Source organism: Lycium barbarum, chromosome 9 (assembly GCF_019175385.1).
Source record: "Lycium barbarum isolate Lr01 chromosome 9, ASM1917538v2, whole genome shotgun sequence".
NCBI classification, from domain to species: Eukaryota; Viridiplantae; Streptophyta; class Magnoliopsida; order Solanales; family Solanaceae; genus Lycium; species Lycium barbarum.
Window position 1 is genome coordinate 121,259,266 of NC_083345.1, and position 72,089 is coordinate 121,331,354.

Here is a 72,089-nt window from a genome sequence, read left to right on the forward strand (position 1 = left end):
ATATTAAGCATTAATTAGTCTCATAAAGAATTATAACTTAGCTTTTATAATAAGATATTCAACGACACACAAAGGTGGTTTGTTGGTTCAGCGTGGGAGACTTGGATCTATTTTCTCACCAACAACCTTCTCAGTCTTAGCTCAATCCCCGTGCGATTTACATTTCCTGTGTGATTTGCGAGCTATAACACTAGAAGCTGAATTTACCCAGAGTGCGCAAAAAAAAATAGCAGCGAGGGTTCCTTAGTTTACCCAAAACATAGATATGCAGCAATGATCATGCACAAAAACAATGTCCCTTTTTAAGTTACCATTTTGTTCTTATCCCTATTTTCAGAAGTTACTCAAAAACAGCCTTTGGACACAAACTATTAGACTGACATCTAGCGTTTACAAAACTTTAGACCATAGCTTTTCATTTTCCCATAAGATTTTAAGTTTATTCAAAAGAGATTTTCAGACCGGGGAGATCTATAAGTTACAACAACAACATACTCAGTGTAATCCCATAAAGTGGGTCTGAAAGTACGCAATCTTACTCCTACCTTGTGTAAGTAAAGAGTTTGTTTCCGATAGATCTTTGGCTCAAGTAAATATATTAAAACATGTATGGAAAGGAAATACAACTGAGAAGAAGTCATGTTGAAAATAATGGAGAAAAGAACAATAGCAATAACAAATAATACGATAACCGAAGCAAAGAAACTAACAGATTATAATAGAAGGTCGATCTATAAATTGTAAGAGAAATAAAAAGAGGATTGTTTACTGAGCAATTATTCCAATAAAGAACATCGGACAAAAATTCTGGTTAAATTCATTTATAAAATGCATTTCTTTTTATCAAATGATCACCTAATATAATATATGCTAATCAAGAAGCCCAACAATCTTAAGTAAAAGATTCCGGAGGTTCAGATCTAATCAAATAGAAAATTACTTTTTAATCACCACCGAATCTTTTTTATTTTTAACTAAAAGATTGTGGGCACTCATCACTCCTGTAAAATATAACACTCTCAACTGGGGCCTTTGAATGGCTTATCAATTACTAAATCATTTAATTAGAGACAAAACATGACGTTATATAAAATAAAAAAGAAATAAAAATTTACATAATAGCATTTTTGATCCCTCAGTTATTGATTTTTTTAATTTTAGTCCCTTTTAAATTGTAATATGTGGATAAGTATATTTAACCTTCAATTAATTAAAATGTATTTTTTTTGTCCATCTACATCGGAAATATGTTATATTTCTAATTATTTTAGAACTATATTACCGTGAAATATGAAGAAATAGTACAAGCTTAACATATCACATGAATAAACAAATGGTTATTGATAATCATGGTAAATTTGTGAATATTCACAAGCAAAGGGATCAAAAGTCTACGTTTCGATTAATTGAAGGTTAAGAGCACTTAGGCTTCATTTGTTTGCACTTGATGGAAAGATTCAGACCTTAGGCCATTAAATGCATTTGTTTACATTAAGATATAAATACTTATTTGGTCCGAATAAGTCTTAATCATTAAAATCTTGAACAAAGTCTTAATATTAATAAGAGGTATTTTGTATGGACAATTTTTATCACCGACTCCACCCTCCCCGCACCCCAAACTCCCACCACCCACCCTAACCCTCCATTACCCATCCCCACCACCACCCACCACTACCTACCACTCCACCGGCCCCACTACTAGCAAACATAAATGTTTTATTTTATTTTATCAAATAATATTTTTTTTTGTTAAATTTTTATTTATTTTTAATGTACATGTCACAATCCAATTTCACTAAGTCATGACGGCACCTACGTTTCCCACCTCGGTAGGCGAACCCTTAACCCAACATTTCATAAACACAAGAATAGATCAATAATAAGCGGGAGAAAATAGAATAACGGAATTCTCACGATAATAATACAAGGAGGCAGAAACAAAAGAAATACACCCCAGTATCTGGTCTAGTCATACAAGAGCAACTAACTAACTACTACAAGTCTCAATGATAATAATACATCAATAGTCTCGATATGTCTTAGAATATCAAATAAGACATAAATAAAGAAGAATCTCCGGGTAGCGAAGCATCTGCATGCTCTCCCCTACGAGACTCGTATCAGTGACCTCGAACTTTTAGCCACTAGGGGTAGACGTAAATCCCACTTGATACTCTGCATTAAATCCCACTTGATACTCTGCATTCACAAAGGAATGTAGCAAGTGCAGGTCACTACAAACAACAAGTATTGGTAGGTATCATAAGCCGACCAAGACTAGCTAATGTATATAAAGACAACAAAGCAAGATAAACACATAAACCAACAAGTACAAGTCAATAATAAGCCATATCCACGATGCAAGTCATCACCTATGTTGTAGCATCTAAACCCAATTGTGTCAAGTCTCAGTATAACAATCCGAACCGGTACATCACAGTAATATCACAATAATCAACAGAAACTGAGATACAATGCAATGCAACAATGTATGTAGGATGAATGCAATGCATATGCAGCTTTGTACAACATGTCTCGGACGAAATGACTCCACATCTCGGCGATCATGACCCATGAGGGACCCGCAAATTCCATGTACTACTCTCACGATCCCAGCAAAGACCTGGGGCATCGAACACTCCATCGTTCCCGGTAAGAAACCTCAGGTAACGAACACTCATCTTTCTTTTACGCTCTTCGGCAAAAACCTCAAAGGCTACACTCTCTCACATATCATCATCAGTACCAAAACCATGCATATGTCAATGCATCATGGAAATGCATATAAATATGATGAAATGTGATATCAACAACTAATGTAATCCAAAATAGTACCATACATGGCACACAAGTAATGTCAACAGTAAGGCTACACAATAAGTCACAATGAATCACTATTCTCATCTCAGTATTAAATGAGTAAGTACCGCAATATCAAATCCATGATGTATCACTAGCCAATTTTACCAATGTATCAATGTATCAATGAACCAGCAAGTAAATAGATTAAGATGAGTCAACAACACAACCAGGTGGCTAACCTCCAAATCATAAAACAAGAACCAACCTAAGACAATATCCATCCCAACTTCGTACCCGAAGGCTTACATACATGCTCCAACAATATTATCTAAACACACGCTTTGCTAATCGAAGTCTCACCATAAGGTAAACCATAACCTACCTGGAAGGACGAACAACAAAGTCTTCAACAATCACTCCTTAGTTTTTCTTTTCCTTTGAGTCTTGAGCTAATGAAAGTCTAACATATCTGAATCATGAAATTTGAATCAAGGAGAACTTCATTTAAACTCTACTCCTATTCCAGACACAATTCCCCAACCTATGAAAAGGGGTTTATGAACTAGAAGGGCGAAATTAGGAATCTAAAAGTCTCAACATGAAATTAAAGCTCTAGATGATCAATCTAATCAATATCAAGCTAGAATAACCAACAATTTACTCAAATTTGGATTCTAGGAAAACCCCTCAAATTTGGGTATAAACCTTTGCTTCCAATCCCATAATTTAGCCACTAATTAGGAAGAAATCAAGCAATTATAGGTTCTAGTCATCAATTCTATGTTTAATGAAGCTAACCCAATCAATAAATCAAGATTACAAAACCTAGAATGAAGAACTCATCGGACCTTCTTTTAATTCTTGAAACTCAGTGAACTAGCATGATAATGGAATCCTAAAGTGATAATGAAATCATGGAATAGGAAAGAAGATAGAAAGACTTACCACCAAGATTTGTTCCCCAAGAATCACCTTGAAATGCTCCTAATAACTTAGTTTTCGGAATAGTAATGAATGAGGAACTTAGGGCTTTCAACACTTCATTTAATGAAATTAACTGTCCGTCACCCGCTTCCGCGACCACTATACAGCTTCGGCTATCCCGTGACAGCTACAGCGGTCCTGCCCAAATCACATAGGCTGTTTCAGCGGCAGGGTGACCGCTAAAGAGGTACCGCTGCCGCTGTGCTGGTACCGCCACAGCGGGCACCAGACATCAGAAATCTCAAGTTTTCCACACTCTCAACCCGAAATCCCAACTATCTCGTGAGGCCATCTGCTCAGATACCATATATGTAGTTATATATAAAAACACGCTACGAACGCACTCGTGGCCTCGAAATTCCCAACGGAGGTTTCGTTGACTCGCCTGATACCTTACCATCAACTTTCCAACCCAAGTCCCGAAATGCACCCGAGTGCATTGGGAACCGAACCAAATATACGAACAAGTTCTGAAAGACCATCCGGACCTCTCGGAATCGACGGATTCTTGGAAAACTCTGTTTACCCAAAAGTCAACTTTGAGTCAACTCCTTTTCGCTTAAAGCCCAAATTTCCCAAAGAGTCGCTCGAAACATATTCAAACACCTTGGGAATGTGTCAACGATCCTCTTGGGTCAAAAGTGAGCTAAACAAGATCGGGGAAACGTCAACAATACCGAAAAGACTATAACGACCAAAAGGGTCGTTACAATTTAGTTTTTTTTTTTATTTGAATTGTATGTTTTTTATGTTTAGATAAATACATAATGCACATTCAGATGTTGAAAAACAAACGGTCTTTGTTATTCAGTGTTTAGATCTAGAGACAACATCTTAATCATTCAGATGTGCATTCAGATTCAGACGTTTTAATCTCAATGAAAACAAATGACGCCTTAGTAATATAGTCCAAAAACTAAAATAAGAATTTATCATAATTAAGGGACCAAAAGTACTATTGACCAAAACTTTTGTGCAGCATGTAGTTTTCACTTAGTGGACTTAGGTTTTGCTAATGTGATGTAATCATGTAAATGTCACGTGGTGCATGTAGTTTTCTTATGTATATTGATTTTGTGACATGTAATTAAATCATTTTTACAGTGCTTTATTAACCTTTCTGATATGTATATGAGTTGTTAATTCTATGTACTGATATTGTATAATTTGTTTTATATAATTAAGTTTAAATGCCATGCAGTATTATAACACGTAACTGTCTTTACTAATGCTAACCTAATAATAAAGTAGGCTAAAATATATATTTATAATGTATATATAAAATAAATTTCAAATCTTGGAATTCCGCTAGCCAATGAGTGTATATGGTCCACTACTAACTTAAAATATTTGAACTAAAATACGTAATCAATCAAAAATAATTCTTTTCTAGATTATTTCTTATCCATGACCGGTTCACCTCAAATAAAAAATCCTTCAATAACTTTTTGACCAGAAAAATTAAAATTTATAAACAAACAGAGAGCATGACAAAAAGTTATAATAGGAGAGTAGTTGAAGGAGTAGTTTATTTTAATATTTAATTATATTTATCTGGCATTGTAATGGTGGTTCACATGCCCAAGTTGCAATATTACATTATTATAATTTAAAAAATTAACGTTATTTTCACGCCAGGCATACACCAAAACGTGCCTTAACAATTTAAAATATGTCCAACATATATATCTACAAATTAATAAATTATTAAATTTTGTTATATCTGAATAAACATTAGTAGTAGGACCCAGTCAAAATTATTCCACAACGTGACGCCAACGCATACCAATAAGATTTTTTGGATTTAACATGTTATAATAACTATCAAAAGTTATCGTAAAATGGATAAAATTAATTCACTTAATCAAAGATTTCAGGTTCGACACCTGTATGAAAAAATTCGGTTAAGAAGTGCTTATCCATTTAGTTGGCTTTATCAATGGGAATTTGAATTAATCAAGCTCTAACCGGATATCAAATATCGCATATGATTTTTTTTAGATCACTATAGCATAATTAAATATGATTTAATTATATTGTAAGTACTAAAATATTTTCAAGGTGCATGCAGATAACTAAACAATGTCAGTGTAGGAATATTAGATTATATATTTTTCATATTGGCCCTTACAAAGGATTCACTAACAAGAAAAACACAATTTTTTTTTTATGGTGAAGAAAAAACAAAATTCATCTCCACGAACAGTTACAATGTAGTGAAATAAACAACAGAATTTGTTGATGACTATTATGACAAAAAGGTCCATTATAAAATTATAACGTTGTTATGCCGATTCTATAAAAGGAGTTCAGTAATATAAATAAAATTTGTGATGGACTGATAATTTTATGACGATTTATTCTTTTGCTAAAGGAAATTTAGGATGCTCGAATTTGTGAACGAATTCTCCACCACAAATATTTGGTCCCTTTCCTTCATACTTCATATAAATAAATCTATCTTCCTCAATAAATGACTTCTGTAAGCGAGCATCTCAGACACATTTTGAACACATTGATTATATCAAATTTGGAGACCCAAATAATTTTAATCCATCATGAGATTTTTTTTTTCTTGTAGTGATATTGGCTTTTAAATTGGATATAATTTAAGTCAAATACATATAGGAGTGGCTAGGAAAAAAGGGAAAACAGTTTGATTAGAGAGTATAAAGGTGACGTGTCTAACAAATTGCATTTACTTAAGTAAAGTTTAAGATAAAGTTTTTTATTTTATTTTTATAAACAATCTTTTTTTAAGGCGAGTATTTGAGAACGCGGCCCACGATTAATCGGATTGTTGCTTGGTGGCTGTTTCTTGGAAGCTGAAAGCTCACTTCCACTGTCACTCAAGCAGTTACTTTTTTGAAAAAAAAAAAAAAAACACTATAAAGGGATTAATGCCTTTGGTCCACACAAAGTTTAGATTTTTGCTATGAAAGGTATTTTATATTCCGAGCTTTGGTCTAGTTGTAAGATCGCAATCCATGACATATAGATTAGGTGCAAGTTAAGGGTTTAAAGTTAAAGTCTTATACATTACTGCAAACAAAACTTGATATTTAAGTGGACAAGAATAGAGAGAGATGTGGGTTCGAATTTAGCGCAAATTCCTTGATATCTAAGTTAGGGGTTTAAAGTTCACACCCCGCAACAAACAAAAACGTAATATTTAAGTGAAAAAAGATAGAGAAGGGGGTTGGATTATGCGAATAAAAGTCCAGTATTAAAGTGGAGAAACAAACTCATTATCTGCCAAGTCGAACGTAACTGTGGAAAGAGTGTAACATGTCACGTGAAGTATAGTGGTGCATGTACGGGTTCAGACCTTGTCGCGGTCAAAAAATTGATATTTAAGTGGACAAAAACATAAATTTGATATTTAAATGGAGAAGGAAAAAAAAAAAAGACAACTTCATTATCAACTGAATTTCAAACTTTACGCCACTAACCTTCGAGAATTCTCAACTATCTGAAAATTTAAAAGTAAAATTGAAGGCAAGTTCAAGAGAATATTACACTTATGTATTATCTCTTTTTAAAACATTCTAAAAACTTTGCTGGGTATCTTTTCCATAAATGGATTACAAGCTCATAAGTTTGACTGAACTCTCAAAATAATTACTACTTCTACTTCGGATTTAGTTGCTCAAAGGGGATGGATATAATATCTGATCTACATATTCATTTATTTTCTTTCCATATATAGAATAATTCCTTCAGACAATAAAGCCTATATGTTGGAGATATGCTAATTTTAATATTTCCTGGAAATTAATTAACTTGTTTCTCTTTCTAAGTTGAAACATTGAACTGTTATACATTAATATTAGCAGTTTAATAAATATGGTTATCAGTGCAAATCTTCTTCTTTAACAAATTCCATATTCAACTCTTTGAATATTCATTGACCCTCTGGTGCTTGTCTTTTACTAATTTTATTCCAAGATAAATTAGAAATCAGAATATTAAACAACTTTTGAAATTTAATTCTCATAGTCTGACAATCTGTTTATAAAGATTTTCACATCCATATTAATTAGATGCTATGTATAGGTAGACAATGTAAAGTAAGTGTATATAGATAGCATAAAAGCATATAAGTTACTTGAAGAGGGAGATACAAGATTGAATAAAGGATTCCATGAAATTTAGTTCTCACAATTGGAAGTTGAACTTATGACCAGAAATTATTTATCGAAGATAAAGGATTCTATAAAAAAATTAGTTGTCACAATTGGAAGTCGAACTTATGACCAAAAACTATTTATTTGTCATTACTTTAGAACTTTTTCTTGTATTAATAAGATTCAACAATTAATATACATACATAAAGTATTTCTCCCTTTTCAGCATGAACAAGTTCAATTGATGATAACTTTTGGATCATTGTGGATCCGCCACTGATTGCTTGCTAGTAGTTCATTAATTTACATTGTTAATATATACGACTCGTTATAATCTATAACATTATATTATCGATGCAAAATAGTTATTATATTTCTTCGGTTTCACTTTATGCATCTTAGCTTGATTATACATGAAATTTGAAAGTCTAAAAAAAGATTTTTGAATGTTGTAGTCTCAAACTAAAGGTGTGAATAATATATCAAAAATATTCTTGAGTCTTGTGATTTTAAACGTGACATATCATTTCTATAAAAGAGTGTTACTAAGAATAAACTCAAAATGTTAGGAATTTCAAACTTCTACGCATAAAAATATGATTAGCGAAACAAATTAAAAATAAAAGTAAGATACATAAAATGAAGGACATTCGATATATTGTAGTACAGTATAATTTTTAAAGTTTACCAAGTGGTAAGGATTGGCATAAAGGTGTGGAATCCCTACCACTACAAAACAGCTCAATAAAGTTCACAATAAAAACTAACCCTAATTTTAATTTTTTATTATAAAATTTAACCAATATAATCATTATATCAAAATATATTTATTATATATTGAGTAATCTCTTCTGTTCATTTCACTTGTCATGTTTTTCTTTTACACGTCCCTTAAAAAAATATTAACTAAAAAGGCATTTGACTAAATTATCCTTGTTTATTCTTTAATCTCAATTTAATACTACTCCCTTTTTCACCATCTTACTCTTTCTCTCCACATTTTTTGAGTAAGGATAAATGTGAAAATTAACAACTAATTATATCTTAGTTTTCTAAAATAACAACTATTTGAACATCTATTTTTAGTAAAGACGACGAGTAAAACAGACGGGAGGGAGTAAGAGGGTGTTTGGATTGACTTTTTAAAAATAGCTTATAAGCTAAAAGTCATAAGTTGGGAATACACAACTTTTAACTTTTGACTTATTTTTATACTTTAAGTGCTTTAATTTTTATTTTTTTAATCTTGTCCAAACACCACAAAAAATTAAAAAGAGCTTAAAAGCCAATAAACACTTAAAATAAGTCCATCCAAACAACCTCTAAAGATCTAAAAGACTTTTTTTTTGAAAAAAGAACTTAACTTTATTTTTTTGCTGAAAAAAATACTTTACCTAGATAACTAGGAGTATAGATAACTTCTAGAATTTAGTAAAGTCCTAGGTAGGTAGCACTCTATAAGTAAAAACGTATTAATTGCGCCGGCTTTCCTTATCATAAGCTATATTTATCCCGATTAAATTGACCCTTAATTACCCTTTCTTGGAACCCTCTTCTCTTTGTCCACTCACTTTCCTCACTAAAAATTTTCACCTCAATTTCACCCTCATAATATATATAATATATACACCCCCACAAAAATCTCAACACACTCATTTCTATCATAACAAACAAATCCCCTCATTTCTCTCTCTAAAACCATTTTTCTCTCTCTTAAACAACCAAAAAAAATTCTGTGTTTTTTTAGTGTATGGAATGACGGATTATAGATTACCAACAATGAATATATGGAGTAATAGTAGTAATACTAATACTACATCTGATGATAACATGATGGAAGCTTTTTTATCTTCCGATGCACTGTCGTTTTGGCCCACAACTACTACTACACCCACTCCAACCCGAACTTCAATTTCTCCTACACCGGCGATAACAAATTCCAGTGACCCATTAAAAGCGATGCCGTTTTTCAACCAAGAATCGCTTCAACAGCGTCTCCAAACTCTAATCGACGGTGCTCGTGAATCGTGGGCGTATGCTATTTTCTGGCAATCGTCAGTTATTGATTATGCGAGCCCGTCGGTGTTGGGTTGGGGAGATGGATATTATAAAGGTGAAGAAGACAAGAACAAGCGTAGTAAAACGTTGTCTTCGCCTAATTTTATCGCCGAGCAAGAGCACCGGAAAAAAGTTCTCCGGGAGCTGAATTCTTTAATTTCCGGAGTACAGACAGGAGCCGACGATGCAGTGGATGAAGAGGTGACGGATACTGAATGGTTCTTTCTGATTTCAATGACCCAATCGTTCGTTAACGGAAACGGGCTTCCGGGCCTGGCGATGTACAGCTCAAGCCCGATTTGGGTTACCGGGCCGGAGATATTAGCGGCTTCGCAGTGTGAACGGGCCCGGCAAGCCCAAGGGTTCGGGCTTCAGACAATTGTTTGTATTCCTTCAGCTAATGGTGTAGTTGAGCTCGGGTCAACTGAGCTGATATTCCAGAGCTCAGATTTGATGAACAAGGTTAAGGTTTTGTTCAATTTTAATATTGATACGGGCTCGGTTACGGGCTCGTGCGCTGTACAGGCCGAGCCCGATCCCTCGGCCCTTTGGCTTACGGATCCTTCTTCCTCAGTTGTGGAAGTAAAGGATTCTTTAAATACAGTTCCTTCAAGTAATAGCAATAAGCAACTTGTGTTTGGAAATGGGAATTCTCAAAATCAACAGCATTCTCAACAAACACAAGGATTTTTCACTAAGGAGTTGAATTTTTCTGGATATGGCTTTGATGGGAGTAGTACTAAGAACAAAAACGGAAATTCATCGATTTCTTGTAAGCCAGAGTCGGGTGAAATATTGAATTTTGGTGATAGTACTAAGAGAAGTGCTTCTAGTGCAAATGGGAGCTTGTTTTCGGGCCAATCGCAGTTCGGGCCCGGGCTCGGGCTCGTGGAGGAGAACAAGAACAAGAAAAGGTCACCAGTATCAAGGGGAAGCAATGAAGAAGGGATGGTTTCGTTTGTTTCGGGTGTGAGTTTGCCAACTTCAACCACGGGGAAGTCTGGTGGAGGTGGGGACTCGGATCACTCGGACCTCGAGGCCTCGGTTGTGAAGGAGGCCGTTGTAGAACCCGAAAAGAGGCCGAGGAAGCGAGGGAGGAAACCGGCTAACGGAAGGGAGGAGCCGTTGAATCACGTGGAGGCGGAGAGGCAAAGGAGGGAGAAATTGAACCAAAAATTCTACGCACTCAGAGCTGTCGTCCCTAATGTGTCGAAAATGGACAAGGCATCACTTCTTGGAGATGCAATTGCATTTATCAATGAATTGAAATCGAAGGTTCAAGAGTCGGATTCGGATAAAGAGGACTTGAGAAGCCAAATTGAATCTTTAAGGAAGGAATTAGCCAACAAGGGATCATCAAACTATCCCGGCTCCCAACCGTCGAATCAAGATCACAAGATTGTCGACATGGACATAGACGTTAAGGTGATCGGATGGGATGCTATGATTCGGATTCAATGTAGTAAAAAGAACCATCCTGCTGCGAGGTTAATGGCAGCCTTAAAGGACTTGGACCTAGACGTGCACCACGCCAGTGTCTCCGTCGTGAATGATTTGATGATCCAACAAGCAACCGTGAAAATGGGGAGCCGGCTTTACACACAAGAGCAGCTTAGGATAACATTGACATCGAAAATTGCTGAATCGCGGTGAAATTATCTCGGTAGTGAGCTTTGTATAATGTCTCTTTTATATGGAGCTGTTTTAAGAGAATTTCTCTTGATACTTAAAAGTGGAAAGCTATGTAATTTGAGCTATCCTCTTAGTTTTGGGTATTTTTCATCTTGTATATCTAGTTTGTTATTCCACATTTTCTGTATATAAATGTGAAACAAACACTAGAGATCTTAAGTTCAGGCTTTTAGTTCATGTAAAATTAGAGATATTATTATGCAGCTTCATCTTCTTTATCAAGGCCTGCTCCATTCTTTTGTATTCTTTATTCAGGAAATAAATGAAGAATCAATTGGTGGCTGGTGAATTTGATGTTATTAGCAATTTCCATTCAGATGTCTTCCATACTAAGGGATTTGGAATTTTAAGCCCCACCATGTTGGATTTTCGACTATTCCATTAGGTATATGCGCCTCCCACCAGCACATATACCAAACTCTCACCAACACCATGCTCGATGAGCTAGTGTCGCCCTTTGTAACGTTCAAGGTTGGTAAGTCCATCAGTAAATAAGGTTTAGGAGTTACTCCGAACGATGCCAATATATTCATATCATTGGTTTGGTACTCTGGAGTATAATAATTCAATTTTTACTCTTTAACAACAACTTCAAATTCTAACAGAGCCTTTTCCTCTTTACCACCAAAGTCCTAAAAATTAGGCAAATAAGAAGAAAGTACTTTAGCATTTTTTCTCATCACCTGGATTCATCTATCCCTATTTTCAGATGCCTTAGTGAGTATTTTGCAACATTTGCAAAAAAATGTCACATTCTAACGCTCACTTTTTTACTAGACTCCTAGTATCAAACACTGCATGCATTGCAAGGTAATGAAAAATGTCAATATCAATCAAATATTTAATTTTAAGCTACAGTTATGACTTGTGAAAATCTTTGATTAAGTGGTAAAAATGCAATACGTGATGGGTGGACTAGATGTACGTCACAGGTTTGATTCTTGGTGTGGACAAAAGTCTCGCATTTTAGTGGAGAAGGATAGAGGGCAGCTCGATTATGCATCGAGTTTCGAGCCGTGCGCTAATTAGTCCTCAGAGATATCTACATTGTACAGTGACAGATGCAGAATTTTCACCGATGTTCATCATATACTGTATATAAAAATTAAAAGAATATCACCCTGTATATATAATGTGATTTTCCGACAAAGGGGTTCAGATGAACGTCCCTCCATCCCTCCACCCCTCTAGCTCTGCCCCAACTCGCGCATGAACTTTTGTTATATTTAATCATGATTGAGTGATATTTATTTTTAGTTAAATTTGTAACTCATGGTTAAGGAAGCAGATGATTATTTTCCAACGAATTAGTCTATCTTTTATTATTATTATTATTATTTTGGTCGAGTGTGATGTTTTCTACTTTATTTAATTATGATGGATATATTAGTTGCTTGTTTTAGTCTTGAAGAAAGCACCAACAAGGGGGTAGGCTGCATTTTCATTTAGAGAATTCATTGAATTTGGTCCAATCCTCGCTGTATTCATTGGACCAAAAAATATTTTATAGTATATCATGATAAAATGTTATCAGTATCATTTGAGTTGAAGTGACACAAGCTTTTCAAGTGCAGTTAATTTAGGCACAAGCTTTATTATTTTATTATTTTCGTTCTATGAATTGTGTAACGAACAATATTATATGTCTGCTAACCAAATGGACAGGAATTGATTGATACGACAAAGATTCGTTTGTTTGAGGTTTTGTAAATGTTTTATAGTTTAAGATGGTTTTAATAAAATAAAAAAAATGAAATCACACAATTTTTTTTTTTTTTTCAAATTCTGAAAACTTCAGTAACAAAGTAGATTAAGTTATATATAATCGTTAAATTTATAGCCAACTATAGATAATCCTTTTCAAGCCACAAATTACTTTGTAATTAAGTTACAATGTAAGAATATATATTATCAGTATATAAAAACCTGTCTATATAACGCAAGAATCCAACTCTGTCAAGCACTGGATATGAGCTGGCTCGTTAAATATGTACATGATGCAGTAGTAGCTAGGCACTCTAGTCTCATTCCCACAGCATTAGTTTCAACTCGTATGCATCTTAACTAATTCAATGTATTTATGACTTTCTAGTTATAAATATGAGTAATGCTTAATATCATAGTTTAACAAGATGAGAAGAATTCATTTGATTTTTACCTTAGTTGCGAGTTTAACTTTGGCTCTTAAAGTTATATAAACTCTTCGACCATTAGATAACATTCTTGAATGTTTATCACCAAGATATTTATAGTCGAAATTTTAATTCTAGCCTACAATATATATATGTATGGATGGTCCCGATTGGTCCGTATCATTGAAAAAAAAAAGTGGAATAAATGGGAGTTGCGTCAGTTTTTATAGCTGCATTTTGCAGAGAAAGGATAGACACAAAAACTGAACACGAACAAAATCATCTAAACCACTCTATATGGTATTTTAATTGAAAACGAAAAGAAAAATATTAGTGTGGATACGAAAAAAAAAAACTTGAAGTCTAAAGCGAATTTTATTGACCGGATAAAATTGACTTGAAGACCAAAATTGAATTGTTTGAATATAATATAATATAATATAATATAATATAATATAATAGTAATAATAAAAGAAAGATCATGCTTTACATGTGAAACCCCTTTTTATAATCTAGTCTTATAAAATGTTATGAGACTCCACTCTGCCGTCCATTTTGCGTACGCATCTCCTTTTCTATAGTAACTCTTCTTTTATTTTTATTTGTTTTGGTTCTCTTTAAGAAAATGTATAAAATTGAATTCTATTTAGTTGGTGACTGAGCCCACTCTGTATAAATGTACATTATAGGATTATATAGTTTAGAGTTGGGGAGTCAGTGTAGTGTAGGGTACAGTAGGTGGAAATATTTAATTTTTTACTTAATTTTTTGTGTAGGCGGAGATTGGCTTTTTGTGATCTATTAGTATTTCAACATGAAAATTCATGAGTTAGGTCCCATCATAAAGCTTAGACTATTTCTATGGTTCCTGGGGTTTTCCAAAGGTCTTTTTATAACAATCATATCATAATAGAAATTTGACTTTTATGATTTTGTTTTTGGAAATTTCTATCATTTAATTAACCTAATAAAAATGATAACTAACCAACTATAATATTAAAAACAAAAATCGAACTATAATAGTTCCCATCATGAGTTTAATCTAATGGTAAGAGCGCATCGCATGATATGTGAATTAACGTACGTCATGATTTTCAATCCAGTTATAAACAAAAGCGTGATATTTAAGTAATATAATAATAAAAGAGCACATCAATTACTAACTCTCGGAAATTTCTCGATCAGAAAAAAAAAAAAAAGTTAATAGTAAGAATGAATTTTCCTTCTGAGTCAGATAAAGTAACAATAGTCATTGCCTAAAAGATTGATTCACCTTTAATTAAGGATACAAACCAAAAAGAATGGACATTATTAACACAAGACCTTTAACAACTCCAATAAAATGGAAGAAACCAAAAAAACATAAAAGCCAACCCTTAACCTCAACCTCCTCAAAATAACATCATTATTATTATTATTATTACATATCAATTTCCCCATATCCCATGCATTATTTATTACCTTCTAAACTTTTTCTAATTCCTCTTATTTTCTTCTTCTTTTTTAATATAACAATGACTCTCAATTGCTTGACCTGCCAAGTTCTAAAAAGGACAGATTCACATGATGAATTAAGGGAAAAAATCAATGATGTTCAGAGAAAGTCAAATTTTCGCCTTTTTTCGGGAGAAATTGAGAGGAACTGGTCGGGAAACTTGGTATCAAAGTCTAGGTTTGAAAAAAGGAGGGCTCATTCTCTTTTGGCACAAGAAAATAAGGTGAAAAAAGACTCTCGTAGGATTTATAACAGTGGCCCAATGGAGTTTCTAACTGATACACCAAAATTGGCAAGGAGCCCTGGGATGAGAAGGGATTGGAGTTTCGAGGATCTGAGGCAAACAATTAAGCATTGATTAATACGTTGTTAAGGGTTGAATAATATGTAATTATGATCATGTACATTTACTTGATGAACATATTTAATACTAATCAACTATGTAATTTATATATGTCCTAGTCTCAAAATTATCTCTCTGCATTTCATTTGTTTGTACATATACAAAGATCAAATGCAGATATTATTTGCATATCTGTAAGATTCTAGGTGAAATGGGAGAAGCTATTTTTATAATTATCTTTATATCATTTACTAGCAATTTGTTTGGACACCTTTTATTTTTCTTTTCAAAAACTGGAAATCTCCTTTCAGAATGTTGCTGCTTCCAATGGATAATTAAATTCTTCTCGTCTGCTTAAATCTAGATGGCTATAGTTATCTACTTATGCTGATGCGGCGTAAACAGGAAATTAGCGAAACAATCAAGGTGCGCACAAGCTGTTTTAGACACCACCGGCATAAAAAGAACATCAAACTCCTTTATCTAAATTTATATGATGCACTTTTCTTGTTAATGAGATAATCTATAGACGCACAAATCACTATGGCTAGTTTATAACCACAAATTTCAAAAGTCCTTTTTTTTTTTCTGTAAATACCGTGCCTAATCAAAGTTCAACCCGTAAACTGAGACGGAGGGAGTATTATGGACCTACCAAATAATTTAGGAGTTAAGCATAGTTTGATTGATTGTGTCATCTTACCTAAAGAATTGGGAAGGGAATAAGAGCCCGTTTGGATTGGCTTACAGCTTAAAGCTGTTTGCAGCTTATAAGCTGAAAAAAATAAGTTGGGGTAGTCCAACTTATTTTTTTTGGCTTATAAGCTGTTTTCAGCTTATAAGCTGCTTTAGATAAACTAAGTCAAATGGGTCAAATTATTTTTTTGAGCTTATTTTAAACATAAAATGACTTTAAGCTGGCCAGCCAAACACTCAAAAAAACTAAAAACAGCTTATAAGCCAACTTATAAGTCAATCCAAACGGGCTCTAATACTACTATCAAAGATGCAACAAAACTAAGGAAAATACTTTTTACATACTGTTAGAATCTCCTAAACAACACATATCTTCCTTCGTTGAATCTCCTTGATGAATTTTCTGACTCCACCACTGAAATAAGGTCTTGCCTAATCATGCCACAAATTGTAAGAGTATAATCAATAAATAACTCCTTCCCCCCCTCTCCCCCCCCCCCCCCCCCCCCACCCCTCTTTTCCCCAGGGAAACTCTGAATCATATGGAAAATTCAAACATTGAAAGGTTAATTCACTTGAGGGATAACCAAAACAGCATACCCAATGTAATCCCACAAGTGGGGTTTGGGAAGGTTAGAATGTAAGCAGGCCTTACCCCTACCTTTGTGAGGTAGAGAGGTTGTCTCCAATAGAGCCTCAGCTCAAATAAAAAAGTATCTGACGCAGGATTATAAGAAAAGAGACAGTAAAATAGCAAGATGAACAGATAACCAAAGAAAGCAACAAATCTTGAAGGATAGTTTCTTGAGTGACAAATCGGATTAGGGATGATCGATCTCCACATACAACAGAGATATGTACAGAAACACACGGTCAGAGTCCCACGAAACGTATGAAGATCCGTTTCGTCCGAAGAAAGCAAGTCCCAACCACTTAAGTTCTAGCAGTGGAAGAGTACCGTAAAGTTACTTCTAAAACCCAACTTCATACCTTACAAAACCTGGACATAAGCAACAAAATTTTCCCAAAGCACTGCTTAGGATCTTCTCACTTGGTTGAACTGAAAACAATAGGTTAAGAGCCATAAAAGTCATTCATCCGATATCTGCAATAGCATGCATTGCATCAGTTGGTTAGTGCACGAAAATAAACAAGAAGCATGAAGTACACCAAGCCATTCATACCCTTATCGCTAGCTAATCATCTGTACTTGCCCTGGACTTTAACGGAGCTCCAGCATAGATTCAGTGGATTCCACGTGCCAAAAACTTTGAGCAAAAGGTGCAGGTCTACCCTTGTACTTTTGACAATAAAATTTTCCTCCATTATACTTCAGGAGATCAAGAGCAAATACGAGACGATTGCTAACAACAAGGGTATGACTGGCCTAAAAATATAGGAGGGTAGATTTAAGATGTTTTGTATAGTAGAGTATATTTTACCCTTTTCTCAGAAAAAGATTACAAGAAAAATTAAAGGGGCAAAGAAGGAATGCAAAAACACTCACAATATCATCGGTCCTTCCAATGTTGTACATAATGAGATTACAACAAGGCTGCTAACAATTGATAATATTCTACGATATACTTGACCTAACCTATTGTCAACAATTTCAGCTCTTCTTATTTCTAGCTTCTGCTTTCCAATTTCTCCTGCTCGGAATAGATTTGGGTGTTCCATTATTTATCAATGCAGTCACAGGTGAAGAAATTACATTACTCAATGCCACATCCGACCGTTCAACTCCACCAGTCGAAGCTAAATCTGGCAAAACCGTACTATTAGTACTAACTTCTTTCTGCCTCACTGCATGGGCCTTCCGGGCATCCCTTTTCCATTTCCGCCCAGAGTAAACACGGGTGGTGACAGAGTCGCGGGGACCGCTGCGCACCGGCTTCACACATTCTCCGGAAGCAACATCCACTGGCATTGCATATGCCCGTGGAGCGACGTTCACTGACATTGAAGAGTCAAGAGGAGCAATATTTACTAGAACCGAAGAGTCCAAAGGAGCAACATTTACTGGAACCGAAGAGTCGAGCGGAGCAGCATTCACGGGCAGTTTACTATCCTGAGAAGCAGCAATCACGGGCACATCGACGGGAAGTAAAGCTAGTTGGTTTGTCTCCGAGACCTTCATTGTATCAGCTTTAAGACGTTTCCTTTCTCTATATCTCCGTTGACGCTCCCGGTTTTTTAGCCTCTTAGCCAAAATGTCAGCATCGATTGAGGTTTTCTGCCCATTACCCTGAGGTTTCTTCACAGGAGCATCCATACTTGAAGTTCAATTATCGATTCAAACTACTAATAGTTGCTTATTCCAAGGAACAACTTCATGGAACATATATATTATGTCTTAAACATCAGCTCAGAGAGTGAATCAAACGAACAAAAACCTTAATTTCACCCTTTACGAGTACAACAAGGTTCAAACACCCTTACAACTTACGATCTACAAGAATACACATCAAGTAGGACCAAATATTAGTATGAAACATTCCTTTCGGTCATCTAGGCATTTCATCAAAACCCTAGCACGCATAAAACTCTACAAACTTCATGAATAGTGACACCATAGAGTAAGACACCTTTGGCTCATATTTTCCACAAGCGTAAAGCAACTAAAGCACCTTAGTTGTTGATGATTAGCATAACACAACAGAAGCTCCCAGAAAACCTGTATATCCCCTCAGAAGAGTACACTTGGATATACTCGAATGAAAATTATCAATTCCGCAGGCACACCTCCATATAGATTAAGCCATTCATCTTCCAAAACATATTGAAAAGATGGCTAAAGAGAACTATTCCCCCTTAAAAACACCAATTGGCAATACAGAGAACTAAAAAACATCAGCTTGACAGGCAGACTTCAGATGCGTCCTGTACAAAAAAAAATCAACCATCACATGCTAACCAAAATTATCTTGCAAGCCAGAATACTGATAATAATTAAATGTTAACACGTTGAATTAGACATAGAAGCTAAATTACGAAAACAGCCAAATGACAATGATTTGAAAATCCAAATTCACCACCGAAAAATACACAGTTGCCTATCATAGTTAAAAATAAGATTCAAGATTTCCCATTTTATAGAAGTTGCTGCTTCCCGAATGCCAATTTTACATCAATTGCATTTTCTTTCAAGATCCTCAAGCACATGTTGTACCTCCCTATATTGGTATAATGTTAAACATTATTTCTCTAATGACGAGTCAAAGTTCATAAATTGTCATTTAGAGGTGATCATGCAAATTGCTGCCATATTTTCTTCATTTTCTTGGAAGACCAAATCAAATAATAGGTGACGAAAAAGCTTTATCTCTAATGCTCAAGAATTGGGCAGATATTACACCAACAAACTAATGAGGACTTGAGCTATTTAGAATAAACAGAACGCTACTAAGAATGCATGTTTCATCTCAGATTGAAATTTAAAGAAGTACTCATTCTTAAAATTTCCTTCATTACCCCTAAATATTGTTCTTTAAGTCCTAGATATTGTATTCAAGAACGAAACAAAAAACAAATCATAACAATACTCCCAACTTATGACACATAATTTTTTTTTCAATGGTATCCGGGCTATAGCTTGCGCGCACCTCGACTAATTCCAGGGGATACCTGCCACCTCCCACCAGCAACAGATACCAGGTAATGTTGTTCACTAAGGCTAGATAGATGGGAAGAAATCACCTAGTGTTAATTGTCTCTGCTGGGATTTTAACCTGAGACCTCAAGGTTCTGAACCCACTTCATTGACAACTAGACCACACCCTTGGGTACTCCCACTTATGACATTTTTTTTTGAGAATGAGCAACTTATGACTATATGTAGGCATGTTTTTCCCTTTACAACCATTTCAAGCAAATATCAGAATGTGTCAGATATGGAAGCAAAACTTTTATCAAGGTTTTTGACAAAATGTTCAAACACACATTGCATATACTCGTTTACTCTAAAGACTGGATAAGATATGACAAGCTTCACAACAAATTTATTGGTTGAGTATACCTTTAGGATTTCTTTTACTTTAATGAAGTGGCCATGGCATCATTTTCTTATCATCACAGGGAAAGCAATTCTCAGACAACCTTTCCCTGTTGCTTTTGTAGCATTTTGAGAAGCCAAAGCCAATTGATCTTTAGTGTAGACTAGGGCTGGGGAAATGGCTTAAAAAAAAAAAAGTAACCATCCAATCCAACCCATTAAATATGGGTTGGATAACTGACTTTTTTAAAATGGATCAAATATGAATATTAACCATATTATCTACTAAAAATGGATATCCATATTGTCTACTTGTTATTTTTTCTGAGTTCTTGCTGGGAGTTTAAGCTTATTTTGGCTTTTAGATTGTGTCCACATCTAACTATTTCTGAAACCATGGATGATATGGATATCTATATTATCCGTCGGTTAACCCATTTTATTCGTGTTGAATACGGGAGGGTCGGATATTTTACCCGTTTTCGACCTGCCCATATCCGACCCGCTTGTTTGCCACTCCTCGTGTAGACTGTCACGTTAGGAACATTTTGTAACCGGGTTTTCTGATCTAAGATGAGAAAGGAAAGTCGAACACGTTTTGAACCAGAAACTTAAACCAAAGTAACTCTCACAGTATTGGCTCTTGTATGCTTGTAAACCATGCAAAAAAAACAACCTATCTTGTATGCTTGTAAACCATGCAAAAAAAACAACCTATGTAATGTATAACTCAAACTGAAACTTCAGGGAAACTCATAAATATATCTAAGCTCAAGGATACAGATCCTACAAGAAGGAACACCATAGATCCTACAGGAACACCATAGATCCTACAAGAAGGAACACCATACTTTCTTCTTCCACTATTTTCACATCATTATGTTTTCTATCTAGCAGAAATTAATTCTTATAATAAAAAGACATTCTAAAGCCATTGCCATGGCGGAACTTTAGATTTTTCACAACATTTCTTAGTTAACAAGACTAAACAAATTTATAGCTTGTTTGGCCAAGCTTTTGGGAAGCCAAAGGTGCTTTTTCTTTTTCTTTTTCAAAAAGTGTTTATTTTAGAAAGTTGAGGTGCTCGGCCAAGCTTTTAAGGAAAAAATAAGTGCGTTTGAGTAGCAACAGAAGTTGTTTTTGAGCCTGTTTGGATGGGCTTAGCTAAAAAAAATAAGTTGGGGTAGTCTAACTTATTTTTTTTGGCTTATAAGCTGTTTTCAGCTTATAAGTTGCTTTAGATAAGCTAAGTCAAATGGGCCCAATTATTTTTTTGAGCTTATTTTAAGCACAAAATGACTTTAAGCTGACCAGCCAAACACTCAAAAAAGCTGAAAACAGCTTATAAGCAACTTATAAGCCAATCCAAACGGGCTCTTTATCCATAAGCACTTTTGGGATATTGTCCAAGCACAAAGTACTATCTAATACTGAAAAAAGTGTTTCTCAAACTAATTAGCTAAACACAAATTGCTACAGTTCAAAAGTACTTTCCCGAAAGCAATTTTCTAAATAAGTAGATTTTGAAAGTCTGGCCAAGTAGGCTATTAGTAGATTTGAAATCTAATATGGGGGATGAGGATTAAACGCAGCTAACAACACCTAACAAAGACCAACCCCTATGATACCAAAGATATTCTATGACCTCACAAGTCAAACATGATAGTCACTAATAAACTCGATCTACATAATACAAAAAAAAAAAAAAAAAAAACATTTTCTGCAGCTACTTAATCTTAACGGCAAATATCCTAGATGAAAGCACATCAGAGCAACTGTGCAATTAAAACAGCATTGAAGAAGGAAAGCATGCAGCGGACTAGATAACAAGAGAAACTGGAAGAGAAGAAATTTGTACAGCACATCAAGGACCTAGATTTGTTTACACTTAAAGTAGGTAATAAAAAAGTGATTCAAATTATTGCTGCTTGACAGATTGATGCTAACTTCTCCATTAAAGGTTCTTCAAAAAGCATTATGTCAATGCAAAGACGTACATCCATATGGTATCCATTTAGTTGTTGCTCCACAAATTCACACCATAATATGGTCCGACGAGCAACTGCTATTCTACATGAAAGTGCTCATCCAGAGACATAACTGCAGCTAAAGAAAGTGTCATTTTTTTACTCAAGATACATTGATATTTCAGCATAACATTCTAAATGATAGGCTTCAAAATGGAGTCAAATACGATTTGAAGTGACTTGAGACAGAGATGGTCAGAAGTTTTGCCTAAAATCGGCTAAAGGAAAAGAGTAGTGTCCGAAGCTAAAGAGCCCCTATTATTAAGAGTCATTCGTCTCCTCCCACAAGCCATCTCCACTTTAGCAGAAAGTCATTTCCCCTCTTCAACATAGTAATTGAAAGTGGCACTCCTACCCAAAGAGAAAACTCCAACACTGGTCTCACCTTTCATACTCCCGGAACCACACTTTTGGAAAGCAATCCTCCTCCTAATTTTATCACTGGTGATGGACCTGGTATATTAACTCTCTTTACCTCACCTTACCTTTTTTTCTCCTATTTTGGATGTTATTTAATTCATGTAGTTTAATTTTTCAGCTGACCCATTTGTCCATCAAGCACTAGCTATTAGGCTATTGAATTTGAAGGCTAGGGCTATAGAGCTCTTAGAAAAATTTAAAGCCTTGGAGAAAAGAGCCGAAGAGCTTTCAAATTCGGTGTACAACAACTCGAACACATTTCTTGTTGTTGGACCTCTTTCTTTTTTCCAAATTCTCTAAGTACCTCAGCTTCATAAACCAAATTGTCGTGAGCTGTCAGTAGAGCATCGCTCATCCTGTTTAGGATAACAAATTTTATCTTTGCTAACATTATTGTACGACAAAAGTTGATAAAAAAAAAAGTAAGACATAGACATTTTGAAGAATTTCATACTAAATCGCATGTTAAGAGTTTTCAGTTGGAACAATGAAAAAGCTCCAACGACAAGAAATATTTTCGAGTGGTTCTACAACGAAATTGAAAGCTCTTCGGCTCTTTTCTCCTAGGCTATAAATTTTTTCAAGAGCTCTATAGCCCTGGTCTCCAAGTTCAATAGCCTTAAATAGCAAGTGCTCGATGGACAAATGGGTCAGATGCAAAAATAAACTAAATGAATTAAGAGGGTGTTTGCATTGGCTTATTAAAAATAGCTTATGAGCTAAAGCTAAAAGTCATAAGTTGGGAATACCCAACTTTTGACTTTTAGCTTATTTTTGTACCTTTTTTTGCCTAAAAGTAAGTGCTTAAAAGCACTTTCTATCTTTGTCAAAATGTAAGAAAAAGAGCTTAAAAGCCAAAAAGCACTTAAATCAGTGTTTTGGACGGCGCGCGGCGACAAAAGGCGACAAGGGCCTGCCTCGCCTTAAGGCGCGGCGCTCGCCTTTTTGAAGTGCGGCACCAATAAATACCAAAAAATTAAAATATTTAATTGCATATGTAAATAATCAAAATCTCACTAGCAATAACATATTAGCAAATATTTCAATTCAAAAATTAAAAGTAGATAGTAGATACTAAAAGTTTAGAACTTGAATGAGTCAATGACTCAATAATTCATAAGTGACAAGACAAGCAACACTAAAATTAAAGCAATAGTGCAATACTAACTCCGCCATTGAAAGTGCCTCGACAAAAGATACATGTGACTGAATCTTTTGTTGGGCCTTTGGTACCATAATTCCAACCTATGTCTTTTTTGCTAGCGTCCGACGATTCCATTGAATTTGAACCTACTGTTTATAACTGTATAACAAAATTTAAACAATTATTGAACAGAAAAAATAGGAGCAAAACAACCACTGCCTCACTAAACAGAGAAAAAAAAAACAGAGGAGAAAAAAACAGAGCAGAAAAAAACAGAGGGTAAAAAAACAGAGGAGAAAAAACAGAAAAAGAAAAAGAGAATAGAAGAAGGAAAAAAAAAAAGCAGAGGTGGCCGGAAATAGGGCAGTTGTCGCCGGAAAAAAAAGAAGAAGAACAGAAGAAGCAGAAGTCGAAAATACAGGAGGAAGAAAGAAGAAGAACTGAAGAAAAAGAAGAAGGAGAAAGAGACGTACCTGAAACCTTGAAGGAGAAGAGAGGAGGAGGCAAAAAAAAAAACCCTAGCTGCTATTTTTATTTAAGTCCTCCACTTCTTTTAATTGCTTTTTTTTTTAAAAAGGTCTGCTCGCCTCGCCATAACTGGGCGCCTCGCCTTGGCGCCATTAGCGCCTTGCTCGCCTTTGGCGCGCCTTTTGAAGGGCTGCTCGCCACAGCCATAAAAGGCGCTGCAGCCTTGCCTAGCCACACCTCTCGCCAAAGGCGAGATGGCGCTCGCCTTTAACAACACTGACTTAAATAAGTCAATCCATACACCCTCTAAATAACATCAAAAATGGGAGGACAAATGGTAAGGTAAAGAGAGATAATATATCAGGTCCACCACCACCAGTGATGAAATCAGGAGGAGAATTGCTTTCTCGACTTAATTAAGGCAATGGAAGTATGGTTCCAAGAGTATGAAAAGCAAGACCAGTGTTAGAGCTTTCCCTTTGGGTAGGAGTACCACTTTCAATGTCCATATTGAAGAGGGGAAATGGCTTATGGCTTGTAAAATGAGAGAAAGACGAATGACCCTCGATATAGGGACTCTTTAGCTTCGGGCGTTACTTTTGTTATTGTCTTATTATTGTTTTGATTTAAATCTTCTTATTATATTGTTTTATTTGTTTGTTCAAGTTTTATCTCAACCATTTATTCTTTTAATAATCCAATGGCTAAGGTTTAGTCGGACATTAAAACAAACTTGTAACCTTAATTTTCACACACCTCAAAATCTCCTCTCTACCAGTGGAGCGCCTCTCCCATCCTCAAACTATTTTCCTACGGATTTCAGTCTTTTCAGTCATTGGCAGAAATCACCCATTCTATTTTGATGCAAATTTTGTCTGTCTCCCCCGCTATCTTAGGGTGTTCTCATTTCATATTGAATTGCAAGTCAAAGCTTCAAAGACCAGAGGTCTCCCTATTTCAGGTAATGTTTGAAGCAAATCTCAACAAGTTCAAAGCAAATCTAGAGATATTTTCACCGGATATTTCCAAAACTAGCTTTTTCCTTTAGCTGTATTTAGGCAAAACTTATGCTCCTCTCTTCTTTCTTCTGACTTATCTCTGCCGCGAGTCACTTCAAATCATATTTGACTCCATTTTGAAGCCTAACGTTTAGAATGTTCGGTTGAAAATCCCTTTTTCTTTAACAAAAACTAGTTACTCATTCTGTATCCTCATTTCAGCTATGTTGTTTGGACTCTTCAAAAACAATGTCACACCCGTGTCGGATCCTCCAAAATAAAATGCACTACTTTTGGAGGATCCGACACGCACCCGGTGGCATTTTTGAAGAGTCCAAGCAACATAGCATTTCAGTAATTAGGTCAATTTTTATTAAGTAAATTGTACTGGCTTATACTCTTATAAATTTGCACAAGTTACTCCAATTTTGATACTTGACAGCAAGGTGATAGGAACAAACAACTTATATAATTACACATTCTCTATTCATGTAGTCCACCAATTTTTGGATATGTATGGTGCTGAGATGAGCTACCATATCAGAAGCATTATATGCATATGTTGTTAATTCTTTCAGTTTATAATCACAATAAGACTCATCATAAGAGTTTCTGTTTGCTTTACATCATAAAATCACTATCCAATTGCACAGACATTAAAGAGTTTGATCAACTTACACAAATCTCGAGTCAATAAAGTTTGCGAATAGGGAGAAAAATCATGTCAAAGCATAAACAGGATTGAGTAAATGATTGTAATTCTAAGAAACAGAATTAGTGAGCAAATAATGGAATTTGTCGAGGTACTTAAAATATGCAGCAGAAACCCAAAAGAGCAAGTATATCGCAAGAAATAGGAAATACAAGATGTAAAACATTAAGTACAAACTACTCTAACACACCACTACCTCTCATTGTTCTAAGTTCCATTAAGACCCTTGATTAGAATCCTGAAGCATTTTCAATGAAGAACCAAAACTCCTAAATTTCATAAGTTTGTGAAAAAGAACAATCTTTTTTCACATTTATAGCATCTATGACCTAAATAACTAAGGAAACACAGCTCATTATTAAGGTAAGTGGAAGATTGCAACTTTCCATTTGGAGAAAAAAAAAAAAAAATCCATCTTTGACCTTTTTCTCACTTTTTTTTTTTCCATTTATGGGGTGAATAGGTGCAAATTTAATAAAATAAAAGAGATAATAATTGTAATTCTAAAACATTAAACTGGTGAGTAAATAATGGAATTTGTAGAAGTACTTAAAATATGCAGCAGCAACACAAAAAAGCAAGCATATCACACCAAATGGGAAATACGAGGTACAAGCTATAAAAGCATAAAGTACAAACTACTCTTAACATACCACTACCTCCCATTGTTCTAAGTTCCATTAAGAACCTTAATTATAATCCTAAAAAGATATCTAATCAAGACCCAATTCTCCCAAAATTTCACGGTTTTTTAAAAAAAAGAACACTCTTTTTTCACATGCATAGCATCTACCACCTAAATAACTAAACAAACTCAGCTCAGAATTAAGGTAAGTGAAATATTGCAACTTTCAAGTGAAAGAAAAGAACAAAAAAATTCCATCTTTACCCTTTTCTCTCACATTTTTTTCCACTTACAGGGGCAACAAATATAAAATGGCCATAAAAACAAGATTGAGTTAATGATTCAAAATCTAAAAAAAAAACTGAGCAAATAATGGAATTTGTAGAAGTTCTTAAAGCATGAAACAGCAACCAAAATAGCAAGTATATCCTAAATACAAGGTACAAGCTGTAAAACATAAAGTACAAACTACATTCACATACCACTACCTCCCATTGTTCTAAGGTCCATTAAGACCCTTGATTAGAATCCTAAACCGCTTTTTTAATCAAGAACCAATACTCCCAAAAAGAGTGTTCTTTTTTCACATGCATTTTAAATAACTAAAAACAAAAACAAAAACAAAAAAACTCAGCTCAGAGTTAAGGTAAGTGAAAGATGGCAACTTCCCAGTGAAAAAAAGAACAAAAAGATTCCATATTTACCCTTTTCCTCACTTTTTTTTTCTATTAATGGAGTGAATAGGTGCATGTTTAATAAGAAAGATTGAGCTAGTGATTTTATTTTTTTTTGTGATAAGGTAATATAAGATTGAGCTAATGATTCTAATTCTTATAAAATTAAACTGATGAACAAAATAATGGAATTTGTACATGCAGCAGTAAACCAAACAAGAATGTACATCACAGGAAATGGGAAATACAAGGTACAAGTTGTAAAACAGAAAGTACAAACAACTCTAGCATGCCACTACCTTCCACTTCCAGTCTTCTCTTGTTTTGTTTTAATAAGTTACATAAAGACCCTTGATTTTTTTTAATTCTTTTTAAGACCCATGATTTGAATCATAAATACTCCTAAATTTCATAAATGTAAATAACTAAATAAGCTCAGTTAAGAATTAAGTAAGTGAAAGATTGCAACTTTCCAATGCAAAATAAAAAATAAAAATAAAAAAGAAAGGAAAAAGATTGCATCTTTAACCCATTTTAGCACTTTTTTTTTCCATTTATGAATCAGAGAAAGAATTCAATAAACAAGAGAATGATACTTAGGAAAAAATAAATTAAAGGGTAAACAGAAAAAGTACCTGAATGTGGTTAGTTTTGTAATGAAAGAGAGAAAGATCTGAAAACCCTAGACAGACCTGTAAGAAGAGAGCAACAATGGTGTTTTGTTGTGCCAGGTATTCTTGTCTTTTGAGTTATTTTAAGGTGAAGTGAGTATTTTATATATATATAATTAAATGATGGTTTATGAACAGTTGGGGTGGTGGCGCAGTTGGCTAGCGCGTAGGTCTCATAGCTTCAGAGTTATCCTGAGGTCGAGAGTTCGAGCCTCTCTCACCCCATAGACTTTTTTTTTTTTCCTTCTCTTTTTGTTCTCGCTTGCAGTGGCGGATCTAGGATATTCTCTGAGGGGGGTCAAAAAATACAAATGTAGTAACCGAGGCTTGAACTTGGGTTTCCTTCTCTTTTTGTTCTCGCTTGCAGTGGCGGATCTAGGATATTCTCTGAGGGGGGTCGAGTCTCTCTCACCCCATAGCCTTTTTTTTTCCTCGCTTGCAGTGGCGGATCTAGGATATTCTCTGAGGGGGGTCAAAAAATACAAATGTAGTAACCGAGGCTTGAACTTGGGTTTCCTTCTCTTTTTGTTCTCGCTTGCAGTGGCGGATCTAGGATATTCTCTGAGGGGGGTCGAGTCTCTCTCACCCCATAGCCTTTTTTTTTCCTTCTCTTTTTGTTCTCGCTTGCAGTGGCGGATCTAGGATATTCTTTGAGGGGGGTCGAAAAATACAAATGTAGTACCCGAGGCTTGAACTTGGAATCTCAAGGTGAATTTTGATACCCTAAACCACTGAACCAACCCCTGCTCTTGTGTTCAGAGTGTTCAAAATCTATATATGTACATAAAATATATAAAAATACCTTATATATATATATATACAGTATAATTTTTTGCCGAGGGTGTTCGGGCGAACACCCTAATTGGGCTGTAGATCCACCCCTGCTCGCTTGGTTTCTAAGATCTTCTTGAGGGCCTGACTAATTCAAATTCGCAAATGACCAAAACTTGGATGGGATTGATTCTAAGACTTGCGCTATTCATTAGGATTTGATCGATAAAACCATAAAGGATATATGATCAAGGGCAGGCTCACAGTATGATGTGGTTTCACGTAACTTAGAGATTTTGATATATGTAGTAAGAAAATGACCGAAAGTTGAACATGAGTGATTCCAAGTGCAGCTCGGTGCACTAAGCTCCCGCTATATGCGGGGTCGGAAGAAGGGTCCAACCACAAGGGTCTATTGTACGCAGCCTCACCCTGCATTTCTTCTAGAGTCTATTTCCCCGGCTTGAACCAATAAACTAATAAGACTATAAAGGAGATATGATCGGGGGGGGGGGGGGGGGGGATTCACATCAGGATGTGTGGGTTTTACATGACCCAGTAAATCTTGTCTAGACCCTATATATGTAGTAAGAGACATTAAATATTTTATCATGGATCTAGTTATTATTATATATTAATTTGAGACCATTTAATTTTAAGAACCCATAAACTTCAAATTCTGAAATCTGCTTTTGAGTAAGATAATTTGTCTTATTCAACATTTTTCTTCTTGTCATCAACATTTAAATTACTGATAAATTATTAAAAAGTTTGTTTGAAGAGTATTTCAAGATAAATCATTATTTTTACTGAGATTTTTCAGTGAAATTTATGTTCATATAATTTCAACTTCAAAAATACTCTTTATCAACACTAATTTTAAAATACTTATTAATCAATTTCAACCAAACATTGTCAAAATGCCTACTTAATTGATGATCATGTTTAGATTGGTTAAACTTCTCGTGATGTCCCATGAAGTAATTAACTTGATAGTATATCTTAATTTTTTGCTCAATCTAGTCTCTTTTTAGAGTTTGTTGTGTGCAAAAGTCGAACGACATTGATGTCCCATCTCATAAGAGACAATTCTAATCATGTGTTTGTGGAATGATTTGACTTATTTGATTACAAATTTGACATATGTAAATATCTACTTTGTATATATAATGTACTTCGATATTAGAAAGGTATGTATCTTATAATGTATTTAATTATTTCTCTAGTTTGAGAGATCTTTTTAAGGACTAGTTTTCATGAATGTATGTTAGGCAAAGCTTGTAACTCGATTGATTTTTCAACTTATAAATACTCCTATTCAATTTTTTGAAGAAAAGATTCTATGTACTTGGAGGTCGTTAGGTACACGGGATAAGGCGGGATATCCCAATATTAAGTTTGGGAATAATTTTGTACTATGTTTGGTAGAAAGTATAAATTTATACCTTCTACCAAATAAGATATAAAATGAAGTACAAACTTAGTGATGTGATATCCACCTTATCCCATTGACATTGGGATTATTTTATCCCACATACTAGAGGGATAAATTAGTCCCAGGATAAAAAATTCTGGGATCCCAATCCCGGAATAATTTAGTTTGCCTACCAAACGATGATATGTTTGGTTTTCAGAAAATGTTTTCCTTACTTGGTAAGGAATGTCATTTTCCTGAAATAGGAGAAAATGAGTTCATAAGAAAAATACAGTTTTCGAAATATTCATGCCAACCAAACATAATCACATATTTATACCATCAACACATCATTTAAATCCCCAAAGATATGAATTTCCTTACTATTCACTTATTGCATAAGTATTCATTTGACATAATGTCATCCGCTGAACATCGACAAGGTTGAATCTAATGAAAGAGATACGATTTATCTAACTCAATAACTTTAGCTTTATAAAAGTGCATAAGTGCTACTAGTATCAAAAGGTTAGACAAACAAAAGAAGCAGCTAACAATTTAATTAGTAGTATACTATTTAATTAGCAACCTAAGACCCTGAGATGTGGCCAACTTTCTTTTAAGCTTTTCTTCTTCCCATTTTTACTTGTTTTTCCAACATCCTTGGTACTTTTGCTTCTCCCAAAATGCAACTGTTTCTTCTTCATGAAAGATGATTGCTCCAAATCTTGTGACACCATATTAGATTTGTTCTGCAAAATAAGAAACCACTATAAGTAATTAAGCGTCGTTGTAGTCAATTGGCGTAAACAACAGTAAAATAAAAGAAAAAAACATTTCTTATTCTTTCAAAGAGAAAAGGTCTAAATATATCTCTAACATTTGTAACTAATTTATCTTACGTTTGTTCTTAATTTGTAGTTTTGTACCTATCGATTCATGAGCTTTCGACGTTATCTTTTGTCTCAAATATAAGACAAATCGAATACTTCAAGTTCAAGGATATATTTCAATCTATTCCCTTTTCTGAAAGAGTATACTCTTATTATCAATTGCAGGGTGAATACACCTTATCTCAATTAAGGTTGACTATACCTTGCCCCAAGCGGAAGGTTATCGCTTCGTCGAAATTTTTTACTAGCTATACGTACGTAGATAATAAACAAGACGAAATATTGTGCATAATAAATATAAAAAATGATACCGCTTATTGTTATACTAATTTATTTATTTATTATTCATTTTTTTCAAATGTTGACATTACTTATAAAAATCTTGAATACACCACTAATCAGTTACTTGTCATTTTAGCTCTTTGATCTTCATCACATGATCTAATTAATTTTGACTTTTTAAGGTCAAACAAACTCCATGACAAGAATTATATATTCCACTTTGTCATATAGTAAAATAAAAAAGACTTCGAGAAAATATTACCTCTAAGGCCTCGCACTTGTTGACAAAGAGTTGAGATTGTGATTTGCCGGAAGGTTTTGAGTAATCAAAAATTGGATAAGAAGAAGCTGTTAGTCTCTTGGCATCATTAGTAGTTCTTGATTTTTCTGCAAATGGAGTCTGTATATTTGAAGAACTGCATGATGTTCTGGCAGCTTCAATTTCCAGGCACAACTGCATTGTTATTTGTTATTAATAAATAGTCATCAAAACAACTTAAGATGTTTACTATTTTAAAACATATTGTGTCAACTTAAACTATACTATAGTTCGGTAGAATTAACTTATTCACTGATAATATATAAAATTATTACAAGTTTAATTTATTATTTAACAGATAACATGTCTTATTTTATAAGTTAATTTACTAAGAGTTCGTTTAGTTGCATACTAATATGGTATGCTTTCGGCATAAAACTCCACATTAGCAAAGCAATTCCTGATTACCTTTTGAAACTCGCACGAAATTTGAAATTATATAATATATTTTTTGGGTTGGCATTTTTGTTCCTGCATAACTAATACCTATGAAAGTTGTGCATAAATGTATGTATTATTTTATGTTATATAGATAGTCGAATACGAATGTGGAATTAATAATACATGAGTTAAAACAACTAAATTGACAAAAATAATTAACCCTCGTGTGTATAAAACACATTTTTTTTCTTCTAAAAGTGCACAAAATATATTTCTTAATCTCTACATTACAATACATGCATATGAATCCTTGCAGTATTAATTCCTTGTATTACTAATTCCCACATCACAATTTTTGCATTATTGATTCTTATATTACAATCTCTACATTAATCCTTACATTACAATCTATATACATAACTTGTCTCTAAACCAAAATTTCACTATTTATGAAACGGTTAATACTTAATCATCATTAGATGATTTAATAGCGTAAAAATGACTTTACACTATAAGTGTATAGGACTTAAGTTCAATACCAATAAAATATTTAACGATGAGTCTAAGTTATATGTACTAAAGGTGAAAAAAATCATCGCATAATAAGGACATCTTATTATAAACAGGTAAATCTTAAAGATATATACAAATCAATTGATAAACTGATAAAATAGTAACTAACTTACCGTCACAAAGTGAATTTTTGGATGATTATTATATTACATAATTGGAGAAAATATTTTACCTGAAGAAGTCGAGTTTCGAGAGAATTAATTCGTTCCAAGAGTGAACTTTTGGATGAAGCCTCTTGAATTGCCACTTTCATTGGCACAAATTTCCCTTCTCCTCTGCAGCATATTGATACTGATTTCTGGCTTTTAATAATTTTCCTTTTCAACTTCTCTTTTCCTTCGATACGTTTCACCTTTTACAAATGAAAAAGAGTAATTAGAAAAGTTAACAAGAATGCAAAAAGTTTGAACACAATTATTCACCATCAAGAATATTGTAGTGGATGAGCATGATCTTTTTACTTTTAACCAACCGGAGGTCTTGGGTTCAAAACCGAATCATAAAAAATATCCCTGTAGAAAGTTTAGTTCCCCCTTTAATGAGTCTTATATTGCGCGAATCGGGAGATTAAATATTAGCCAAAGAGAACTAAGAGACAGATGTTATGCATGCAAGTAAGTTTCATTAAAACATCAAATAAACAAAGTTTGGGATTTAGCATCCCTGATAACCTTGAATTAATTAGTGGTGATAGAGCTGATGTGGTATCTTGAAAATTGAGATTTGATATATGTAGAGTAAATTCCACAAGCTGCTAAAGTCGGAGTGTGATGGCAAGAATTGATCGATTCGAACTCTTGACAATTTTTTTTTTAAAAAAAAAAGACGTACATGATTATATAAACACCTCAACAAACTCATATGAACACAATTAAATACAAAACATTGGGTGAAAGAAGCATAATTCTACCAAATTAAAGATGATTAGTTTCAAGAAATGAACTTACAACAAGAGAATCTAAGGGATCCATTCTTTGGACAAGAAGCCTAGTGAGGTGAAACGATTTTTGGTTACTTATCTCTTTTTTGTTTAGTTGTGCACTTATTTATTGGGTTTGTTAAGATCTAAAACAAATCTGAATTTATAGTAGACTTTTTCCAAAACTGTTAAGATTTGTCCATAAATCTCTCCTCTTTGTTGACCAATTATTTCAGAGTTTAACTTCTTTACACACTTATAGTATAATCTTGTTATTTATGAAAATTTATCATTAATTAACTAATACTTTTGAGTTGGCTGTTACTGTCAGAGCCCCAATTCGGACTGGGTGCCTATAATGTGTGATACTGGGGTGGCAATCAACTGGAACTTTTGTTTCCTTTATATTGATATGAGATGAATTTAAGAAAAAGACATAGTTAGTGAAAGTTTTATATAGCCGGCCTCAACTTGTTGGAATTGATACATGATCATACTGCTTCTACTTATAATAAGTTTAAATTTTATGTACCGTCAGTGTAAATAATCTATTACAATATTAGGTCATCCAAATAATATTTACATGTAAGTCTTCTTAAAATGTGGAATTTGAAATCTTGAAAATAAGATATGTCACCTGCTACAATAGGTAAATATAACCTATGTCACGATCCAAGTCGATGACACGTATTGTTCCTTTGGGCCTAGGCCCAAACAATTAGTCTTTCGGGCTACGCCACATCGAACCTCAAAAGCGCGCGTACCAGGTGAACATGACTTATGTCTTATAAAACTCTTCACCTTTCCTTTCCTTTTCGATGTAGGATTCGCCTAAGGTAGCATGTATACCTGATCTTCAGAAACTCGTCAACCTAGAATTACCTGTCGGTCTTGTTTAACCTTAAAATGGAGAACAATTAAATTTATGCGTGACGCCAAAGATATTTGACTAAATTCAATTCAAGATTAAATTGCGAGATAAGTCAATAAGTAAATAAAGAAGCAGGTCTGACCAAATATTAATTATGTCTGGCCTCGGGTATAGAAACCGAGGTCGATACCCTCTGTTGAGAACTTACACGATGAATAATAAAGATGAATTTAGGAACCAATGGGAATGATTTCAAAGGATTCTTATTATTTTCTGATATGAACTCTTTCACTCTTTCTGTTGCCAGCCCCCTAAAATGGATGGGAACCTCCTCTTTATATAGTAGAGGAGTCCCAACCCTAATACAATTCTAAATAAAGGAAAGAAATTTGGTGACAGCTGTTGCCGATATCGACACCGAAATATCCGGTTGAGGGCAGATATTTCAGTCTTTTCCTTATGGCAGTTAACCGCCCTTCCTTTATCGCCTCATCCCAGATCGAGCTCAAAGCCTCGTTCCCGATGAGCCGGTCATATCGTGCCCGAGCATAACCACGACAATGGGAAACTGAGCATGTCCGTATCCTCGATTTTACCCGTATACAAGTCTTGCTTGACCCACGCTCATCAGTGTACCCTCAATTAGGGACGTCACAACCTAACTTACTAATGCTAACATACTACATGAAGGTACTAAGTTAGCATTCTCCCTATTTTTTAATTCTCAAAAATACCCTTACTAATAGAATACTAGCACATTAAGCCGAGGGCCATTTCTGTCTTTCAATCAAATTCTCAACTTCTTTCCCTCCTCTACATTTCACCATCTCCCTCCCAAATTGAATCATCGAAACCCAACTCTACATTTCTCAACTTCCCCATTTATGTTAGAGTTTCAATATAATGAAATTAAGATTTTACTTTCTTTTATCAATGCCTAATTCCTTTAATGAAATATGAAGGCTTTCTCGGCAATATCTTGAAACCCATAAGAATTTCTTATTTTTTAGAAAAAATGAGAAGGGTTGCTATGGATGTTTTTTCAATTTTTATATTGTGAATTTTTCGATTCATAAAGTAACAACTGGACACCCTGAATGTTAATATGGGAGTAAGATACAGAGATGGCCCAAGAAAAGATTCCTTCCCTTCTTTCCTCCAAAAATCCGTAAGTCCAACGTAGGGAATAATGGAATGCAAAAAACTATCAAAAAATAAATCCGGAAATCCAATAAAGTAATATTAGATTTTTCATTAACTAATATATAATATTAGTTAACGGCTATAATTATTTTAGGCTGAGCAGTCAAATTTTAAAAAACCCATTACGAGTGAATCTGCTGCATTAAAATCCATTATTGCATTTTCATAATTGCGGCATAGACCACCAAAAGCTATAGTGCAACGGATTAGATGAAGTTATTCTTTTCTTAATCAGAGGTCTCAATTTCGAGTTATAGATATTAATTTTTTTTTTGATAGAGAATGCTTCCTCGAAATGACCCTACACAGTATATAATTCTAAAATAATCAGACTCTAATACGAGTACTGAACATTCGAATGAAAAAGAAAAAATAAAATAGTTGCCGCATAGCTCGGAAGAACACAACCCGCCAAAAAGAAGAGAGAGATCTAGAATAGCTGACAACTACATCAATCTGACAACAATTGTACTTTGGTGGATTATAGTAAAATCTTTATCGAATATTTAACAATTGGCAATAATTAGATATTTCATCAGCTGAAGCAACTGTACGTAGTCCATCATTTCTTGAATTGTTAACATGCGTACCAACAAAAATTGATGCCGAAATTGTGGTTGTGACAGTTTTGGTAATCAACTCTTTCTTTTAACCCTACCAAGGTCGAGAAGTTTCTTAAATACAATTGCCCGGCTAGTGAAATTAGAAATTTCGTTAAAAATATTTAAAATCTAATAAGTATATTTTATAATAATATTTTTTGTTTTATACCCGTAAGGGTTGATTGAGTTAATCGGGTGAGTGATTTTTCATATGGGAGATTTGAGATTGATTTTCTTCACCAGCAGCCTTCTCAGTCAGAATTCGTCGTACTAGACTTACTAAGTGCGATTTACATCTCCTGTGTGATTTGCGGGTTATTGCACAGTGAATAAGTTGTCGTGCGCATTAGAAGGATAACGACAGCGAGTACCTCTAAAGGTTCCAAATTTTTTATTTGTTTTATATAAATAACATGTTTTTCTATATCCTACTATATAAAAGAGTGGGTTAAAAAGCAAGAATCGTCATCCAAGAGCAATTCAGTAATTTTACTAAGTCCGCCTGTCACTTCAAGGTGCAGCTGCTAAATTTACATATTGCCATGTGTATCATCACGTCACGTTGGAGCAAATGAAATTTGTGTACATTTATGAAAATGTGGGCCCTAAATGTAGGCCCTATTTAGTAGCATCCAAGAATCATGATTTCTTCCTTTCTTTCTAAAATTGACCTGACATCTAATATGATAGATTGTTCAATTTTGCTACCTTCAACTAAAGTGAACAAATATGGTATTTACTAAAATATAAAATTTAGTATTCTTCATTTCAATTTGGAGTATAAGAAAAAAAAAGTTTTAAAAATTTTATGATTTTAAATTAAAAATTATGTAATGTACGTAAACACTCTTTGAACCTTATAGTATTAAACATGCAATTTAGAACTTGAATGGAGAAGATATCATATATAAAAACAATCAATATTTCTACTATTATAGAATAGACAGTCATTATTGGATCGACATGGCTACTTCATGTCCATAATTAACTTATTGAGGGCATCTTTGTCAGTTTAAGTTAGTTGCCCTGTTCTCCTTTTTACTATACATGGTTTTGGTTTGCAGTCAACACCTTGCTATACGTGGCTGCTTATTCCACGTGTGTATGATATCAAAGGACACAAAAACAATTGATGCATTCTTCCCGTAGGCCAATTAAACTAGCTCTTTCATTTTTTTACAAACAATTCTTTGTTTCAATATCGAAATATATATGTGGCATTTTTTTCATTTTGAGAGTTAAATATTTTTATTTTAATCATAAATTTGGACATGATAGTAAATTTGGATCTAAATTTAATAATTTTCGTGCTGGGTCCGTACTTGCACGGGCTTACATCATCGAGTACTAAAAAGAAAAACTAGATGCTTGAATTGAAATGGAAGGATTAGTTATAAATTTAAATAGAATATATATTATGAACTAATAAAAGTTTGATTTATTTTTCAAACTTACCAAATTAAAATTTGACAAAACTAATAAGTGTGTTTTGGGTCCAATTATAACACCAACAATATAATCTTTTTACATTTTAAAATTAATCAAATCAAAACTTAATGTGTTATAATATATTGCATTATTTTGCAAATTAGTTCATAATTCTGAATACTAATATTGTTTTGTCTCAAATGAAATCTCTTTTTATGCAAATTGTCTCTCTTAAAATATTAATGAATTCCATGTAGTATATTGACAAGTTTGAGTTTTCACAAGCTTTATGTTCATAGCCAAACATAATAATATTATTTTTACTATTTGAGCCAATAAATTATTTGTATTAATTAATTTGATATATAACTATAATTCGTAAACAAAGAAAACTTTAGTAAAAGAACTTAAAATCAAATCTAGATAGGATAGTCTAATATTACGCTTATGATTTGAAATTTCATGTAATATTTTTCATTATAGTGACATAAATGATACTCTTTTTTCTACTATCGGTTAAGATAAATTACACATTTAGTTTTGTTCAATAATGAGTTACGCTCCTTAGTTGCAAATTCAACTACTAAGCAAAAAGTTGGAAAGTAAGCTATTCAGGATAATAACGTATACTAATTCATCCTCATGAAATTATAAGTTCAAGTTATGAGCAAGAAATGGAAAGAATAACCTTAGGACAATAATGCATAATGGCTCATCCTCATGAATTTATATTATTATGTTATAAAATGGTAAAAAGAAATTTGAATGTTAAATTCATAGTGCTTTATAATTAAAAAAAAATGTTACCATAATTAATAGTAGGCTTAATACAACAAGCATGTTCAAATTGAGGCTGATGAGGGTAATGTATTTGAAATGAGGTGACGTATTTTAAGTGGTTAACTTATTTATTTAATGAGCATTTGAGAATACGTGCAGAAAGTTTATCAAAATTTAAGTTTGAAATTTTTAATAGGAATAATTTATTATTTTTTCTGATGCTCAATTGAAACAGATGGTGGTTTGAGTGTCCAAATGAATTTTTTTGGGAAGTTTTAAAATATGTCGATGTATTAAGCCGTAATACTAACGATTCTTGACAAAATATTAAGGTTAAGTCACTTTATTGCTTTAATTATTCTAAAGTTTTGTCTAGGGCCAACAAAGTGTTGGTTAAAATATCTAACAAATTTGTGAATTTATATCTATTTTCTCTTTTTATTAAATAGGGAAAATACCAATACTAATTTTTAAATTTGCTGTATATGTAATTATTATGAAATTTCTAAATAATTATGTTGGGTGTGTACGAGCACGGGCTTCCATTTATCTAGAACATAATATAATCTTTTGATGAATAGAATTTATTAAATCATTGTTTATTTTATGTGGTTTTCCCACTGCCCAGCCGCAACTAGAATTAAACTTTCATTGGAATTACATAGCATTCGAATTGGAAGAAGCAGTTTGATTGTAAAGATAATAGTTCTTCTTGAGTGAAGGACCAGAATTAATTATTTATGAGGCTAGCAAATGAAGACCGGAACTAACTGTTGCTTGTGAGGTATGGAAACAGACCTGTTTACCTTGAATTTAGGTAAAAATTGAATTTGTAAGTAAGGTATAAGATATGTGAACGACTTTAATCTATTTTGTGTTTATGAGAAATATTTATGGATTTGTGTGCTTTAATACGTATATATGAATATATATACATCAATGTCTTGAATGAATATGTGCTATAGATGATTAAGCTAATGGTGTTAGAATAATAAGCTAAGACCACAAAATCCACTGATTCGGACTAAAGAAAGAGAAATAATGTTTCAATATATATATTTGCTATTACAATGTTCTAGATCTCAAAAATGTCAACCCCTAAAAGTAAGGGGCTTTGCATACAACATAAAGCCTTTTTAGAATAAAGAAACCCTAAAAGGATAAGGTTGGACCGTACGGTCTAACACCCGTACGGTCGTCAGTACAACGTGACAGAACGGTCTTGACGCGTGGCAACTCTGCAACTGGTTAACCGGACCAACGGTCACGACCAATTTGGACATGAAGAAACCGGACTAACGGTCACGATCAATTCGGTCATGGAGAAACCGGACTAACGGCGATGTAGAGTTTGGTCCGAAAATATCGGACCAAACAGATTTACTCTACTTTTCTCGGATCAACTGCACCTGGTGCAATCCCACCCGTCCGAAGAAAAGACTTGGTACTCATGCTTGTTTATTCCTATCCCCGGTCTCCGGTCTCACCGATCTTGCATACATCCGGTTTTTACTGTATACAAGACCCGATCTGATCTTGCAACAAGCTATACTTTAGATTTAAAGTAAACGTTAACACATAAATTGGTAGGAAATAAAGAATAAAGAAAAAGAACTCAAGTAATTATTTTTTATTCACTTAATTGAATTGCAATTAAACTCGGTCATTTGTAGTTTAAAGAGATATTCTCGTACTTATCCTTATAAAAAAACAATTGTATCAGAACTAGAATTTCGAGCTATAGCATAAGAAAATTTCAAGATTTTAGATTATATATATGCAAATTGCGCAGACATTTTCTATTTTTATTGTGTATAATTTTTGATTATTTTTATTTTCGAAAGTCTAATTTTGCTTAAAAAGAACAACTGTAAAATAAAAAGTTCCAAACTAAAATAAAATCTTCTATAATACGGGTAAATCTATAAATGGTCACATATCTATGATTTTTTTTTTGACCAAAATCACATAACTATGTTAGCAAGAAAAAATCACAAAACAGTCACCGCACTAACACAGTGTCACAATTACCGAAAATTCAACAATAAATATTCTTTTCTTTTGATTTTTAAAACTTTTCTTATAAAGTTAAAAAGTGGAGGAAAAAAACTTTAAATTGAAAGAAAGAAGGAATTTTGACATTTGAAAACCACCAATTATTGCAGAAAGAGTTTCAACAAAAATAAAGAAAAAGACAATTCTTATAGCCATTTAGAAACGTTTTCTCAGGAACATGTTTTAGTTCTGCCACCTCTTAAACAAAGTTCATTGAATCCCATCGAAGCTCAAAACAAAAGTGTTACGCAAGAAGATTGTCTACAAAAATAAATGAAGAAAACGTTTCCAGCTAATATGATGAGTAACATAAAGGATTGACTACAATTCATTCTCAGATTCGAACTTTGAGAATAAAGAAACTCTTAGTAGAGAGCGTTTTTTTTTAATGCGTCAAACACGACATGTAGCCGAATTAATTGAGCTAGCGAGAATATTAATTAACCCCCCAAAATGAATATTGTGGTGACGACATGCTACGAAAAGAAACTAGAATAACTAACTACGAACTTCGACGTTAAATTGCTCGTAGCTAACACGATTCTTTGAGAATTCATCGTTAATCCGTCACTAAAAAGGATTAGGGATGAATTTTGTTGCTCATGATTTTTTCGTCGCTAATTTATGCTTTTTTAATTGTGACCGTAGATCAAACAAGAACTTGATGAGTAAAATCCAATGGAAAAAAGAAACTTTTAAATTTTGATGCCTAGTGTCCATAATAACCTTGGACTAATGGCGATGATAGAGTTATTGTGGTATCTCATAAACTGGATTTCTGTAGAGCTAATATGAAAGTCGAAGATTAGGGTAGAAGGTTAGAAATAGCTAAGTGTTGTTGACTTCTGTGTGGGGAAAGAGGGGGCGGATCTCCTCCGCTCTTCTTTTCCTTTTAGTAGTAATATATCAGTATCTCGTAGTCTCTTATACCTGGATGTGCATTACTATCTGTTGCCATATTTTTTTTCTGTATCTTGATATTTTGCTATCTCTTTATGATATTATTGTGCCAGGTACTTTTTCTGAGCCGAAGGTCTACCGGAAACAGCCTCTCTACCTCACAAAGGTAGAGATAAGGTCTGCGTACATCCTACCCTCCATAGGCCCCACTTGTGGGACTACATTGGGTTTGTTATTGTTATTGTTGTTGTTGTTGTTGAATATCATGAGCATCTCGGGTGGAAGTTGGTTGAACATGACGTGATGCAAGCAAACAAATACGAAAAAGCTATCGTGAAGTTTCATTCTTTGTTTCGTCGTTGATTAATCTATCACTTAATCACATGCATGGCGCTCTACCATTATCTGATTTTTGATTTCGATAAATAATTCATACAAATGAATAATAATAATAATAATAATAATAATAATAATAATAATAATAATAATAATTCGTACTCTCCAAACAACTCCAACACACACAAAAGAAAGATTTTCCTAATTTGAAATATATTGTACATAGGGGCATAGGGCATTTCTTTCAAGTTCTTCCAACATGTTTAATTGGTGAGATGTGGCGTATTTCACTGAAAGTTAGTTAACACAATATTGAAGTCAATACCAACGTGAATATTAAGGCATTTTAGTTTGAGTTATCACATTTCATTAATTGGATTGGGTGTGTTATTTATCATTGGTGTTACCAGTGGTATTAAACACTAAGGGCTCATTTGGTACAACAATGATAAATAATTTCGGAATTATATTTTAGATGAATTTATCTCTCGTTTGGTTGGGATAAAATAGTAGTATAACAAATCTCGGGATTAGTTATCCCAGAATTGTAGTGTTATTTTATCTCTGTGGGAGGGTGAAATAACTAATCCCAAAATAAGTTATCTTGGAATAACTTGTTTCCAACCAAACGGCCCCTAATAGATTGTACTATTAGTCCCGTACCATTGATACCCATTTAAGTGAATAATCAACATTTTTTTGCGCGGATTGCCCTTCTTTTGGGGTGGTCTTTAAATTTTGCCCCTCATATTTATGGTTTTTAAATTATGCCCCTCATATTGCGGGTCTTTAATTTTTGCCCTTCGCATTGCAACTCTGAGCGTTCATGCAGAAATCATGAGGCTTTGAGTTTGAACCCCCGCTCAAGCATAAATTAAAAAAAATTGCAAGGCAAGGTTTGGGTCGCGTCCGGCATACACTTGTTAAGGAATTACCAAATTTCTGCCGGACCCGGCATACTCATGCCTTATGGGCAGACTTGACATAAGTATGCCGGGTCCAGTATAACTTTGGTAATTCCTTAACAAGTTTTTGCCGGTGGGGGCACAGCGAAATTTAAACTTTGCCTTGCGATTTTTTTTTTTAATTTTGACTGTGTGGGGGTTCGAACGTGGAACTCATGAGTTTTAGCCGAAAGACAAAATTTAAAGATTTCAAATATGAGGGGCAAAATTTAAAAACCACCCCAAAAGAATGCGAATTGCCCAATAATCAAACTCAACTCTTAATAAAAGTAAATTGTACTATTTGTCCCTTTATGCATAAATTTCAATTTTAGTTCATATAATATTTAAATAAGCATATTTACTCTTCAATTAATTTAAAAAATGTACATTTTCTTTTTCAACTTCTTAATTCCGACAAATTAAATAGATAATTAGTCATTAACATATGTCCCGTTAAACTTGAAAACATTTTTTAATCAATTAAAGGCTAAAAGTAGAACCTCACCAAAATTGAGGGACCAAAATTGAAAGTATTCCTCTTAATTATATGACATTAATTTATTTAATAAAGTAATCAAAATGATGAACTAACAATTAATAAACTAAACAACCGATGACACTGTTGATTTTGATTAATATAATCAAAATTGGCTAGTGGGAAGGATCCAAAGTCTTGACTGTTGGGAAAGTAGATGTTTAGTCTGCTACATACTTTAACAAATTAAAATATAGAGATAATTTCACTAATTATAAACTCCACTGTGATTAATGACAATAATCAAAGATAAATGAGCAATCTTGAAAAATTAGGAAAATGAAGTTTGGAAGGACACATTTAAGTAGCAATCAATTTTTATACGAAGCAGCACACACAATCTGTCTAACAACAATTTTCATATAGATTTGCTTATCGTTAAAGTATAAATTCAATAGCCAAGAAATTACAACTTAAACGAACCTAGATATTTTTTTAGCTTATCGGTGAATATTAAAAATACTTGTAAGTTTAAACTTTTGGCTGTTTTTTTCCTAAAGAACAGACAAAAGAAACAGAACCTCCATCTCTCCTCATTCAATTTTGTCGTTCCTCGTTGTCATTTTCCTTGACAAGATTCTTTCAATATTTTTTAAATACTCCATCCGTTTCATAATAAATGATGTTCTAGGCTTTTCATTTTGTTTCAAAATAAGTGATGCTTTAGGATTTCAAGAAGAAATTGATCTTATTCTTTCAAAATTACTCTTATTTATATAATAAAAAATTATTAAGTAGCTTTTCTTTTCTAGGGATTTTTATTGGGGGTAAATTAATAAAATCACTCATAATTTTCTAAGAGTGAGCACTTTATTAAGGGGTGCGTATTAACTAAAAAAAACACTTATTATGAAATAGAGGAAGTAGCTTTAACTACATTTTGATATTCTAACAAAAAACATTATTTAATAATGCTTTTGTATTCTGCATATTACTCCTTTCACCGTCAAAGATGTGGTGCAATGGATGGAGTTGTTCCTTCTTAACCAAAGGTCTCGGGTTTGAGTCCTGGGTATGAAAAAATCATTAGTAGAGAACGCCACCCACAGAAACAGGCCTTACCCAGCGCGAATCTGAATATAATCGAGCTCTAATATGAATACGATCACCGAGTGGGAAATAAAATAAAAACATATTACTTCTTTCAGCACTTATAATCAAATACATAATTGTTACTCACTATGTCCTATTTTATGTGACACACAATGTCTTTTCATATTTTAAAGCAGTTTAACTTTTAAACTTTTTTCATTTTATCTTTAATGAAAAGATTTATGACCATACGAATGTTTATAGCTTATCTTAGACTGCAAGATTCAAAAGTCTATTTTTTTTTTTAAACTTCGTGCTTGATCAAACGATGCAACATAAATTAAGACACAATGAATAATTATCAAGTGTTCAACCACGAGAAATGCTATCAATTACTTCTAATCAGTTAATCCAAACCACCTATTACCAATTTACCATGAGTCATTCTACTTTTGGCCATCCTACACCTCGCTATTTTTGCACAAAAGAGGGTCCTAAGAATTTATTGGAATCATTTTCCCAATTCTCTACTTATATATACTTTCTCCATCTCAATTTTAAGTATCGTACTTTTCTTTTTGATTTGTCCTCAAAAAAATATTTCTTTCTGTATTTAGTAAATTGACAATTTAAGCATCTTATATGACAAATTTATAATCACAAGATTTAAAGAATATTTAATACACTACACACATATTTAATTTAGAATCATAAAATTTAAAAATCTTCTTTTATTTTTTAAATTTTGTGTCACATCAAATTAACACACTTAAATTGAGAAGGTGGGAGTACATATTATGATTTATGAGTTCATTAGTGTCTCACTTTTGGCCACCTCACTTGCACTTTTGTAGAAATAGAGTCCTAATAATTGATTGGAATCATTTACCAAATTTTCTCCATATGTTTTATCCTTCCAAAATCCTCAAGCATCTCATATTATCCAATAGACTCTATTACATTATCTCCACATGGCACATTCTCATTGGACGCCTAGATATCCCTCAACTACAAACAATCTCACACCCTCCCATCAAATCTCCACCGTTCATCTTCATCTTCACCATCACATCAAATCAAAACAACAACGTTGACTCTCCCCAAAACATAAAAAACATCAAACCAACTGTTGGTATTTATACAATGTTCTTCCTTAATTGGCAAAAAGCTTTTTCATCACACTATGCAGAAGAAAAAGACGGTGAAACTGAAACTACTTTCTCGCCGTTAAATCAGCTGAAACAACTCTCTCGCCGTTAAAACTCGTCGTTAAATTAGCTGGAACAACTTTCCCGTCGTTAAACGTCGCTGTTTTGCTCATTTTCCTGTTTGCTATCAGTTCAGGTTAGTAACTTAGTATGTATCTACTTCCAACAAATTGGATATACAACTTTGAAAATATAATTCAAAGTTGTGGGAATCCAAAATTCTTATTTCAATTTCTAAAATTATAGATAATTTGAGACGAAGGGAGTGTGTTATTTTAATCCATGTCTAAATAGAATTAATAGTCAAAAATCATATAGCAATAAGTTTTTCTATTTCCTGCTAGCTATTTTCATATAGTGGAGCATTTAAAGATTTATGTACTAGTAGTCACAATTTTGCCACGTAGTTTCTTGTCCTTTGTTTTACGTACTATCTAGCATTTCTTATACTTCAATTATTTTATTTATCTGCGGTAGTTATTTTTTTTTCCGTACTATTTTATCATGATTTTTCGCTTTCGTTATTTCATTTCCGTACTCTTGAGCGGAGGGTCTTTCGGGGTAAGGTATGCGTATACTTTACCCTGCCCAGACCCTCACATTATGAAATTTTACTGGGTATGTTGTTGTTAGAGGATTTAAAGATTTATAAACTTATGAATAAATTATTTTTCCATCAGGTTTAGACTGGAGAGTTTGTAGATATGGAGTTTCCATTGATATCTCGATGTGCAAATAGTCCATCAACGACGTCGTTTTTGGGATGTAAAGTAAATTTATGTGATTTTCGGATTAGGGGTAATTTTCGAAATAAGAGGAAATTTTCTGTGTTGAGAGTTAAAGCTATGGCAGAGAAGTCAAGTAGTACAGGTGACGTGGAAATTAGGGAGAGAGAAAGTGGAGGGTATACGGGAAGTACGATGGAGGTGACTACATTTAATCAGAGTTTTGGGAGTGATGCACAGTTACCTGTTTGGGAGAAGATTGGTGCTGTTGTCAGACTCAGTTATGGAATCGGTGAGTTTGTTTTAACTCAAGTTTGCTTTTTGGGAAATTAGAAGTCAAATGAATATTCACATAGTTTGAATTAATTCCGAATTTTGTGGTTTTTTTTTTTGACTATTTTTGATTGGTTTGGTAAAAAGTGCACTAAAGGAAAATTTAGTACTATTGTTTATCCTTGCGATCAGTAGCGGAGCTGAGATTTTCATTAAGGAATTTAAAATATAAAAAAGTTAACATACGAAGAAGCCAAAGAGGATTCAACATCTAGTACATAACATAAAAAAATATTTTAATCTTGTATAAACAGTTTTTTTTTTTTTCTGCTGAAGGGGGTTCGGATGAACCCTCTTGGCCCTATTTGGCTCCGTCCCTGCTTACGATAGAGAGAATTTTGTTTGGATACTCGAACCCGAAATCTCTGGTTACTATTATTTTCATGCTTTTTGGTGGTGGCTTTTGGTTCTGATGATTAGCTTATACTGCTATCAAGGGGTGTGATTGAATGAATGAGCTTCTTCCATTTTTAACTAGAAGTCTCAGATTTGCTATTCAAACCTTAAGAATGAAAAAAATCAATTTGTATTGATAAAACAGGATCATTCATCTCCCTACCCAAAAACCATAAGAACCCTATGCAATTTTAGATGGATTCAAGATTTTAAACTAGTGATTATAAAGAACAGATATAGTAGCTACGAGAAACAACATAGCATAAATAGATTTCAAAATTATTTTGTTGATTTATAGACATTTATTTTGTTGATTTATATACATATAGTTCAACCTTAAGTTTTTGTGAGTAAAATTTTCTGATATATATGCTGGTGGAAGATAATAACTACTCGATTTAATAGTCGACTCACCCGCGAGTTAGCATGGACACTATCGTTGCAAAAAAAAAAAAAAAGAAAAAAAAGAAGAAGTGAATTTACAAGTTTTCAAGAAATATCAAGTAAAGGGACATAGATAAAAGAAAAAAGAAATTTCAAATTAAGGGAAAAAGCTCTTGCATTTTCTTCTTTTGCTTTATGTATATGTGATTAAAGTGCTTCTAAAAGTGGAAGTGCTAAGGTTTTCTTCTCTCTAACTTTTAGATTTATAGTTGGTAGGACAACTATGACTATGAGAAAAACACTAATTCTTTTGCAGTTCCTTTAGTCATGTTTCCATTCATATGGTAAGTGGTCCTTTGCCTACATTAGATGTTAGATTTGACTTTATGTTATGTAATAATTAGTATATCTTTTATTAGTTGATAACATGAGAAAGTATTATTTTAAGAAAATTTAATAATTTGTGAAGATTTGCAATCAAGAACAAGAATTGTTAGGGATGATTTATAATATATTAAAAATGACTAGACATATACTTTCTATATTTTTGGAGATGATATTGACTGAACTGTAGGGAACGAACGATAAAATTATCTCATTTCAAATAATTTAGGGGCAAAATTGGCCCTTTTCCATCCGAGCTAGAGCAATCTTTAGTGGAGGACATTTTTTAGCTACTTGGCTAACGATAAAGGTATTTTTGAACTACTTAATTAACAATATGGGCAATTTTTATGCCAAAAGTAAAACAGAGAGACATTATCTCATTTCGAATAGTTCAGAGCAAAATTGGACTTCCCCCCACAATTAATGAAATTCTTAGGGAAATAATTGTAGATAAAGAATTAGCCTTTTCCCCTTAGTTTCCTGCAAACCACAAACAACTTTTTGGTAACATTTATACCCTGGAAACGTTTGTTCTTTTCTTGTAAAACAATTGTGTTTTGTTAACCCAGTTACATGATTTTGGTTTTTACTATTTGGAAGAGTTTTATAGCCTTATCGCCGCCTAAAATAAATGACTGCTGTTGGTAAATTTCAAATATTAGTCCCTATAGTATCTTGACTTAGCATATTGAATCTTTAATTAATTGAATTGTGTATTTTTTATCCTTTTGTTTGTGAAGATTTACAAATTACCATAATTATTAACCGTACCACCACTTAAATACTAATATGATATGTTAATTTTGTACTATCACTTTATATTTGACGGTAATATAATTCTATAACTAGTCAACTACAACATACCTTTATATGAGAGGACCAAAATCACAAATTTTAATAACTGAAGGTTAATTGCGCTGAACATATATTACAAAGAACTAAATAGAAGCTTTGCCAGTAATTAAGGAACAAAAAGTGTTATTATCCCATACAAATAACTCTAGCATGTGCCACTTAGATATAGTCGTGTAGGCTTCTACTTGCCTAACTAGCAACAGTAAGGTCCCCAAAACTCTGAAATCTTGATCCAAATCCTCAAAGAAGAATAAAATTTAGTCAGTAATTATATGTGTAACCTTTCTATAAAGATCTTTTATTCCCTTGGATGGGCTTAACCTGCCATTAGAGGCGAAGCTAGTATGTATTATAGGAGTTCACGTGAACCTAATAACTTTTTGCCAAATCCTAATATGTACTAAAGATCCACTAAATGTCTATAAATATTTGGTTGTGAATCCAATTATTGTTGTATATTAAATTGAGGTCCCTGTGGAACTCGTAAATTTCAAATCCTGAATCCACCTTTGTCCGGAAATAATTTGGATTAGTCGGACAAGTGAGCCTTGAATTATGAGTGGTTAAAAAAAAAAGAAAAAAAAAAGGAAGATTGGTTAAACCAAAAATATAAATAGTCATTTCTGTTTGTTCCAATGAATTTTATGTGTTTGTTACATATATTTCTTCCAGCCTTCAATGAGTCCCATCCCATTAAATCTTTTGGATAGCTTTACAGAAGAAAAAGGAAGTTGTGCAATCATTCTCTGATGTTCAGTTTGTTTTTGAACTCAGGTATCTATGGAGCAATGGCTTTAGCAGGGAAGTTCATATGCTCAATTTCGGGAATCGACGGCACAGGAGGGTTCAGTCCATCATTAGATGCCATTGTTGTTGGACTAGGATATGCAGCTCCACCCATTATGGCTCTTCTATTTATACTAGATGTATGTTCAACTTTTCCTCTTTTTTTTTTTTCCTGCCACAGAAACAGTTAAACATGCTGTTATCTTCTTGTATGAATTCATATCTCATAAGCTAGTATTTGAGGTTTATTTAGCCCAAGATTTTTTTTCCCACATTGTATCATAGCTAGATTCATCATGTTCTTAGTTTACATAATGTTGGACCCATCTGTTATATTGACCACGCAACGTGTCTAGTCTTGGGTGTGCGGTGGTTACCTCCTTATATTATCCTGAACAATCCTTATCTCATAAGCTAGTTTTGAGTTGAATTAGGCGCAACATCGCTCTTTTTAAAAAAACAAGATTGAACAACATTCTTGTCATCTTTAACTTGACTTATTTTTTTCTATCTATATATGCGTTCACTAACTCTTAGTGTGAAAATGCTAAAAATAGTAGCCTTATGTATTGTAGCCATTGTAGCTTTGTCCATCTGACATTCCTGGACTATATAATCGATGTTTTATGACAAATTACATGTGTTGGTAGGATGAAGTTGTGAAGCTATCTCCTCATGCTCGAGCGATCAGGGATGTGGAGGATGAAGAGCTACGGAACTTCTTTTATGGAATGTCACCTTGGCAGGTAAAACATCTATTAATTTCAGGATCAATAGTTATGTCGTAAAAAAGGAAGGTTTAATAGATTGTGTTTCGATGTTGTAGTTCATTCTGATCGTCGCTGCAAGCTCTGTAGGCGAGGAGCTTTTCTACCGCACTGCTGTTCAGGTTAGTGCGAATGTGTTTTATTGCACTCTGAAGGCTAAATTGACTTGTAAATTTATTTCAAAGAAATTTAAGGGAATCAATGTTCAATTCAGATGAAAATTATATGTTTTGACTTTTCTACTTGAAGCTTAAGAGGGGGAGAGTAATTCTTTTCTGCTGCGTTCTCTTAATACATTTTGGTTACAGGGAGCTTTGGCTGACATTTTCTTAAGGAGTACTGATTTGGTGACTGATGCTCGAGGGATGGCAGCATTGGTAATCTATTTCTAGCATCCTTTTCCAGCTGTTGCTCGGACTCTCCAAAATGTTATTAGCATCCTTCCCAGCTGTTGCTCGGACTCTCCAAAATGTTATCACACACATGTTGGATCCTCAAAAGATACACTACTTCTGGAAGGATTCGACACGCACCTGTCAACGTTTTTGAAGAGTCCGAGCTACATAATCAGAAGTTACAAAATATCCAAATTTTTGTGATGCCACCCTGACACATTCTGTTTCCTTAAAATGTAGACTGGTGTTTTTCCACCTTATGTCCCATTTGCTCAAGCATTTGCGGCGGTAATTACAGCAGCTCTCACTGGTTCGTTATATTATATAGCTGCCTCTCCAAAAGGTCAGTTTTGCAGGCTGCAGTTTCAGAGTCTTCATTTTCCACTTCTCTAACATGCTTAATCACTTAGCTATTTTTTGTTTTCACTTACAGATCCTACCTATGTTGTTGCACCTGTGCTGAAATCGCGTTCAGGCCGTGAAGATCTGAAAAAACTCTTTTCAGGTTTGACTTCTCTTCTCTGATTGTGGGAAAGTTAAGACAGCTCTCACTCATGACGTTTTTGAGTCTAAAGCTAATTAACATGATGCTATGAATCTGAGGATTCGGGGTCAAGTCTAGTAAAGGTAACGGGATATAAAGGATTAGCACAGCCGATTCGACTAGGAATAGAAGAAATAATGTATGTCCCTTAGGCTAGTCTTATCCACAGCTTACCGACTAAAAATATAACAGTTGCGGCTTACTTTGAATAAAAGGAAAGGCAAAGGGTTTGTCAACAAGCAAGCACTTCCCATCATAGTTAACATTGCAAGGATTTTAAACCAGCCTCCTGGTCGTCGGTCTGCTACATCTGGTCCATCTCCAGGCACCTTTAAGAGGCAAGGAGTGTGTCAAAATACACGCTTGCCTTTATTCCATTGGGCCTTCTCAAGCTTTTCTGTATAAGAATAGCTATCTAAACTATTATAAGTAAATGATACCGCCAAGGATAAGGCTAGAACTCTTCCTGCCATAAACAAGGGACCTACTTCTTATTCTAGGAGTGTATTTGATATGGAGGAAAACTTTTTCCAGAAAATTTTTCCATGCTTGGTTGGTTAAAAAATTTGGAAAACATTTACTCTAGGAAAATAAGTTGCTTAAAAATGAGAAAAATCACTTCCCTGGTTGAAGTAGGGAAAACAAGTTCCACAAGTGACATTCTACTCCCATCCTCCAGCACACCCCACCCAACACCCACCACCCATAGCCCCCACCTCCACCATCCCCACACCGCCCCTCATAGTGTTTGCGTAGATCATATATTAAATGTTTTTGCGACTATTTCTGCTTACTTGCTAAACACTAGAAAATAAGTAAGAAATCACATATTCTCTAAGAAAACACCAAACACGCCCTAGGTGTTAACATATATGGAGGAGTCCCCTCTCTGTGCTGGAGGGGGCGCTTCACGAATGTCACCAAAGAGACCAAGGAGAGATTGGATCAAAGACTTAGCTTATGAAGCTGAGTTAATTATTACGAAGTCTCTGGCGTTTAACCAAAATGATCTTGAATATTTAGTACTGGAGACATCAAGCTCAAATTATCAAGCGGTATGTTAATTTTTTCATCATTTTGCAGCTTGGTACGAGAGGCGGCAGATGAAGAAGATATACTCTCCTTTACTAGAAGCAATACTAGCCCTTTACCTTGGGTTTGAATGGATCCAGGTAACATGAACTTCACTTTGTGTTTATCGGTACTAGCTAATCTGAGACTTAAAGAGGCGAATGGAACAGTTTTTATGAGTTCGACTGAATCTACCGGCTTTCATATGAAGGGTGTCTACATCTGCGAAAAACCACTAAAATTTCAACTAATACTAACTTCTGAACTCATAGTTTCAAAACTACGATGAGTTCAATGCCAAAAATTGAACCCGTCAAGTTTAAATATTGGATTTTCCAATACTGATACTTAAAAGCAGGGGTGGATTTAGAGGGTGGGGAACACCCTCAGCAAAAAATTACATTGTATATACAGTATAAATTTTCTGTGTTTACGTACATATATTAACTCTTGAATATCCTGAACAAATGCAGCTCAAGCAGCCCATTCCCAGGGACAACATTATTTTTTATATTTAGCTTTTGTTATTTTTTCCGAACCCCCTGATTGAAAATACTGTATCCGATAGTGTCTACATGAAATTCGAGAGGGTAGACACATGTGAAAAAACCTCATGCCTCAATCGTCCACCACTGGCGGCTTGTGAACTTTTTTTTTTTTTTAAAAAAACTGCGATGAAAAAGGTTGAGCCCGTCTAGTTTAAATTTGGATACGCCTCTGCTGATACTTAAAGATAGTGTATGACTACATGAAATTCGGGTAACTATATAGCTTATATGTTCTTGTGGATGCAACAGACAGACAACATTCTTGCACCTATAATCACACATGGGATATACTCCGCTGTTATTCTGGGACACGGACTCTGGAAAATCCACGATCATCGGAGAAGGCTACATCAAAGAATCCAACAACTTAAACAAGAAGGCAAGAATTCAAGTGACTTGTAAAGTGCCTGCAAAAGCGAGAATGAATAATTAGGTGTCGTTTGCAGGATTTTTCTGAATTGTACTTTGGGAGAGAGGTTATAGTACTGTATAAAATATATGTAACACATAAGAATAAAATAGGTGCATCGCCCAAAGTCAGTTGTATACATTAGGCTAGCAAATATATACATGTACACCCCCGTTAAAATTGTACCTCTTGTAGATTCTGACATAATAATGAAAGAGTCGCTCAACTTTTTGCTTTCAGTAATTGCAGAAATATTATATGCGTTAGAGCCCGTTTGGATCTGCTTATAAGTCATTTTTAATTTATTTGGGTGTTTGACAAAAATAGAAAATAGCTTAAAATAAGTTAAAAAGTGCTTAAAATAAGTCAAAATCAAGAAATTGCTTAGTCCCAACTTATTTTTTTTAGCTTAAAAGCTATTTTGATTTGACCAACAACTTTACCTTTTTATCCGTTGTATTTTCTGTTAATTCCAATACTACCCTTATTTCTAAAAATCCTTTAAACTTTTATCCAAACACGTAATTGCTTATTTATAAAATAATTTTCAACACTTAAAAGTACTATAAACACTTATGCTTAAAAACCACTTTTTTTCAGCTAATCCAAACGGGCTCTTAATCAGTGTATAGATTGTATTTGCAAGATAAATATTATGCCATGATACCTTAAACTCACAAATAGTGGCTTGGAAACTAAGTTGGTGGTCTTTCTAACATGTACCCTTTTCTTTTTATTTTTGTTAAGGCAGTGATTTGTCGAAGGGAAGTCAATTGACACTCTTTCGCTGCAAAATTATGATGTATATACAACGTCAAAATTATTTTTTATGTATATATAGTAAGATCTTGAATCTCCTTGACTTCTTCGTGTATTTACTTCTTTATATTTTGAACCCCTTAGTGAAAATCATGACTTCGCCACACTTATATATCAATTTCAATTTCTTTGCATTTGAGTTAAATCTAGGTTTTTTTTAATCCTTTATAGGCATCTCATTACTTGCCGTAAACATTCTTTACCTAGGTGATTTTGACATTAGCTCAAAGACTCAAATTGCATAGAGTTCTTTACCAAATAAAATTGCATAGAGTTGAATGTTCTGTCACTAGCTTGAAATTTTCTGATTGTCCAACAGTGTTATAACTGGTGCTACCTATCATTGTATAGACATGTAGAATCCATCTGAAGTAAGCAAAGACAACCATCATGTACCCATTTTATTCTTATTTTAGCATCCGGTATTCAAATTTGTGCTGGAGCAAACCTCTTCCTATCAAAAGTTTCTTACTATCTAGTGAAGGGTAAAGGGGTCCAACCGTTGCGCCTCGCAGGGGCGGCTCAATGAGTTTAGTGGCCTAAAGCCAAAATATATTAAAAGGCCTTACACTTTTTAAATAAATTCATATAATAATGAGATGAGACCGAAGTCTACATGACCTCGATCTAGTTGCAAGAACACAAAGTGTGGTGTATGGTTAGGCGTACGTCACGTTTTCAAACTCTCTCATATACAAATGCATCTTATTTAAGTGGAAAAGAACACGTGGGTGAGCATGTTTTACCAAATTTCGAACTGTACTTCACTTGCGCTAGGATATTCTTAGTTAAAAATATGCAACATAAAATAACTTGTGTTTCTGATCATGTATGAATCAATCCATTATTGACAAAGAAAATAACTAATTCAAAAGAACTAAGATGAAATTAGAAAGTGATATCGTCAAAAACATGAAAAACAAGAGTATATAGAGAAAGAAAAATTAGAATTGATGAGAAAGCAGAAAAAACTATTTAATTTAATGAGGGAAAAATTTATTGTGATGTACTCGTTCGACCGTGCAACCTCGACTCAATTAAAAAATATTAAAATTTAAAATTTCTTATTAATAACAAATATATAAATTATATATATAATAATATATTAATTTCTATTTTTTGGGGCCCTTAATGATTAGGGGCCTAAGGCAAAGGCCTTGGTTGCCGTACCTTATAGCCGCCCCTGGCGCCTCTCAAAGAAGAGATGACATATTTTAAGTGATTAACTTATTTACGTAATGGTCATTTGAGAATACATGCAAAAAAATTAAAATTTAAACCGAAAGTGGCTAATAAAATTACTTTATCACGTGATCAGGTGCTCAATTGGACAAGCTGTAATTTGATTGTCTAAATAAAATATGTTAACAAGTTTGAGGGACTATCCATGTATTAATCCATTTTAAATAAGAAGGCAAGTCCCTTTGAAATAGAGAAAAAGGCAAATCCATTTTAACTTTTACACGTTCTTTTCTTACTGTTTCACATATTTTTTTCAACTTCAAATGAAATAGAGAAAAAGTAAAAACATTAAAAGGATAAGAATCTTGTAGGTCCCACATGAATGAAAAATAACATGTATTGTTAGTACTTAGTAGTACAAAACGTTTTCACGTGGGAACGTGAAAGGAGGTTAAAAAAGGATAAAACTATGTTCAAAGTACAAAAAAAGAAGAGAACTTTTATGACAACTTAGCCACGTGATCTCCATTGAATTGTGCGCCACGTGCATTGCACGTGACACGCTTGCACCCTGTCCCTTTTGTCCCTGTGAGTTCGATTTAACCTTTTCACCTATAAAGAAAAGAATTAATTAAGATCAATTAAATTAAAAATAACACATATTTATGATGTCAATTAAATTCAACTTTTTTTTTTCATAGCGCACCTAAAATTACAATTTTGAATAGAAAAAATAGTTTTTAATTTTCTTAATAGTAATTTTATGTGAAAAAGTTTATATAATTAAAATAGAATTCGTAAGATCATCTTCCCCTACCTCCCCCCGCCATTCTGTTTTTTTTTTTTTTTTTAAAGGCAGTTTTTATTAAGTAATATAGTATTGTATAATCCGACGTTTGGAAAATAAACAATTATGAGCAAAAGAAAATCGTGTCGAATAGTGGTAGCTTTCTTATTTCGTTCACAAAGTTTCACCAGTAAAAGGTGAAAAAGGAAAGCTCATGGATAAATAGTATATTCAATATATATCTTGAGACATTTCAAAATTGTAGAAAATATTGTGCTAATATAAATTAAGACGGATTGAGTAAACAAAATTGATATGTTAGTGAAGAAGAAATAGCTTTAACTGATTATCAAGAAGAAAATGAAATAGGAACAACCGCGCTGGGCGTAATAGATCGACTTTCATGCTAGTTCTTGCTCCAGCATGAAAGTTTTCAGTCACGTCTTTAAGAAATAGCCAATCTCCTAAAAAATTAACTCTTACAACTAAAACTCAGTGTAGTATCTTGGAATTTCACTTATAGAAGTTAAAACTACAGGACAGTGATAATTTTTTCAATTATAGGATTGAAATGTGACTATTTATAAAATTTATCTTAGTAAACGGAGATGGGCTTATTTGTATTTTTTGGGGCAATTCGCAGTAATGCCCTTATTTTGGGGTTGTCTTTAATTTTTGCCCATCAAAATAAAAGTATTTAACTTTTGCCCTTTGCCTAAAACCTTAGGGTTCCGGGTTCGAACCCCTGATCAGGCGAAAATTAAACAAAACATTCGCTAGGCAAAGGTTGCCTACAAACTCTACCCCATCGGGCATAGTTTGCTTGCAAAACTCTGCCTTAAGGCAGAGTTTGCAGGCAAATTATGCCTGATGGGGCAGAGTTTGCCTGCAAACTATACCTTAAGGTAGAGTTTTGCAGGCAAACTATACCCTTAAGGTAGAGTTTTGTAGGCAAACTATGTCTTAGCAAACTCTACCTGATAAGGCATAGTTTGCAGGAAACTTTGCCCCATCGGGCTACAGGCATAGTTTGCCTTGTGCCGTAATTTTGCCTTCAAAACTCTATCTTAAGGTAAAATTTTACCTTCAGGCAAATTCTGCCTTGCGATTTTTTTTTTAATTATTGAACTGGGGTTCAAACCCAGAATCTCAGGATATTAGGCGAAGTCCAAAAATTAAAAATCACCCCAAAGGAAGTTTCTGTCCAGGCCCAAAAGAATTGATTGCGGGCCTTAATAGGAGTTTCTGTTATCTCGTAAGTAGAAGTAGAATTGGCTCTAAAAAGATTTTTTTGACAAAAAATTAACATCGTAAAACTACTTCAAATTTTCTTAGGATTGAAGTTTTTTTTTTTTTTTTAAATCACCATTATGACATTTGCTTCTTTTCCTCAAATTTTCAGATGTTTATCAGTTTTCCTGTGCTAATGGTTTAATTAAGCATATTAACTATTTATATAAATTCTTCTCCTTAAATCTTGAAACCCTACATTCTTAATAATATCTTTAATTACGTGAATAAAGAACCGGTATTTAGTGATTCAACAAAGATAATAGACAGTATAAAGGTGCATGTGCAGCAAGTTAGTTATTATCTTTTACCATATTACCAATTAACGCTTACCATAGAGATTTATTAGATTTTAATTCTCATAACGGACCTGCCCGATTCTAACGGTTGGGTTGTTCTCGGTTCGTCCACCGTATTACTAGCGACTCGACTGCAGTCATGAAAAACTGTGATACTTCCTTAAATCAACTGCTATTGGAATATGCTCAAGGACTTCAGTGCTTTAAGCAGATGAGGAGATTTCTTTCTCTTTTTGGCTGTTATGTTCAAGGAATCTTTGTAAGTTTCTCTTCCTTCGCTTATTAATATGCTTAAATTTCCCACTTGAATTAGGGTCGCGGTAGAGGGCCGAAGTAAGGGTCCCAAAGGCCCACTATTTTGGGTTGGCAAGCGTACAGTTGGTGCTTGTCACTTCTATCCGGAATTCTGATTTTGAAGCATTCAATCATAATTCAACGTACAATAGCTTTGTGTTCCTGACTTTTCAACCTAACAGGATGACCTGTTGTATGCATCAACAATTCCTCTAATAATAAATTGAATTACTATTGCAACACTGTTATCAGTAGGATTAACTTAACATGTCTTATGCGATTATTGTGCAAATTTTTTCTACAATCATGTTAAGTTGTAGTAGTTACACATTTTTTTCAGAGGGAGATAAAAAAGAAAAGAAAAGATGGAATGACATGATTACCTAGATCTTTAAGTATCATAATAAAACGACAATGTGGTCCTATCAACACCATGTGCAGCTCATTTTCATTGTCTTAAGTAAATATTTTTCTATTAAATTGTCTTTTTAGACGCTTTTAAGATTCCACGCACCATGAAAAACTATGATATAAAACAAGGTTGTATTTATTTAATCACTATTTTTGTTTGTAGGACCTTTTCTTTTTAGAATACAATAATGATTAATGGAGCTAGTTCATTACTTGGCTTTGGTGAAAGCAATTTCTTAAAGCTCATGAATTTTAGGTTTCTTAACCAAGGCATATATGTAGCCTTTTCCCTCATGTCATGCACTAGGGTTCCTATCAAAGCATTTGTGTCCTTTTATATATGTGTCAATAATTTTGACACATATATATTTAGTTGTAATGAAATGAGTTTTGTCAAACCCATCGCGTCTAGTCAAGATTTGGTAGTCAGCAAAGTCAGTTAAATTTAAGTGCGAAAGTTTTCCGATCTAGGATTACAAGTGACCAAAAATTAGCACTGACTACAAAAAGTAGGAATTAATGACGGCCAACTTTGTCGCTAAACAATGAAAATTCTTCGCTTGTCTTATTTAACGACGAATTATATCCGAGCTAAACACTATAAGTTATGTCGAATTCATCACATCCAGCCTAGATACCAATACTATTAAAGTCCGTTCAAATTCGTAAGTGCGAAGGTTTTCCGAGTAGGACTATGTACAAGTGACTAGAAGCTAGCCTTAATTATAGAAAATATAGGAGTTAGCGACGGACAATACTTATCGTTAAATAACAAAATTCGTCGTTTATTTTATTTAACAACGGTTTATTAAAAAATATGTTACCAATTGGCCATTTAACGAAAAAATTGCGATAAATTTTCGTAACTAATTCCTTTATTTTTTTGGTAGTGTGATCTTTAGATATTGATAAGCACTTGCAATAAAGAAAATATTATATAGTATTGCAAAATGACTAACATGAAAACCTTTAATCAGCACTTCTGTAATAGGAGTAATTATTTTAAGGAGAAGCTAATAAAAGTAAACATGCTTAAGTATAACGAGGAGAAAAAGAAAAAAAAAGGAAAGAAGAAGAAACAACGAAAGAACTCAAACAAAAAACATAATTATTCTGCTAAATCCATTATAAAAAATGTTTGAATTGGCTTCTGTTGTTCAATTTTGTGAGTGAGAGATAAACTATTCAATTATTACATTAAGATATTACTCTGCTTATTGCTTGAAATGTTAGCTTAATTATATTAATTAACATATGGAAATTAAATATGCTCATAGATTCAACGTTTCTAAACTAGTCCATATTCGATAATCCAACTATTTTTTACTTTACGTACTGAAACATGTACTTTAGATTCATGAATTTTCAAAAGAGCCGTCATAGTTACAGAGGGAACTTTCTTTTAATATATATTAATTCTAACAAAAATATTTTTTCCAACTTTCATAAAATACACGTTTTTTAAAAAAACATTTGACCATAATATTTTTAATCTTACATCTGTTTCAGTGTCTGTTATGATGAACTTAACAATACCAATCTTTTGTCAAGATAATTTATTTTAAAGATAGATAATTCACAACTATATATTAAAATCATGTAATCCACAAAAAGTAGACATAGGGTTTTACATTATCCTCATGCAATTGGAGAATTAGTTCCAGAAAAAGAAAGGGGTCAAATATTTTAACTAATAACGGCAAGATCTATGTAAGTCTTCTAGTTCTCCATAGGGTAATACAAAATATAATACTAATTTAATTAATTAACTAATTATTTAATTCGTTAGTTAAGTTTCAAGTCTAAACTACTTATGGTTAAATCATTTGTTATCATCCGAGGTTCAATCTAGATAGAAAAGACATTGTTAATTGCAAAATTTTATTAGTTTAATACTTTATTAAATATTTAGTCTTTAATTGTAGTTCACATATTTGTTTAAGGAAATATGTGGTTACTAAATACCAAGCTTTATGCTTGTTCAAAAAGTAATTTGAGAATTACACTTCACATTGAAGGATCTTTCTCCAGATTATGCTTTTAATTAACGCGGTTAATTAATTAATTAAACTTTTCCATAAAGCTAATTTATGGGTCCCTAGGATTTAAAATAATTAGATATAATCCGCCAACGACAAGAACTAGCTAGTCGTTGAGCACGATAATAATGTCGTCGAGATTATCAAGAAATTTATCGTAATACATGATTAATTATTCGCTAAACGACAACTAATAATATAATAATGTCATTTTCTTGGACTTATACATTAGGTCCATGTGATGTGAGCACTTGGAAAGAATCAAAGGTGCCTCAATTCTCTCATCAATTATTTGATTTAGTCGATTAAGATGGATGGATACCATTTTATTTCGTTGGATTTTCTGTCCTAATCTAATCTTATTTCAAACCCTTAAGAATAATAAAAATATTAGCTACGAAATTGATTGTTAATCTGTCACTAGATAATCCGTACCTCGCTAATCTATCGTTAAGTAGGATTAGAAGCATGATTTTTTGTTTCTAATCTTGTTTCAAACCTTTAAGACTAAAAAAAAAAAGTCTGGAATTAGGTACGGCATTCGTCGCTAATCTATCACTAAATAATCCACTGCTAACTTGATTTTTAGATAATTGATCGCTGATCTATAGTTAAATAAAATTATGAATGATTTTTTACTGTTTAGTGACAGAAATGGTCCATTGTTAATTCATGTTCCTTTGTAGTGTTATATAGCTAGTAATCAAAATTTGACTAACATAATTGTACACACCTACTCACATATTACTAGATACCACTAGATAATGCTTGAGGATTAAAATACTAATGACTCTTAAGTCGCACGCATATCAATTTTTAACTCTCTTTCTTCTTCCTTTTATTGGTTTCCGATTTTTAAGTTCTATAAAATTGTAACATGATTATTCAGCATTAATGGACATGTTCCAATTGTTTTTTTTTTGGGACAATTTTATCAACCTTGCTAATAATCATGACATTGTACTTTTAGTACGTTAAAGTAAATGTATTATATACTTATCCAAATATTAAGAATGTGGGGGAACTACTCTAAATAATATGAATTTAATAGAATATAAGAAAGGGATAAATGGATAATCGTTAAACACAACTATGTATATTCTAAGTTAATCAATAAGAAATGAAGAGAGTGGATGATAGCTGCAGAATATCAACAATGATAGATCAATTAAGAATACATTGACTATAAGTAGTTTATTCATGTCAAATGGGAAGCAAAGAATAATTGCACGATGAGGATAAATGTAAATAACACTTTTTAGCATTTTAAGATTCTAAGTCAGTTAGGAGTACTATCCAGCTATTTAGACTATCTAAGATTTAGAAAATAATAATTCATCTTCATAAAAAAACAAGTGTAAATTATTTTGACTGTGGACAACTGATCTAAGTCAAGTACTTGGTACATATAGATCATACTTGATCATGTGATAAATTGTCCATTTCACCATCTTTGAGGGAAAGATTCTGTTGACTTGGTGTTTTGAATTTCTGCAACAACAACTATTACAACATACTCAGTGTAATTTGACAAATGAAATTTGAGACTTAATGCTGGTGGATCCGAATTATAACCTGATCCCAAAAGCTTCTTTGTGCGACCAAAAATTAAAGAAGTAATGGAAATATGTGTTGGCATCGGAGGTTGTGCGATCAGAACGCGACCTGAATTCAAACTTGATTATATTTCTTTCTATTGTTGTGAGGCCCATTGGCCTATTTAGTTTAGGAAACACTTGGGGTAGTTAAAAGAGAATTGTAATTGAGGATCTTATATAGTGTTTCTTTGAGCCAAGGTCTCTCGAAAAAAGTCTTTCTGTCTTCTCAAGATACGAGTAAGGTTTGCGTACATTTTATCCTCTCCAGACCCACTTTGTTGGATTATACTGGGTATGTTGTTGTTGTTGATCTCATATACTGTTTTCCCTCCTTTTCATAGTATAGAATTCATTTTGCTTCTGCTAAGAGGACATAAGCTTTGTCAAACCTCGTTCAATTCTTGGGTTATTTTGTTCTATTTTCTTTGTGAGTAATCGTATGATAGTTAACCACTGATATTCCGCAACAAATTTAATCTTTGACAATTTGGAAGAACAAAATTATGAAAAATACTATAACTAAGAAAGAAAGAGTGGGACAAGAAAAAATCAGGAGATGTGAGGGAAACGTGAAGGAATGGAGGAAGTTGGTAGAGGATCTTTCAAAATGACAAAATCAATCACTAAAGCGTCTAAAAATCTTAAGAGGAAGTCAAGAACTGAGCTGCTGTACTTACTACCTAGTGGTGCCATGACACATGGCATATTTACTAGAGACTAAATATTAGGTTTTCTTTATTATTTAATTTATATGTACATTGAAAAATATAAAAATATCCATATTGTCATGTACTTTAGCATATTATAGTAGGTTATTTGTTGATTTTTCAGGTCAGCAACCTTGTATATATGGACGGTCGCGAGTAGTTATCTTTTAAATGATCATCTAATAGTATAAAACTCTTTGATTATCAATTTATAGGGATTAAGGTCTTATTTAATTTTTCAATCGTCATTCCGTTTTAAAAGAATTAATAGTGTTTCCACTTAGTCCTCACACGCTCCAACCTCCATAATATTGGATGGCTGCGAAACTACTTTATGACCAGAATAAGCTTCACGTCGTGTTACCAAGGGTTAGATAGATGAGTTTTAACTTTAAATACTTTTTTCTTTGGGTTAATTAAGTTACCTACATCACACCCTTTGGAGGTGTGATTTTCTTCCTAACCCTAGGTGAAAGCTAGATATTTCGTGCATCGAGGCGCTAATGTCTTGATCGAAAGTGTTCTATCTTCTTAATGATCATTCCTGATACGAATTTGAATTAATCCAATCAATAGATTTGAAGAGGGATACTATTACTAGGCGAGGAAAAGGACAAAATAGAAACTAAAAAAAGTAGCCTGTTAGGGGGAGTAGGTGAGTAAAGTAACCCCACAAATAAAGGAGAACCCCCGAGTTTTAAGGGCTCAAGAAAAAGAAAAAATTGACCAATCCCAAAATAACTCAGAAAAGAAAGAAATTTGAAGACACAAAAATGGCCGACAACTCCACGGTGGACTTTACCTCTGTTTTGACTTCAATCCATACCCCCACGTGCCCACTTGCTTCTCTTTAAAACCTATGTTGACTCACCGGCTCATTGTCTAAAATTTGGAGGGATAAATAGGATTTCTCAAACTCTTAATTATAGGTTTTGAGTTTAAGTTATGAAAATGAATAAGAATATGATATGAGCGCTTCCTCCTTTAATGAATTTTGCACGGCACAAATAAGAGTGTAGGCTCGAAAATGAATAATCAAGGATCTGTATAAATCTGAATGATTAAGATCTATAAAAAAAAAAATTAATATCATATTTAAGGATTTCTATAGAAGTGGTAGTTCACCACTTCTCCATCCACTTGTATTGCAAACTGTCATTACCGTCTATCATTATCAACTACCACCACCCACCTCCATCCTCAGGCCTCAGCTACAACTACTATGGTAAACCAACCACCATTAGAACAACCAATCACTAATAAAGATCACCATCATCAGCCATCACTATATATCACCAACCACCGTCGTTATTTACTAAATCAACATTAGCTATCACTATAGTCCACCACAATTGTTAGCTGCCACCACCAACTACCATGATCATTAACTAATGCTAATTACTTTTGCTAGCCACCATCACCACTAACTACCCACAACCACTATCTTCAGCTACAACTACCGCCGCCACCAACCACAATATGCAGTCGTCACCATCATTAGCTACTATTTACAATCGTAAACCAATCACTTTGCAGTCCCAATTACTACTAAAAAATAAAAATCACCACCATAATTCACCACAACTATTATTATTATTATTATTATTATTATTATCCACTGCAATTATTAGTTGCCACCACCAACTACGTACCACGATCAACAACTGTTGTTAATAACTTTGCTAGCCACCATCACTACTATCTACTATTGACAACCACCATCATCACCAACACAGTCCTCAATCGGCACCCACAACCACAAGCGCTAACGTCATCACCACCAACTGCCATATGGTTTTTATAAATATTTTATTGATATATTGTCAATTAATTTAGCATTTTATTTAAATTTATATTCATCAATTTTTAAATAAATATAAATTTTATATTTAGATATTAAGAAAACAAATAATTTAAATTATTTAATATTCAGATCTTAATACAACATCTTACTAGTATTCATATATGTATTTAGATCTAAATATCTAAATCTTTATATTCAAATGTACATTCAAATTCTGACATTGTAGTCTTTTTTTGGTAACAAACTGTAAATATTACCATACCATTAAACAAGAATCATACACCTGAAGAGCCCCCAATTCCCTAACCACCGTCTAGGAAGACTGCTGGGAATATCAAGTCTCAGCCTCTAGTTACATAATTGTTCAATCAGACCACTACACTTCCTAGCCCATTTCTCTCCTCTACACATGTTAATTCTCTCAATCACTATGCTCTTAATCTACTGTATAACCAAACTACTATTTACACTTATCTCTTTGAAAAATTTCCCATTCCTAGTTTGCCAGATATAATAGAGTCTTGCTCCAAATATTGCAGTTACCAGTTCCTTCTTGAATCTGCACCAGTGGCTCTGTTTGATTTTTTTCAGAGTCACTTTGACGCTTCTTTGAGAAAACTGCAGTCCTGTCCACCCCTTGTATCTCTTTTTATGCTTCAGCAATCCATGGACAGTCCCAGAATAAGTGTTGCATATCCTCTATAGCATCCATTTCTCATAAGACACATTCTATGCCATCACAATTTAAGCCCATGCCCACCAATCCCATGTTTAGTAAGCAACCTCCCTTTATCAGCTAGCTACATCATGAATCTGTGCTTTGGTTGCATAATCTTATTCCATATCAGTCCCGCAGTATCATATCTTGGCCCTGCCCCCATTAAGATCTCATACCCCTTTGAGATAGAGTATGTTCCTTTAGGGGTAAGGCAATATCTTCCATTCTGATACCAACTTTGCATTTCAGCTTTAATCCCATGTAATTTTCTCCAGTACCAACTGCTATCCTGGGATGACACATGTGACCGAAAATCAGTAACTGCTTTCATATAGATGCCATGTACCCACTTTACCCACAACATTTCCTTCTTATGTATCAATATCCAAATCAGTTTGCCCATAGCAGCTGTATTCCAAGCTTGACAGTTCTTAATACTCAATCCCCCAAGCTTATTTGAAGTAGCCCAGGCTACCAATGGTGTTTTCTTCTGGTCATTTGAACTCCCCCATAGGAATTCTCTGCATTTCCTATCTACCTCTTTGAGGACACTTTGAGGTAGAATAAAAACAGCCCCCCAAAAATTGTGTAATGAGAATAATACAGAGTTTATCACTTGTAGTTTTCCTGCATAGGATAGGTGTCTAGTGGATACTGCCTTTATTTTTCCAGTAATTTTCACACATAGTTGGTGACAGTCTAACTTATTCCATTTCTTTGGTGATAATGGCACGCCCAGATATCTCATAGGAAATTTCCCAATAGTGAATCGTGTTAGCTCCAGTAGTCTATCTCTTACTTCATCCTCCACTCCTGCTACGAATATGTTAGATTTTTCTGTATTGGATACTAGTCCTGTCACATGTGAAAAATGGTGTATTGCTTCCATCAGCCTTCTCACTGAAGTTTCATTCCCTTTACAGAATAACATGAGGTCATCTGTAAATATAAGGTGTGTTAGTTTCTATACTTTGCACATTGGGTGATACCTAAAGTCAGGTAACTCCTCCATTTTATGTAGCACCCTAGTCAAATATTCCATCACCATAACAAATAGCAGTGGTGATAGTGGATCCCCTTGTCTCAACCCCCCTTTCCCTTCAAAATATCCCCATCCTTCTCCATTAACTTTCACAGAGAATCTAGATGTTGTAACACATGTCATGATCAGTTTTGTAAATTTATCAAGGAAACCATATCCTTTTAGCATTTCTTCAATAAATCCCCATTCCACCATATCATAAGCCTTCCTCGGGTCTATTTTCATTAAACATCTTGCTGTAGTCTTTCTACCATAGTGTCTTAACAGATCCTGGCATATGAGCACATTATGCACTAGTGATCTCCCTTTTACAAAGGCATCCTATGTATCACTCACTATGTATGGCAGCACCTCAGCTAACATACTATATAACACTTTTGATATGCACTTGTATAACACATTGCAACAAGATATAGGTCTAAATTGACTTGCAGATACTAGATTAGTTACCTTAGGAATCAGAGTAATCAGTGTTGCATTAAGTTGTTTCAGCATCTGCCTATTATGCAAAAATTCTAGTACTTCTTCAGTAACATCATTCCCAATCACAGACCAAGCATCTCTATAAAACCCAGTTCCAAACCCATCTGGCCCAGGGCTCTTATTTATGTTAGTGCTAAACATTGCCTTTTTCACCTCTGCTGCTGTGAATCTCCTGAGTATGTGGAATTTTTGCTTTGTGGCAAGCATAGGTCCTTGTTTTAAGAATACAACAGATGCTTTTCTTCTATTATCACCCTTTTCCCCTAACATTTGCTCATAGTACCTTATAAACACATATGCTATTCTTTTTAGATCATGCTGAGTTTGGTTATGTTCATTAGTAATTTGAATGACTGATTGGATCAACTTTCTCTGTTTTATCACTGAGAAGAAATACTCAGTTTTGTCATCACTAAGCCTTATCCATGTGGCCTTTCTCTTCTGCATTAACAATGATTTAGCTAGTACCGATGTTTTCTTGAATTTCTCTCTAAGATCCCATTTGGATTGGCTTATAAGTTGTTGGAAACAGGTTTTTTGAGTGTTTGGCTGGCCAGCTTAAAGCCATTTTGTGCTTAAAATAAGCCCAAAAAAATAATTGGGCCCGTTTGGCTTAGCTTATCTAAAGCAGCTTACAAGCCAAAAAAACATAATTTGGCTACCCCAACTTATATTTTTTTGGCTTATAAGCTGTTTTCAGCTTATAAGCTGCTTTTTTTTAAGCCCATCGAAACAGGCTCTAACTTCTGCTTCTGTTGCTTGTAGTACAGGGTCCATTGGAGATTTTTGCAAGTTTTCTTGAGCCTGCATAACTAACTTCCAGTCTAAATTCACTTCCACTAGTATGTTATTGTAACTCTTTTTATGAAGTTCTTGTAGTTTCTTCTTTAGGCCCTTCAATTTTCTAACCACTTGGTACATTTTGTAACCAACAATAGGAGCATTCCATCCATCTGCTACAATCTCCAGGAATTCCTGATGCTTACTCCACATATTACAATGCTTAAAAGCTTTGTTTTTCCTTATTTTGTCTTGGATCATGTCTACTACCAGTGGGCAATGGTCACTTACTCCTTATGGCATCACTTTTGTTACACAACATGACATATCATCCACCCATTCTCCATTCAGAAATACCTAATGTATTCTAGAGTATACCCTTGAATCCTTCTTATCACTCCATGTGTATTGACATCCAGTGTTTGGCTTTGGCAACTCAGCAAGTTTACATACATCCAAACAATTTTGAAAATTAATTACTTCAGTCAGAGTTATAGCGTTTCCCCCAATTCTGTGTTCTTGATGTAGAACAAAGTTAAAATCCCCAAGTGCTATCCAAGGTATTCCATAGTTGCTACTTATTTGTTGCATATAATCCCATAGAGGTTTTCTGTCGTCCTTTAGGTTAAATGCATACACAAAAGTAGCATAGAACTATAGTTGTAGTGGGATATGCTTAACCAAGGATGTAATTGCTTGAGCAGTCTCATTTACCACCTCTACATCATACCAATCTGGTCTTCACACAACTAACACTCTACCATTGTAATGTGATTTGTGACTACTAGTATATTTCCACCCCACAAACATACTACTAACTATTTTCTCCACTTTGTCTGCTTTTATTTTGGTTTCCAGCAATCCTATCAACCCCACTTCCTGTTCATTGCAGAAGATTTTGACTTCCTTCTGCTTATTGAGGCCATTTAGGCCTCTAGTGTTCCAGTTCATGACTTTAAGCATCCCCACTAGGGCAGATGGTCTTGTCTCCCACTTTACTCCCTTCATCTGGTGGCTTACTTGGTTCAGCTGCATCTGTGTTTAGGGGATGAAACTTATTTGCTATGTTTATTTGTGCACCTTGAGTTTCCCTTGGTAGTATTTTCTAAGTAGTGGGTCCTTGTGGTTGAACCCAGTACTGATGCCCTCTTCTTTGATTATTCCATTTGCCCTGCTGTCCCCTGTCATTTCTATATCTGAATTTGTTCTGATATTGCTTTCGTGTGACCATGTTTGTTTGTGTCTCTTGCTGCTTTGTCATTTGATCATTCTTCTTATTAGTAGTACCCTGCTGTTTAGTCATGTGCTCATCCCTATTACTAGTTGCTTCCTCAGTCCCCTCTTTTAGTACTTCATCCTCTTCATTTATTGCATCACATCAGGAGGAGTATCTTCTTTTGGTTGATTCACTTTTTTCTTCCTGCATATTTCCTCCATATGTCCATACTTTTGGCAAATGGAACATACGGTAGGCTTCCAATCATACACTACTTTTTGTTCTACCACATTCCCTCTCTCATTGAGGAATTGTATCACTTCAGGTAATTTAGCCCCAATTTGTACTTAAACCAATAGTTTTGCAAAGTTTAATCCTAATTTTCCTCAGTGTTCTTGTCTACCATTAATGGTTTACCCACCAAACTCCCTATCTTATTGAATCCCTTTGCGCTCCAGTACTTGAAGTCGAGTCCTGGTAGTTTTATCCATATAGGAACTGAAAACAACTCCTCTCGCGAAAACTCCATATCTGCACTTCTTGCCTTTACTATAAAGGGTTTGTTATCAAAGTGATAAATTCCCCTTTGGATTACTTCATTTTCCCCCTCTTCACTATCAAATCTCACCAGTACTATCCCATTCTTCATCATTGCTGTTACATCCCGTATTTTTGCATATTCGAAAAAATTCGAAATAGTTTTGACTTGTAAGAAATAAGGCCATATTTTGATTTTGCTTAATATATAGATGTTGTTTATGAAAAATGTTGACGTGGGAATATGGAGGAAGGTCGAGGGCAAAATGGGGAATTTTAGAAATTTGTTTCGGGAATTACAAAATAAGCCCCATAAATGAATTTGGGCTAGAAAAAAATGAAAGAGAGGCCCAATATTTTAAAGGGGTGGCCGGCCAACCAACCATGGCCCAAGCCCATGTGGAGAATTAAAATGCTTGCAAGAACAATAAATAAACATAAGGCCCCTCATTTGTTCTACTCTAGAACTTTCAAGAGAGAGAAAGAAAAATTGAGAGCATCACTAGAGGGCCATTCGGCCACTACAAGAAAAAAAAAAATTATTGTGGAGCTCAAATCTTTGGTTCAAAACTTATCTCTTTTTAATTCCTACTAAGCCCGGAACCCTCTTCAACGTGGTATAAACTTTGAGGCAAGAAAGTACTTTTTTTACAAAGTGGAGAATTTGGAAAAGGTAAGGATTCTACTTTTTTTTAGCTTGGAAGAATTTTATATATATGTTGTAGTATGTGGGAATGAATGTAGAGTATGAAAATTTTGTGTCATGGGTATGTGTGTGTGTGGCCGAAAATGGGTGTTGATGGAGAGGAATGATCAAATTTTATTTATTATGTTAATTGTGTTGTATGGCCTTTTAATGCAAATGGAAGAATTCTAGTTCTAGTTGGCCTGAAAAATTTGTTGTTAAGTTGTTGTCGGAAAGTATGTGATGTTATTATAGATTATGTAATTATGGGAATGGAATTGTTAAAGTGCAAATTTCGGTTGTTGTTGATGAAATTGGAAGATGAAAAATGTGTTGTGAATGTTGCGTCGAAGGTTGGAGATTTCGGATGAATTCTAGTCTTGGTGGGATTTTTGTATATTTTGTAGAATGGTATGAAATGCCTTGAAATGCTTTTGAATTGGTAATGAATGTGTAAGTGTCGATATTGGCTTGAAATATTCGTAGTTGAATTGAATGTCGATGAATTATGTTGAAAGAAAGGTTACTAGTGTTGGAATGCATTTTAAATTGGTTTTTGATGTTATTGGTTTGGTTGTTGGTATTGTTAGTATGGTTGTTGATGAATTTGGCCGCGTTTAACTCTCGGGGATGTTGAATTTACAGGGGAGGTGCTGTCGAAATTTCGGTAGACAAATACGAATTAGAGTTAAAATTCTAAGTACTTGTAGCTAATATTTGGTAATCGATAATATTATTGTAGATCTTGGAGAGCCCGAGACTTGATTCGGGAATTGATTAGTGAGCGATCGAGGTATGTAAAGCCTACCGTTCCTTCTTTTTGGCATGATTCCTTTTGGAATAAACAATACGTATATGTATGCTTATAGAGAAAATCCTATTCTTAGAGCCACTAGGTTGGCTAACATCTTTGACCTCCATAGGCTATTCCATATGGCGGGATACATATTCTATGATGTTCAAAGATTCTATTTGTAATGTCCCGAATGTTGTTCGAAAGAAATACGAGAAGAATACAGCCTTTGATGAATATTTCGATATGAAAATATGGTCTTAAAGTCCCCATTTGATTTGATCCATAATGTTATCCGCATGTTTCCTAGTATGAATATGTGATCCATAATGTTATCCGCAAGGTTCCTAGTATGAATATGTGATCCATAATTTTATCCGCAAGTTTCCTAATATGAATATGTGATCCATAATGATGTTCGAAAGTCTTCTAATATGAATGATACTTAAATTTGCAAGTATGACTTATGAAATATTCTCGGCTCCAAAGATTCTAGTTAGTATACTTCCGAATGATGTTCGAAAAAGATTTGATATGGCTAAAGTTTGGATACATATATTTTGATACATACATATGATCTTAAAGGCTCCATTTGATTTGCTCCATAGAAATGGTTGAAAGTTTCCCTAATATGAATGTCACTTGAAATTCCGAAAAGAGCTTCTGACATGCTTTTAGAAAGTTCCGCACTTCAAAAGTTTGTAACTTTCGTATACTAACTCCGATTGACCCGAAACTGATTTCCGAGCCTACGGATGTCGTACATATATTTGTTCATCGAGTTTTGAAAATAACTTATTTATTTATATGCATATGGTTTCTGCACTACTCCGCTCGTGCCTACTACTATGACATCGTTCGCCGGTTCCCGGGCCGGTTTTGTGATCGTGCGCACTATGTTATATTCGGGAGTATGATGTGTTACGGTTCCCGAGGCCTCGCCATAGGGTCGGGTTCCGCTTATATACGGTGTTATGATGTGATATGACATATGATATGTTCTGATATTGTGATATGATATGATGATACGATATGTTCGGGGATTGTACGGAGATTTGAAACCTTCTGGAGTATGATGTGTTGTGGCGCTAGCGTCGGAGTGGCGACCACGTTCCTGAGCCTTATGCATGATTTTTATTTGCATTACTTATGTTTTTAAAACAGGTTTGATATACTGGTTCTGTAACCGCTTTCCATACTCTTTATTTCAGTTCTGATTTGGATTACTGTACCTCATGCTTTACATACTCAGTACATATTTCGTACTGACCCCCTTTCTTCGGGGGCTGCGTTTCATGCCCGCAGGTACGGACGTTTGTTCTGGTGACCCGCCAGTGTAGGATACATTCTGCTACTTTGGAGTGCTCCTTTGACTCGGAGCCCATACTTTTGGTAAAGACCTTTCATGGTATATGTCTCTGTATATATGTATGACTATCTGGGGTACGGCGGGGTCCTGTCCCGTTATATGTTTCTGTTATGTTTTGTAGA

At 33.9% G+C, this 72,089-nt stretch overlaps 6 protein-coding genes and 1 non-coding gene across 13 annotated transcripts; 4 read left to right on the forward strand and 3 right to left on the reverse strand.

Annotated features, from left to right (window-relative positions):
• The first annotated feature begins 9,552 nt into the window (after window positions 1-9,552).
• On the forward strand, window positions 9,553-11,955 carry LOC132609732 (transcription factor MYC1-like). The gene has a single exon (XM_060323865.1). It carries the CDS (start codon window positions 9,672-9,674, stop codon window positions 11,625-11,627), a length of 1,956 nt encoding a protein of 651 aa, XP_060179848.1. The 5' UTR covers window positions 9,553-9,671; the 3' UTR covers window positions 11,628-11,955.
• A 3,357-nt stretch (window positions 11,956-15,312) lies between these two features.
• Window positions 15,313-15,651, forward strand: LOC132612269 (uncharacterized). Its single transcript, XM_060326570.1, has one exon. It carries the CDS (start codon window positions 15,313-15,315, stop codon window positions 15,649-15,651), a length of 339 nt encoding a protein of 112 aa, XP_060182553.1.
• Window positions 15,652-17,099: 1,448 nt separating this feature from the next.
• Window positions 17,100-28,168, reverse strand: LOC132609733 (uncharacterized). Of its 7 annotated transcripts, XR_009570923.1 has the most exons (4): window positions 28,030-28,168; window positions 17,840-19,215; window positions 17,517-17,719; window positions 17,100-17,437 (listed from the first exon to the last, which is right to left on the reverse strand). XR_009570923.1 is itself a non-coding variant. In XM_060323867.1 (3 exons), the coding sequence occupies exon 3, from the start codon at window positions 18,605-18,607 to the stop codon at window positions 17,945-17,947; it is 663 nt and encodes a 220-aa protein (XP_060179850.1). In that variant the 5' UTR covers window positions 18,608-19,215; window positions 22,324-22,426; window positions 28,030-28,121; the 3' UTR covers window positions 17,822-17,944. The 7 variants fall into 7 exon arrangements, 5 of the variants coding, with proteins under 5 accessions (XP_060179850.1, XP_060179851.1, XP_060179849.1 ...); XR_009570922.1 differs by lacking the exon at window positions 17,517-17,719 and having other exon boundaries at window positions 28,030-28,167; XM_060323867.1 differs by lacking the exons at window positions 17,100-17,437; window positions 17,517-17,719 and adding an exon at window positions 22,324-22,426 and having other exon boundaries at window positions 17,822-19,215; window positions 28,030-28,121.
• A 37-nt stretch (window positions 28,169-28,205) lies between these two features.
• TRNAM-CAU (transfer RNA methionine (anticodon CAU)) lies at window positions 28,206-28,290 on the forward strand. The gene is given in 2 exon segments: window positions 28,206-28,243; window positions 28,255-28,290. It is a non-coding gene; the product is annotated as a tRNA-Met (tRNA).
• A 2,318-nt stretch (window positions 28,291-30,608) lies between these two features.
• Window positions 30,609-33,710, reverse strand: LOC132608697 (uncharacterized). Its single transcript, XM_060322439.1, has 4 exons — window positions 33,646-33,710; window positions 32,871-33,050; window positions 31,688-31,879; window positions 30,609-31,002 (listed from the first exon to the last, which is right to left on the reverse strand). Exons 1-4 carry the CDS (start codon window positions 33,667-33,669, stop codon window positions 30,832-30,834), a joined length of 567 nt encoding a protein of 188 aa, XP_060178422.1. The 5' UTR covers window positions 33,670-33,710; the 3' UTR covers window positions 30,609-30,831.
• Window positions 33,711-45,416: 11,706 nt separating this feature from the next.
• Window positions 45,417-53,353, forward strand: LOC132609734 (uncharacterized). Its single transcript, XM_060323871.1, has 10 exons — window positions 45,417-45,650; window positions 46,195-46,531; window positions 49,369-49,520; window positions 50,031-50,126; window positions 50,207-50,269; window positions 50,456-50,524; window positions 50,783-50,885; window positions 50,976-51,047; window positions 52,170-52,258; window positions 52,955-53,353. Exons 2-10 carry the CDS (start codon window positions 46,219-46,221, stop codon window positions 53,105-53,107), a joined length of 1,110 nt encoding a protein of 369 aa, XP_060179854.1. The 5' UTR covers window positions 45,417-45,650; window positions 46,195-46,218; the 3' UTR covers window positions 53,108-53,353.
• Window positions 53,354-66,026: 12,673 nt separating this feature from the next.
• On the reverse strand, window positions 66,027-68,402 carry LOC132612270 (uncharacterized). The gene is made up of 5 exons (XM_060326571.1): window positions 68,187-68,402; window positions 67,746-68,021; window positions 67,332-67,562; window positions 66,555-67,028; window positions 66,027-66,374 (listed from the first exon to the last, which is right to left on the reverse strand). The coding sequence occupies exons 1-5, from the start codon at window positions 68,400-68,402 to the stop codon at window positions 66,027-66,029; spliced, it is 1,545 nt and encodes a 514-aa protein (XP_060182554.1).
• Between the last annotated feature and the right edge of the window lie 3,687 nt (window positions 68,403-72,089).

Bases quoted from the DNA above. Each gene is read 5' to 3' on its own strand.
- LOC132609732 (XM_060323865.1), top strand. From the start codon at position 9,672: ATGACGGATTATAGATTACCAACAATGAATATATGGAGTAATAGTAGT.
- LOC132612269 (XM_060326570.1), top strand. From the start codon at position 15,313: ATGACTCTCAATTGCTTGACCTGCCAAGTTCTAAAAAGGACAGATTCA.
- LOC132609733 (XM_060323866.1), bottom strand. From the start codon at position 18,607: ATGGATGCTCCTGTGAAGAAACCTCAGGGTAATGGGCAGAAAACCTCA.
- LOC132608697 (XM_060322439.1), bottom strand. From the start codon at position 33,669: ATGGATCCCTTAGATTCTCTTGTT. The intron at 33,051-33,645 runs GTAAGTTCATTT...CATTTGTAAAAG, and splicing joins ATCCCTTAGATTCTCTTGTT to GTGAAACGTATCGAAGGAAA. The intron at 31,003-31,687 runs GTAATATTTTCT...CTTATTTTGCAG, and splicing joins ACAAGTGCGAGGCCTTAGAG to AACAAATCTAATATGGTGTC.
- LOC132609734 (XM_060323871.1), top strand. From the start codon at position 46,219: ATGGAGTTTCCATTGATATCTCGATGTGCAAATAGTCCATCAACGACG. The intron at 50,525-50,782 runs GTAATCTATTTC...CTTAAAATGTAG, and splicing joins CTCGAGGGATGGCAGCATTG to ACTGGTGTTTTTCCACCTTA. The intron at 50,886-50,975 runs GTCAGTTTTGCA...TTTCACTTACAG, and splicing joins TATAGCTGCCTCTCCAAAAG to ATCCTACCTATGTTGTTGCA.
- LOC132612270 (XM_060326571.1), bottom strand. From the start codon at position 68,402: ATGCAGCTGAACCAAGTAAGCCACCAGATGAAGGGAGTAAAGTGGGAG. The intron at 67,563-67,745 runs GTATACTCTAGA...AGTAAGCATCAG, and splicing joins GTGATAAGAAGGATTCAAGG to GAATTCCTGGAGATTGTAGC. The intron at 66,375-66,554 runs GTAACTAATCTA...CTCATATGCCAG, and splicing joins TGATTACTCTGATTCCTAAG to GATCTGTTAAGACACTATGG.